Source organism: Mustela putorius, unplaced genomic scaffold (genome assembly GCF_011764305.1).
Source record: "Mustela putorius furo isolate JIRA1106 unplaced genomic scaffold, ASM1176430v1.1 tig00003859_pilon_pilon_pilon, whole genome shotgun sequence".
NCBI classification, from domain to species: Eukaryota; Metazoa; Chordata; class Mammalia; order Carnivora; family Mustelidae; genus Mustela; species Mustela putorius.
The window spans coordinates 34139315-34211403 of record NW_025422011.1 but is presented as its reverse complement, the minus strand read 5'-3'; the positions used below and the strand labels follow the sequence as shown (position 1 = coordinate 34211403).

At 40.1% G+C, this 72089-nt stretch overlaps 3 protein-coding genes and 1 pseudogene across 3 annotated transcripts; 3 read left to right on the top strand and 1 right to left on the bottom strand.

Annotated features, from left to right (window-relative positions):
* The first annotated feature begins 7291 nt into the window (after window positions 1–7291).
* Window positions 7292–8254, top strand: LOC101682394 (olfactory receptor 10T2-like). Its single transcript, XM_004780182.2, has one exon. It carries the CDS (start codon window positions 7292–7294, stop codon window positions 8252–8254), a length of 963 nt encoding a protein of 320 aa, XP_004780239.2.
* A 9632-nt stretch (window positions 8255–17886) lies between these two features.
* Window positions 17887–18831, bottom strand: LOC101676311 (olfactory receptor 502). The gene has a single exon (XM_004780160.1). It carries the CDS (start codon window positions 18829–18831, stop codon window positions 17887–17889), a length of 945 nt encoding a protein of 314 aa, XP_004780217.1.
* Window positions 18832–38728: 19897 nt separating this feature from the next.
* On the top strand, window positions 38729–38856 carry LOC123387785 (annotated as a pseudogene).
* Window positions 38857–39519: 663 nt separating this feature from the next.
* LOC101682120 (olfactory receptor 1030-like) lies at window positions 39520–40461 on the top strand. Its single transcript, XM_004780181.2, has one exon. The coding sequence runs from the start codon at window positions 39526–39528 to the stop codon at window positions 40459–40461; it is 936 nt and encodes a 311-aa protein (XP_004780238.1). The 5' UTR covers window positions 39520–39525.
* Window positions 40462–72089: the final 31628 nt, after the last annotated feature.

The following is a 72089-nucleotide window of genomic DNA, read 5'->3' as shown; positions in this document are numbered from 1 at the left end:
GACAGCAATTCTTCTGCAAGTGGTTTAGTGAGGCGTGATCTCCAGGGAAAACTTACAAGGATAAGAGAGAAGCAGGAGAAGCCAGCTAAAGCTGTAGGCTCTGCTGAAGGGTGGCTTCGTTCTGATCCCACAGGCTGCACTGGAGCCTGGAACGACATTTCGGAGGTGTCCTACCCTGCCCCAATAGTGTGTGTTTGTCGCTATTGTTCCTAAATCACTGTTTCCTTCCATTGTTGGCTACGGGTCACCCCAGGGAATAAGGACACACACTCCCTGACAATTCCAGTCGGTTATGTTCCCTCAGTGGAGAGCAGTTTTAAAGAGCATGGCTGGGAGCATCAGCAGTTAGTTCTCAGAGAAGCCGTTCACTGGCTTGGCAAGAGAGATCTAAGAAAGGCACAGAAGGGTCTGCACAGCTTTAAGGGTCCCATTTTACTGTTATCTACAGCTCGCTAGACTGTCAGGTCACATCTGTTAGCATTGAAGTTCTGGAACGCATTGGAGGATGTCCAAAGTAAGTGCCTCCCCTAATAGGATTCCTTTGTGAATGACCTTAATTTTCCTCTTGGGTTTTAACCTTAGACAAACAAAGGTCTTCTTGGTTAGGTGGCATTTGTTCCAAACCTTGAAGAATGGTGAGAGTTTGAACAGGTAAACTCAGGAAAAGAGATTTTCAGAAAGAATAGACTTCAGAATAAGGAAAGTGCAGCATTTAATTGGGAGACAGTGTACTGACTGGCTTGCCACAATTACTGAGGGTTACGACAGTAAACATTGGAGAGGACTTGACAGCACATTAGGTGGAAAATAGTACAGTTGGTGGAGGCCACACCAATGAGAGAGGCACGAGAAGCCCTTGTGAATCTCCTGGAATGTCAGTGCAGTGACTACAGATTTTCTTTCACAGCAAAGTCCTCCCCAGCTGAGTGGCCTTGGGGAAAGAAATCACAGTGTCAATGCTGCGTGTTCATTTTCTTCCTACTCACCTTCTTAACATTTCCCTGGGCAGTAGCTTCTCAAGACCTGCCATTCCCTTGCCCTGTGTTTGGAGCAGAGGAGATCTGAGGGACTTGGCGCATTTTCAGAATTATAAAATAATGATATTTTACTTCCTATAAAGTGACTTCCCCTGGGGGAGTATCTACATCCCAAGATATATTTTTTAACACGTTGAGTTTCTATCATTTTGATTGTCAAAGAAGAAGAAGTACAAACATCACTGGAAAGTCTGTACGGTAGGTCAAGATTTAAAAGCCTTTTTGAGAACATCATACTGGGTATTAGATCCACAGAGCACAAGACTTCTGGTGTCTAAAGCAGTGGTCTCCAGATAATGGTCTCCAGTGGTGCAAGAACTCTCATTAAAATCTTGGTGGTACTGAGTGCCATCCTTAAGGAATAGAGAAGACAGCGTTTTAAGTGATAGGAGACTCTAATGCCAAAGGGGACAATCACTTGAAAACTTATCCCTGAATTAGGGGATACATGAACACATAGGAAAAACTGCAGAAAACCATACTTGAATTGCAAGACTGTACATTCTTCCTCCAGCTTAATACCTTAACATTTTTAAGGACTAGGAGGTGATCTTCCTTCCATGGAAGGTAGGAATTTTAGAGTTGCTATACTCCTTACAATGAACATTTTTCTATATTTTCTAATAATTACATATCCACGTTGTTAATAGCCTGTTAGGTGGTATTAAACTGTAGCCTTGGAAAAGCTGGAAATTAAGAATGTTGTCAACTCCCTACTCCTGGTAGAGATGGATTCAAAAAACTCTGCAGGGGAAGATTCAAAGTACTAAAAAAAAGAATAGGATAGTAAACTCTGGGTAAAATCCAGGTTAATAAAGAGGGTAAGGCTTGGGAAAAACAAACAGAAGGACTGAAAAAAAATGGACAGGCATCTTGCTTTCCAGGGTCATTAGGAAGAATGGAAATAATGTCATGTTGCCATAACTGATCACTACTGTACTAGAATATAATGAAAAAAAAAACCCAGAATTTACCATCAACATACATGAAAAGAAAGTATCATGAAAGCCAAATGTTTTCAGCCCAAAATGATAAGAAGTGTTGTGCAGAGTACATACGCACTCACATCCTGGACTTTTCTCAGAGAGGCTTGCAAAAAACTTGGAGTGAGTATGAGCAGAAATGGGCTGTTTTCATAAGGCTTCTCTATTGATACTGGCATGCCCCTTAGCAGATGACTATGTATGTTGGTCAAATGTGATTCAATATTGCAGTAAATAGAGATCACGTCCAGAGTTCACAAATGGTAGTTTCTTTCTCCTAGACTTTTGGCAACTACTTGTTAGAGTATGGAGAAATTTTTTGTTTGTTCACCTCTTGTAAATTAAAATAAGCAAGAATGTAGAAAGCATCTATACATGTATTCACACTACTAGGTGACATTATTATTTGAAAAAAAATTATTAGAGAATGTGTGCATGCAAGCTGTGGGGGGTGGGGACAGAGGAATAGAAAGAGAGAATCTTCAGACTCCCCACTGAGCATGGGGCTCAACACAGGGCTCGATCTCAGGACCCTGAAATCATGACCTGAACTGAAATCAAAAATTAAATGCTTAACCAACTGAGCCACCCAGGTACCCCGCAACAGGTGACATTATTCTTAATATCTGTGTAGTGAGCAACAAACCCTCTTCAGTGCCTGTCCAAACAAAATAAATACTAAATCGATTGAGTAGTATATTGATGAACATAGTGAAAGTAATAATCATGGAAGCTTTCCAGAGAACATACTGTTCCATTTTTTCCTTCAGATTTTGAACTAATCTTAGTAAAAACTATGCATTCGTGAGGCTTATGCTACAGGTTGGGGGACATAAAATTTTAAAATAAATCTCTGCCCTAATTCAGGAGTCAAGCTAAAACACTTTTTAATTTAAAACTTAAAACAGACCTTCCTGTCATCACAATAAAATGGGATATAAATCTAAAAGAAGAAATGATCAATATAGGCAGGGAGGTCCGGGGAGGCTTCAGAGAGAAGAGACACTGAATCATTCGTTCATGAGACCTCCGTTTTCAGCAGGCATAGGAGGACAGGAAGAACCTTGTAAGTGATAGAAAACAACATGTGCAAAGTAGAAGAGCCTTGAAGGACATATTTTTTGGAAACCGTGGGATGTTCCCCATCTATTGACAGCAGGAAATGAGGCTGGACAGGTAAGACCTTGGATGCCATGCTAGGGCACTTTCAGTGAGAGAGGCTTGATCATCAACTAGCTTTTATTATCATCAAGTGGGTCTCCAGACTCCTCCTGCCTTGCTGTAAATATATTGTGTGTGCACACCAAGAGCTGTATCACCCTCAGCAAATCAAATAACTCCCTATAAACATGGTTATAATAATAGCACTTATTTCTTAGGATAGCTGTGGGATGTAGGAGGTTATATAACTGACTCAAGCAATAAAGAATAGAAGTTATTGGAATTATCTGGTGTGTAAGAAAAGGGTATCTAAAGGGTATCTAAAAGTCTACACTGAAGAGATGTAGCATGATTATAGATAGGACATAGAAAAGCTGGTGGTAGTGGGTGCCTGGCTTGCTCAGTCGGTTGAGTGTCTGACTCTTGGTTTTGGCTCAGGTCATGATCTCAGGGTCCTGAGATCAAGCCCCATATTGAGTTCCAAGCTCAATGGGAAATCTGCTTAAGATTCTCTCTCTTCTTCTTCCTCTACCCCTACCCCTGTGTGCACGCGCTCTCTCTCTCAAATAGAGGTACCTGGGTGGTTCAGTCGATTAAGCACCTGTCTTTGGCTCAGGTATCAAACTTGCAGTCCTGGGATGGAGCCCTGTATGGGGCTCCCTGCTCAGCTCCAAGCTCAGAGAGCTTGCTTCCTCCTCCCCCTCTGCCTACCCCCACTCATGCTCCCTCTCTTTCACAAATAAATAAAATCTTAAAAAAGGAATGAAATAAATCTTTAGAAAAGCCAAGCTGATGGCACTTGAAGGATAGAACTAGAAGAAGAAAAGGCAGGGCTTTTACAGAAATTCAAATGAGAGGTAGAAGAGAATGCAGGAAACTTTTTATAGTTAGGATCCTAGAATCTAGAAAATGCAGGCAACAAGAGAGAAGGAGGAAACCAATTAATCTAAGCAAGGGCCTGAAAAATGAGTAGAAGTCTGATAGGAAATAAACTGCTACAGGGGAAACAGAGGCAGGGGGAGCACCACGTGAAAAAGCACAGCAGCGTGTGGACCAGGATATGCATGGGAAAGGGAGGGTGCGGCTGCCTGGCTGGGTGTGTAGAATGAGATAACAGAACTGAACCGGGAGCAGTATTTAGGGACAAGTTGTGATGAGGACTCGGACATCATACTGGGGGATATTGGATTTCCTCCTATATGCAGTGTATAGCTCTTCATTATTTTTGACACTATCAGTGACTTAACATATCTTGTGTTTAGGCATCTATCATGTGATGACGGGCTGGTGAATGAAATGAAAATGCAACAGATCTGTGACTAATGCACAACTACACAGGTACCATATTCATCCTGTGGGAAAGGTCCAGGCCAATAGCAGGGGAAATAAAAGCAAAAACAAACAAAAAACCCAAAGATGAGGGCAAACAGACATCTGGAATTTGGGAAGTGATTTATTGGTAAAAAGATGAGGAAGGAGTCAAAATGGGTCTAATGGAGGCTCTCTGATGTGTAAAATGCAATCTGGAAATACAAGAGGAAACTCTGACATATGAAGGGAATATGGTCAGGTCTGTAACACATATCTTGCATTCAACACTTACCAGAGACTCTGGCCATGGAAATGTGCAAGAGGATATTGGAGATTCACTTTTGGTAGTAGCAGAAATTGGAGAGTCCTTCAAGGTGAGTGGTAGCTAAGAATGGAAAACATTTCCTTTAGAGGTGGATAGACAGGGAGACCTTCAGAGGAAAAGGAGCATGATACGGTCTCAAAGACAAGCCGTATGGATCTAGGTTGAAGATTGAGCAAGTGGATGAGTTTGCCAGGTAGGTCCTTCGTGTTGGCTGGGAGCTGTCCGCCATGCTGTCCTCTCCCCTGATCTTCCCCTACTGATGCTGTATTGGCATTCTAGTCTCCATGTAAGCACGTCACCTTCTCAGAGAGGGGCCTTCTCTGACTTCGCAGACACAAGCAGTCATTCACTCTCCCATTACAGATATCCTATGTGTCTGGTTCCACGTTTCCCATGTGTAAAAATGTCTGGCACATCATGTGCATTTAGTCCGTATGTACTGAATGAATTCATGGCTTGCATGGCCACTTACCCCTTCTGTACCTTGTCATCTTTTTAGAAATCAGAATGACATTTCCACATAGACTTGTGAGGATTACACAAAACAGCTCTATTGAACCCCAGCATATTATAGGTATTAAGGGGGTGCTGGTTATCTGGTCTGCCTCCTCTTGTATTCTTTGTCCAAACTACAATGCAAATAGAAAACAGTGACTCTTCAACCCTCAATGTATTTGTTTTCCTCTTGTCTTCTTTTATTTTTAATCTTTGTGATTCCTACAGAATAATTTCCAGTCAGGGTTTCTCTCTTTCTCTTGTACACTCTTTCGGTTTCCACTGCTGATTATTTACTATTTTTCTTTCCTTTCAGCTTTAACAGTGAAATTAAATTTCTGTTGAGTGTCTTCCTATCAATTTTCTGTCCTCACCTCTTTCAAGATCAGATGCTGAATGGACAATCTAAATAGAAATATGATTTGCGGGGCATCTGGGTGGCTCAGTGGTTTAAAGCCTCTGCCTTCGGCTCGGGTCGTGATCCCGGGGTCTTGGGATCGAGCCCCGCATCGGGCTCTCTGCTCAGCAGGGAGCCTGCTTCCTCCTCTCTCTGTCTGCCTCTCTGCCTCCTTGTGATCTCTGTCTCTCAAATAAATAAATAAAATATTAAAAAAAAAAAAAGAAATATGATTTGCCGGGGCACCTGGGTGGCTCAGTGGGTTAAAGCCTCTGCCTTAGGCTCAGGTCATGATCTCAGGGTCCTGGGATCGAGCCCCACATCGGGATCTCTGCTTGGCAGGGAGCCTGCTTCCTCCTCCTCTCTCTTTCTCTCTGCCTGCCTCTCTGCCTACTTGTGATCTCTGTCTGTCGAATAAATAAATAAAATCTTAAAAAAAAAAGAAATATAATTTGCCAAACTGACCTGAAGTATTTGAGTTGATTCTATTCAGATCCGCACTTCCAAGTAAACCATATAACGAGTATACCTGCTAGAAAATGTCCTGGATGTTTTGCTAAAAACTCGAAAGTTGTCTAGAGCGTTATGACCAGAATATGACATTCTAGAATGAGATGGTACCTTCAGAATCATTTTGACTTCAAACTAGATCATTATATTAGACATCTGGGAAAAATTCCAATGAGAAATTCTTAAGAACTTGAAAATTATTGATATGTATCAAGAACTAATGACATTATATATCTCGAGCTCCAAATACTGCCATGGATAGGAACCTAGCAGAAGTTATATGTCGCATTCATTTTTATGGTCTAGTCATTCCTACAGTTATCACTTTTGGAGTTGCTTTGTGCTGAATCACTAATGAAAAAGAATTGCATTGACTTCCCTAAATTTTTTTTTAAAGATTTTATTTATTTATTTGACAGACAGAGATCACAAGCAGGCAGAGAAGCAGGCAGAGAGAGAGGTGGAAGCAGGCTCCCTGCTGAACAGAGAGCCTGATGCGGGGCTCAATCCCAGGAGGGGATTGAGCAGAGGCTTTAACCCACTGAGCCACCCAGGTGCTCCAACTTCCCTAAATTTTTAAATGTCATGTTCATTTTAAATAATTTAAATGATTAGATTATATTGCTTATTTAATCTGTAATTTATTAAGCACTCCTAAGTACCAGGTTACCAGTAGATCTCAAAAAGCATTTGAAAATGTAGCACCACAAAATCCAGGGGCTGAAAACAAAACAATGTTATTTGTGTTTTTCTGCTTACATGTAGATCCTGACTGGAAGATAGATAAGAGTGCTTTTGTGAGTAGAATCCAAGAAGATATTTGGTCATTTATACATTCTCATACTAGCATCATTCTCATCATGCTGACTCTTCAACTTGACTTCAGTTAGGTGGATCCAAAACGCCCCTTTCTCAGGCTCTCCCATGAAAGGTTTGCCTGAAACTTGCCCCAGTTCCCTTAACTAAAGTCTAGGTGACATCTGCGCTGTGGCAGCTCTTTACAATCATCTCAGAGTTTTAGCCTCAAGAAGCTCTGCGAGTTTGGAAGACAGGTGCTGCCTGCATCCAGAAGATGGGCAATCACACCACAGTGAGCTCCTTCCTTCTGTGGGGCTTTTCCAGTTTCCCAGACTTGCAGGGTCCCCTCTTTGCGATGATCTTCTTCTCCCATATGACCATCCTAGCTGCAAATGTGTCCATAATGGTGGCCATCAAGCTCAGTCACAACCTTCACACCCCCATGTACTTTTTCCTCTGTGCCCTGTCCTTTTCAGAAACCTGTACCACCATGGCCGTCATCCCTCGCATGTTAGCGGACTTGCTGGCTGACAGCAAGACCATTTCTCTTCCTGAGTGTGCCACGCAGATGTTTTTCTTCTTTGGCTTAGCTGCGAATAACTGCTTCATCATGGCTGCCATGTCCTATGACCGCTATACTGCCATTCACAACCCACTGCACTACCCCATCTTGATGACCCATAAGATCTGCTTTCGGTTCATCATGGCCTCCTGGATGCTTGGGTTTCTGGTTTCTCTGTGCATCGTCATCATTGTATTCAACTTGTCTTTCTGTGACTCCATCATCGAGCACTTCTTCTGTGACATCTCACCTGTGGTGTGCCTTGCGTGTGACTACACCTTCCGTCAGGAAATGGCTATTTTTGTGCTCTCTGCCTTTGTGTTGGCGGGCAGCTTTGTCTTCATCATGATGTCCTATGTCTTCATTGTGTCCACAGTTGTGAAGATGCCGTCTGCCCAGGGGAGGTATAAGGCCTTCTCCACATGCTCCTCTCACCTCACCGTGGTATGCATACATTATGGGTTTGCTGGTTTTGTCTATCTGAGGCCTAAGGACAGGGACTCGTTCCGTGAGGACATGCTAATGGCTGTCACATACACAGTGCTGACACCTCTGCTTAACCCCATCGTGTACAGTCTCAGAAACAAAGAAATGCAGATGGCCCTAAGGAAGGTACTAGGCAAGACAGATAGGCTCATCCCTCAGATGGTGAATAAAAGAAAACTGGACACTTAAGAAGTACTGATAAATAAAAGTGGAAAGTGGAGTATTTCCAATGAAATCATCAGTTTGTATACAAAGCATTTATTTTTTTTTTAAGATTTTATTTTTTATTTGACAGAGAGAGAGATCACAAGTAGGCAAGGCAGCAGGCAGAGAGAGGGGGAAGCAGGCTCTCCGCTGAGCAGAGAGCCCAATGCAGGACCCAGTCCTAGGACCCTGAGATCATGGCCTGAGCCAAAGGCAGAGGCTTAACCCACTGAGCCACCCAGGTGTCCCTGTACAAAGCATTTAAAGTATTAACTAATTACCTGATATATTCTTATATATTCTGATATCACCATTTTTCCAGATCAAAGAGTGTATAGTTTTAAAATGTGTGTAAATATACGTGTGTGGGGTATATACATATATACATATGAGCATGCTTAAAGAATCCAAACGTGTTTTCTAACATAGTATTTTCATGATAGGTGTCTGGTGTTCTAAGAATTTTCTGGCTAGCCCTGTATCTTGAATATTTTCTCCTACTTTTTTCTAAAGGTTTATAGTTTATAATTGTACCCTTTATATCTAGGTCCATGTTTTATTTTGTGTTAATCCTACGGAAGGTGTGAGGTTTATGCCGAGTTGCTTCAGCCCTCCATGGGTGTCCCATTGCTCAGCGATGTTTGTTGAAGGGCCTTCCTTCTTTCACTGGATTGTCTTTGTACCTTTTTAAGAAAAATCAGTTGGGCACACTTGTGTAGATCTTTCTCTGGGTTCTCTAGGCAGCCTCTGTGATTTGTGTGTCTCATCTTCCACCAGTACCACCCTGTCCTGATACTACAGCAAGTAGTAAGCCTTACTGTCATGTGAAGTGATACTTTCCAACTTATTCTTGTCTCTCAAAATGATTTTTCATATTCTAGGACATCTCCTTTTTAGTAATATAAGCATTTAGTGCTATAAATTTCTCTCTCAGCACTGCATTATCTGAATCTCACATGTTTTGATATCTTGCTTCTTATTTTCATCTGTTGTATGTATAAATACTGAAGTCCCAGGTCTTTTTTTTTTTTAAATCATTTATTTTCTGTTTAGAGAACTTCCTTTAGCAATTAGTTAAGGTAGCTCTGTTAAGAGTAAATTCTCATTGATTTTTTTCATCTGAAATGTCTTCATTAGTCCATTTCTGAAGGCTACATTTTGCCAGTCGTAGATTTACATTTGACATGTCTTTGCTTTGGGTACAGACAGTCCCTCACTTGTGATTTTTTTTTAAGATTTTACTTATTTATTTGACAGAGACGATGAGAGAGGGAACACAAGCAGGGGGATTGGGAGAGGGAGAAGCAGGCTTCCCACTGAGCAAGAAGCCTGATGTGGGGCTCGATCCCAGGCCCCTGGGATCATGACCTGAGCCTAAGGCAGATGCTTAACGACGAAGGCACCCAGGTGCCCCCACTTATGATGGTTTTGACTTGTGATTTTTTGGCTTTACAATGGTGTGACAGCAATATGCATTTAGTAGAAACCATACTTCAGATTTTGAATTTTGATCTCTTCCCATCACTCATGATGCTGAGCAGCAGCGTGGAAACACAACTCCATGTCAGCCACACAACCAGGACAGCTAATAACTGATGCACACACAACTGTTCTGTATGTACACAACCATTCTTCTTTTCACTTTCAGTATAGTGTTCAGTAAGTTACCTGAGATAGTCAACCCTTTATTATAAGATGATTTTGCATCAGATGCTCTTGTCCAACTGTAGGCTCACGCTAGTATTCTGAACATGCTTAAGGAAGCTCTGTAGGTTGGGTGGATGAGCTGTTGAGCTGTAGCTGCAGGCTGCATGTCAGTGTGTGTGTTCAGCTTCCTGTTGAGCGCTATGGACACAACTCCAGTAAAATGCTCCCTGCAGATGGTTGAGATGGAAGTCCAGCTGCCCACTCTGCCCTGATGGCTCTTAGTGATAATGTCACCCTGGCTACATGCCTTCTTGCCCCCAAATAAGCTCAGCTCCTTGTTGGGCTCCACTGCCACTAGGGGAGGGGAAAGTAGAGAGCTGGTTCACCCTGCCCTGTCCTTGCAGGGTGTGGGTGAAAGCTCAGCTCGATGGGTACTTTCCCAAGTAGGGTTGGAGGCAGGGGCGGCTGAGTACCATTAGCCCCACCTCATACTCCCTCATTAAGTCTCATCCTGCCAGGTGACAGTGGAGGCTCATTTCCCTGCTGGATCCAACTGACATCACCCAGGCAAGAGAGTGGGTGGGGTGAACATAAGCAACATGCTTGGCCCCACTAAAACCTGGGGGTGGGTGGCAGGTATGATTTTCTGTAGGTATTTGTCTGGAGTAAGGTGGGTATGGCCAAAAGCATTTCTGTTCTGTTGAGGCCACTCTTTTCTAGTTCTTCAGCTAGGAGAAACTGGATTTTCTTAGAGTTTTTTTTTTTGTCTGTGTCCCTTGGTGATTCTTGATTGTCCCTGTCCAGGATATAGGGAAACCCAGGGACTCACTGCTGTGTTGTTACTCAGGTCCCAAAGTCCCTAGGAGGCTTCCTTCTTCTTTATACCTTTCGAATATTCCTATGTTTAATTTTTTTATCTATAATGGATTTTTTGTGTTTGGCGTGTGTTTGGCGTGTGTGTGTGTGTGTGTGTGTAAAACAAGAGGGGAGGACCTGAGAGGAATGGAGTTACTTCATTATCAGTGGGACCAGAAGTCTATGATTTCAAAAATTTAGAGATATTTTTCTACATTCTAATTTATTTTGTGCAAGAAATTTGGTCATTAGACCAAGCTAGCCTGATCGATCCAACAGAGAAATCTCTACCCTGAACTCTGAATAGTAAGGGTTGACTGGAAAGGAATGTGTCCAGGACAGATGAAATTCTCTAGTGGTTAAGCTGTCTCCCAAGAGCCCCTCAGTCCAGCCTATCAGAGAGTCTATGCCTTAAAAGAGGGCAAAATATTAAGAGGATATTTGGGACCTTGAGCTTTCACCTAACCCTTACATGCCTCAGTCACATCTTCTATAAAATATAGTTAAAGGGAAAAAAAGCCATCATAATATTATTCTGAGGATTAATTGGGTTAATATGTATAAATCCCTGAGAACAGCACCTGGAATGCAGTAAACACTGACATAGTATTAGCTCCTATCGCTTACACTGGTAGTACTGGTACTAGTCCTCTCACTAACATTTGATTTCTAGATCTTCTAACTCTCCAGCCAGGCAAATACATGAGGGAGACATTATTCAGCAGAAGGTGATTACAGTACTTTTACTAAATGAGGCTGGGATCCTAGTTGCCGATCTGTGAACCAGTGTGGAGGCAGTGACGGAGCTGTGCTGAGCATCAGTTTGTATAAAAGCCTGTCACAACTGGAGCAGGTTCTGACCCGAACACTCGGTCACTTGAGTCAGGCTGAAGCATTCAGCAGATCAGTGACCAGGATTCTATGGCAGCAGACAGTGATTCATACCATAGCAAAAACACATTCAGTCATCCATTCCCTTATTCATTTTTCATTCATTTATTTCAAATATGCATTTATGTTATTGTGCATCCATTAGATGCAAAGAACAAAGACAAAGTGGTAGCTATGGAAAGCTTTCAGCACTGTGAAGAAAACAAATATTAAGTCTATAAGTGCACTGAATGTTCTGAAGAAAACAGAGTTCTATAGGTGTACTTAATTGGTTCTGGAGCCTCAAGAAGTCTTCCCAGATAGAAAACAACACTTAGGTTGGTATCTATAACATAAGATATTAGCTTATGGTTAGCATAAGATATAACATAAGACGTTAGCAAGGTAAGGGGGTAATGAATTCAGAGAGAGGTACTCTCACTGCATGTGGGAAGGTCCTGAGGTAGCAAAGACTATGGACATGTTTAAGGATTTAAAAGAAGAAGTTATTTGGAGACCAAGGGAAGACTGGAAAAAGATAGAAATAGAGCAAGGGCTGTATTCAAGACTCTGAGTCATTTTAAGAATTTCTCTCATTTTGAATGATACCAAACATTTAAAGAAAAATTAATAACTATTCTACTCAAACTATTCAAAATATAGAAGAAGGAATGTTCCAAATTCATTCCATGAGGACAGTATCATCTTGATACCAAAACCAAAGGTATCACAAAAAGGGAGAACTACAGGCCAATATCTCTGTTGAAAATAATGCAAAAATCCTCAACAAAATACTAGCAAACAGAATCCAAAAATACATTAAAAAAGTCATTCACCTCTTCCTTATCCATTCGTCCGTTGAAGGGCATCTTGGTTCTTTCCACAGTTTGGTGACCATGGCCATTGCTGCTATAAATATTGGGTTACAGATGGCCCTTCTTTTCACTACATCTGTATCTTTGGGGTAAAAACCCAGTAGTGCAATTGCAGGGTCATAAGGAAGCTCTATTTTTAATTTCTTGAGGAATCTCCACACTGTTTTCCAAAGTGGCTACACCAACTTGCATTCCCACCAACAGTGTAAAAGGGTTCCCCTTTCTCTACATCCTCTCCGACACATGTTGTTTCCTGTCTTGCTAATTTTGGCCATTCTAACAACCAACTTTCCTTTTAACCAACCAAATAATGGAGAATTATTTTATCTCCAAATAATGGAGAATTCTTCAAACATGGAGAATTTGGTTCAGAGAAAGAGACACAGCAAAACTTGACCAAATCTCAGGGGCTTGGTGTTTTATTTTATTTTTTTTTAAATTATTTTTCTTATTTTATTTTAATATAATTTTTTATTTTTTATAAACATATATTTTTATCCTATGCCTCCATACCCAACTTTTGTAGCAACATGGACGGGACTGGAAGAGATTATGCTGAGTGAAATAAGTCAAGCAGAGAGAGTCAATTATCATATGGTTTCACTTATTTGTGGAGCATAACAAATAGCATGGAGGACAAGGGGAGATGGAGAGGAGAAGGGAGTTGAGAGAAATTGAAAGGGGAGGTGAACCATGAGAGACTATGGACTCTGAAAAACAATCTGAGGGTTTGAAGGGGCAGGAGGTGGGAGGTTGGGGGAAACCAGGTGGTGGGTATCAGAGAGGGCACGGATTGCATGGAGCACTGGGTGTGGTGCGAAAACAATGAATACCCTTACGCTGAAAAGAAATTTAAAAGAAAAAGAAAAAGGAAAGTTGGTTGAGTTAACTAACCTTTTAATTTCTCAAAAGACTTTGCCTGAGTATTGCCTTTTCCTAAGTTACTGCCTTGAACCCTAGCTTTGTTTTGGCATTAACTGTCTACAGTAGAAATTGCATAAATCAGGGGCGCCTGGGTGGCTCAGTGGGTTAAGGCCTCTGCCTTCGGCTCAGGTCATGATCCCAGAGTCCTGGGATCAAGCCCCACCTCGGGCTCTCTGCTTCCTCCTCTCTCTCTCTTTGCCTGCCTTTCTGCCTACTTGTGATCTCTGTCAAGTAAATAAATAAAATCTTAAAAAAAAAAAAGTCATTCACCACATTTAAGTGGGATTTATTCCCAGGATGCAAGGGCAGTTCAATATTTGATTATCAGTCCACATAATACATCACATCAGTAAGAGAAAGTATAAAAACCATATGATCATCTCAATAGATGCAGAAAAAGTATTTGACAAAGTACAACATCCATTCATGATAAAAGTAGGTTTAGAGGGAACATACCTCAATATAATAAATGCCATATATGAAAAAACCACAGCAAACATCATACTCAGTGGGGAAACAATGACAGCTTTTTCCTCCTAAGATCAGGAACAAGGTAAGGATGTCCACTCTCACCACTTTTATTCAACATAGTACTGGAAATCCTGGCCACATCAATTAGACAACAAAAAGAAATAAAAGGCATCCAAATTAGTAAGGAGGAAGTAAAACTTCCACTATTTGCATGCGACATGATATTACATATGAAAACTCTAAAGACTATACAAAAAAAAGAAAAAAGAAAAAAACCTACTAGAACTGATAAATGAATTCAGTGAAGTCACAGGATACAAAATAAATGTGCAGAAATCCATTGCATTTCTATACACTAATAATGAAGCAGCAGAAAGAGAAATGAAAACAATTCCATTTATAATTGCACCAAAAATAAGACACCCAGGAATAAACTTAACCAAACAGTTCAGAGATCCGTACTCTGAATACTATAAAAAACTGATGAAAGAAATTGAAGACAACACAAAGAAATGGGAAGACATTCCATGCTCATGGATTAGATGAACAAATGTTAAAATATCTATGCTTACACTACCAAAGCAATCTCTATGAAAATAACAACAGCATTTTTCACAGAACTAGAACAAAAAATTCCTAAAATTTATATGGAACCATGAAAGACTCCAAATAACAAAAGAAATCTTGAAAAAGAAAAGCAAAGCTGAAGCTATCACAATTCCAGACTTCAAGGTATATTACAAAAATTGTAGTAATCGAAACAGTATAGACACAGAGGTCAATTAAACAGAACAGAAAACACAGAAATAAACCCACAATTATAGTGTCAGTTAATCTTCAACACAGCAGGAAAGAAGATCCAGTGGAAAAAAGATAGTCTCTTCAACAATGGTGCTGGGAAAACAGGACAGCTACATGCAAAAGAATGAAACTAGACCACTCTCTTACAGCATACACAAAAATAAATTCAAAATGGATTAAAGACCTAAATATGAGACCTGAAACCATAAAAATCTTAGAGCATAGATAATAATTTCTCTGACCTCAGCCATAGCTATATTTTTCTGGATGTCTCTTCAGACAAGGTGAACAGAAGCAAAAATGAACCATTGGGACTACATCAAAAGAAAAAGCCTCTGCACAGCAAAGAAAAAATCAACAAAACTAAAAGACAACCTACTGAATGAGAGAAGATATTTGCAAATGACATACCTGATAAAGTGTTAGTTTCCAAAACATGTAAAGAACTTATAAAACAACACCCAGAAATTAAATAATCCAATTAAAAAGTGGGCAGAAGATATGAACAGACATTTCTCCAAAGAAGACATCCAGATGGCCGACAGTCATATGAAAAGATGCTCAATATCACTCATCATGAGGGAAATGCAAGTCAAAACTACAATGAGATATCACCTCACACCTGTCAGAATGACTAAAATAAAAAACACAAGAAACAACAAGCATTGATGAGGATGTGGAGAAAAAGGAACCCTTATGCACTGTTGACGGGCAGGCACACTGATGTGACCACTGTAGAAAACAGTACAGGCATTCCTCAATAGTTAAAAATAGAACTACCCTATGATCCAGTAATCACACTACTAAGTATTGACCCCCAAAATACAAATGCACTAATTCAAAAGGATGCATGCACCCCTATGTTTAAAGCAGTATTATTTATAATAGCCAAATTATGGAAGCAGCTGAAGTGTCCATCAATACATGAATGGGTAAACAAGAAATGCATGTATTCCAACATACATATATATGTTGGAATATTATTCAGCCATAAAAAGATTGAAATCTTGCCATTTGCAATAACATGAATGGAGCTAGAGAATATAATGCTAAGTGAAATAAATCAATGGAGAAAGATAACTATCATATGATCTCACTCATATGTGAAATTTAAGAAATAAAACAAAGGAGCAAAGGAAAAAAAAGAGACAAAGCAAGAAACAGACTTTTAGTTCTGGAGAATAACCTGATGGTTACCAGAAGGGAGGTGGTTGGAGGGCTGGGTGAAATAGGTGATGGGGAGTAAGGAGGGCACTTGTTGTGACAGGCACAGTGGGGTGCATGGAATTGTTGAGTCACTGTATTATACACTTGAAACTAATATAGCACTGTATGTTATCTATACTGGAGTTAAAATTAAGTAAATAAAATTTACCTTTTTTCTAAACTCTTTGGAATATATTAATGAAAGAAGAAATCTATTTAGATTTACCGTCATGGTGGTTGTATAGAGAATGAATTGGAAGAGTAAAAGAGGGTAGAGGAAAGCTGATTAGGGTTGTATTAGGATTCTCCAGAGCTGCAGAACCAATAAAGAAATGTATATATGAATATATAAATACATATACAGAGAGATTTTAAGGAAGTGGCTTACATAATTGTTGCAGTTGGCAATTTCAAAATCCACAGTACAGTCCAGCAGACTGAAAATTCCATAAGAGTTGATGTTGTAGTCTTGAGTTCAAAGGCATTATCCCTCTTTTTCAGAGGACCTCAGTTTTTTTCCCTTCAGGCTTTCAGCTGATTGAATAAGCATTCCACACATGATGGAGAGTAAGGTACTCTACTCAAAGCACAGCAATTAAATGTTAGTCACTTCTAAAAATACCTTCACAGCCAAGAATGTTGTTTGACCAAACAACTGATCACCATAGCCTAGTCAACATATAGAATGAGCTACCACAGGAGTTCTATTGCAAAATAAATGTATAAGGAGGTAGTTTGAAATACAAGTGTTGACAATGAAAATTAAAAGAAGTAGGAAGTAAATATTTAGACTCTGAATGTATGACATTTTGTGACTGGATGCAGGACTGTGAAGGGAGAAGAGAAATCAATTTCTCTCAGGGTTCAGAATCCATAAACTGACTGAGGGGCCTCTTGCTGGGATACAGAATATTGGAGGGAGGAATTTGGGGTAGGAAATGATACCTCTGTTTGAGATGATCTGTCCTTGAATTTCATTAGACAAAAGCACTTTAGTTTAAAACATTAAAGAGAGGACTGGGGAAGAGAAATAAGGTGGTAGTCAGTACATAAAGATAAGTTAAGCTTCATGGAGGAAACACAATCCAGTCCCCTCTAACTTCCTTCATAGGATGTGAGTCTGCCCATGAACAAGTCACTTCAAGAGTTGTTTGTTCCCTTAGGCCCTGAGGAGTTCAGGAGTCATGCTCACTCCCACAGAGAAAACACCTATTTTACCTGATGGAAACATGCACAGGTTAAGGACATCCTATCCTGTTCTTTTATGAGGTCCCCTTCAACGAGGCTGGAACCAGGGATGGGGAACAAATGCCAACATTTCTGGGTCAACAGTATCCATTCCCAGCAGATAACTTTACTGCAAAAAATGTTTCCAGTAGTTTTACTGTCTGGTTCCACTTGGTCATTTCCCTTCAAAATGTATTCAGTCATAATAATTATGCTCTGGAAGAGATCTGCTGAAATGGACTTAGTCTTAAAGGTATGGAGGTACAATAACCTTGACTAATGCAGAAAACTGCTTTTGAAAAAATAAGAAGAAAACTTATAAAGGATTTTTAGTTGATTAGGTATGTTTTCATGTGAACCAATTTGTGTTCGTAATTTAAATTAATTTTGTTGGTGGTAACTTACTATAAGCCTGATTTACAAATTGGTATCAGAAAATCCACCCCCCCGACTTTAAAACCTCCATGCTGGCTGACATATGGACCGACATATTTAGACCACATATATATAATTTTTAGACATACTTAGACCACATAAATATAATTTTTATTATTATATTTATGGTATTTTATCAAATACTATAAAATAAAATACATTTATTATATTTATATTATATTATTATATTTAATATAATATTTACAATATATTATTATATTATTATTTATATTTATAATATTTATAATAAAATATATTTTATTATTATATTTATGGTATTTTATCAAATACTATATAAAAGCTTCACTAAGAAAATATTTTTCTGGTGAGCTCCCTCTTCAGCGCCTCCTTCATCTCACTATTCCTGAGGCTGTAGATGAGGGGGTTCAACATGGGGACCACTATCAGGTAGAACACAGACACCACCTTGTTCTGGTCAGTTGAGTAGCAGGACTTGGGCATCACATAGATGAATGTGATGGTCCCATAGAACAGAGTAACTGCTGTGAGGTGGGACGTGCAAGTGGAGAAGGCCTTGCGGCATCCCTCAGTGGAGCGCATCTTCAGGATTGTGGCAAGAATACAGATGTAGGAGACCGCTATGACACACACAGTGACCACGATGATGGAGCCAGCAGTAAATGAGGGGACAACAGCAGGGATACTGCTATCAGAACAGGAGAGCTTAACTAAAGGAGCAAAATCACAGAAAAAATGGTTGACTTTATTTGGTCCACAGAAGAGGAAAAATGAGAAGCAAATAGTGAAAGAGGAAGCATTGAGAAAACTACCTATGTAAGTCACTGTGAGTAGGCGAACACAAACTTGTGTGCACATTTTGGCTGAATAAAGCAATGGGTTGCAGATTGCCATGAAGCGATCATATGCCATGGCAGCCAGCAGGAAGCACTCACTTGACCCAAAGAAAACAACTGAACCCAGTTGGATGGCACATCCAAGATATGAGATGGTATTTCTCTCCACCAAGAAGTTTACAAGCATGTTGGGTGTGACAGCAGATGAATAGCCTATGTCAGCCAAGGCCAAGTGGCTCAGAAAAAAATACATAGGGTGGTGAAGCTGCGAGGAGATTCTGATCAGAATGATTGTGCTAAGGTTACCAGATATGGTCACCAGGTAGATGCAGAGGATGGTCGGGAAGAGGATGACTTGAAGGACAGGGTCATCGGTTAGGCCCAGTAAAATGAACCTTGTCACTGCAGTGTGGTTCCCACCCCCCAAGGAATCCATGAGACAATGGAGCAGCTCCCCAAATGAACCTGTGGTGAAAACATTATGGGAGTTATAAATTTGATGGCTTCATTTTCGTTAATACACAAAGACGTTATTATAAACAAGCAAATATTTAAACTAAGTTTGAACTAATTTTTTTTACTTTAAAAAATTTATTTATCTTACATAAAATTTTAGAGTAAAAAATGTGTTTATATGAGTATTCTGTATTTTAAGAATTGTGTTCAGCAGAAACTAGGAAACCCTCGAATAATATACCCTTTTCTCTTTATGTTATTTATAAAATGTAGCTTTAAAGCTAAAGGTTAAAAACATAAGATTTACATAAAGAACAAAAGGAATGGTAAGCCTAACAGAAAGGATAAAAATGTGTATAGTAGCCTATATTTAAACATTTTAATGGAGTCTTGAGTAATAGCTAACGTTATTGAATGCTTACTAAGTGGTAGGCACAGGATTAAGAATTTTGTATATACAGTTCCTTAATTTCTATGAACTAATATTAAGCATTTTAATGTGATTTATAGATGAAGAAACTGACCTTAAAAATATTAAGTAATTTATCTAAGTTTACATAGCACGTGGTAGAATCAAGATATGAATCCCAGACAGTTTGAATCTAGTTCATTCCTTCGGTGACTATGCTATAAACAAAATTAAATAATACTTAAGATGAAGCAGTCTCTTGGAAATAGGTGAATAACGAATTAACCTTTCTACTTGAGGATAGCTAACATATAAAAAAAGGTACTAGTTAATCACAAAGTTCACAAAATCTGTAAAATAAGACCATTTCTTAAAAAGGAGAAATACAATTTTCTTGATAGGACAAGGGGGAAAAAAAGGAATTTCAAATTGAGGTTATAAATGAAAAGTCACCTATTGTGAATTTATTATGTACAGGTAATATTTACAATTAAAATATTGTCTTATCAAGGAGATTGATGTCAATCTACTAGGCAAAGCATTATTAATATCTAGGACATAATTAAACTACATTTATTCAAACAAAATCATTTTCTAATGTAGCAGTGCTTTCTCATTGGAGAATTCTAGAATAAAATAATTTTATTTTGTTATGGTGTACAGCTGAATAAACTTCCTGCCTGAGAAATTAAGAAGTTTCCCATGTCCAACCAGCGAGTGGCCAGATGGAATCTCATCTCCATGTTTTCTGGCTTTATATTCTAGACTTTGTCCATGGTATCTCCTTGTCTGTCAGCTAAAACGTTCAGAACCATAAGGAAGACTTTCCACAAGATATTTACTATCAGCAAGTCCCCAAAGCCTCTCAAGGCTAGTGAATTTATTAGCATTATTGCTGAGTTCCAGGTTTAGATGGTGTAAGATGACCACGTGCATTTCTGGTCCTAGGAGTGGATACATGATGAATCCTGGTACCTGGAAGTATGCCTGTTTATATGCACTAAATAGACCATAGGTTAATTCAGCTCAGGTCCCTTGTTAGCAGATGGGTTACATCTGCTCTGTTTCTTCACAACAACTTGAGAGTACAGATACAACTTTAGAGAATCATATGAAGTCACAGAAGCCAAAATCCTACCTTTTGAAATAAGAATTCATTCATCCTACAGCGAGAAATTCAGTCGTGGTTATTTGGCAGTTGTGCTATCTTATATTATTGTTTGTTTTTGGGAATAAATCTCTGAAGATTCTAGTGATTGAAATGTGAATTTAAAAGCACCAGGGATCATTATCACATTCTTCAGTAAATATCAAGCAGTTCCCTTCACACAGACACAACTAAACTTTAAGGGTTCTGTCAATTCTCAAGTGATCTCTTTATTTTTTCTTTTTGTTTAGGTATTGGTGCACTTTTGTTTGATAATTATTGGAAGTGTAATATAATAAATTATGGTTAAATATTGGCTCTAAGTGTACTTTGATATTTCAGGTTAAGGAATGCTAAAGATATATAACTTGAGTTCCATTCATTCAAAATGTATTCATTTTCTGAGTATTTTATAATGATATAGAAAAGGCACTCCATTAGATACCTGGGGTAATGGGGAAGGGGGGAATGTCATGTAAAGCTGAATTTTAAATAACATAATTTTTAAACAAGTGTACATTCTTTTCTAGCAAAAAGTTTTAAGTGAGTATCTTTAAAACTGTGTATACATAGGGAACTATGAAGTAAAAACATGTTTGGGATGACTTTCTAATCAGACTTAGCCTGCGTGCCTCAAAGGGATGACTGCTGACTGGCTAGGGGCTTATCCGACTAGAAGGATGATGGTAGAAACAGCTGTCTTCAACCTGAATACTCAATCAAATTCCCTTGCTAAACCAAATTGTAGAAAGTCATATCTTACTTTCCTGATGCACCCCTGATGGATTTTCCAGTAATAATACTAGCCAACCTTCATTCAGACTTGACTCCTTACTGAGCACTATGCTTGATTTTTTACTTACATTTTCTCTTTTAATCCTCATAATAATTTGGTAAACAAAGTATTTTTTTTTTAAAAGATTTTATTTATTTATTTGTCAGAGAGAAAGCGAGCAAGATCGAGCACAGGCAGACAGAGTGGAAGGCAGAGTCAGAGGGAGAAGCAGGCTCCCTGCGGAGCAAGGAGCCTGATGTGGGACTCGATCCCAGGATGCTGGGATCATGACCTGAGCCAAAGGCAGCTGCTTAACCAACTGAGCCACCCAGGCGTCCCTGGTAAACAAAGTATTTCTATTATTTTAACTTTACCAAGAGAGAACTATGGCTTAGATTAAGCCACTCGTCCAAATGTGCTCAAATGGTAAAACTAAATCCTGGTTCAAAATGCAGGTCAGACTATAAGCTAGAAGGTGTGCTCTTAACTGGAACTGCTGTCTAGTCAACTTCAAGACTTGAGTGACTCTGTGATGACCACTAGTTCCAGCCAGTCCTTGATTCAATTTTCTTTCTCCCCTTAACAATGCCTAATTCCCTAAAACTGGCCCACGGTCAGGTCCTGAGTGATGGAGTTTTTAGAATGTTGGTGAGGTTGGTGGGGTCTGAAGCCAAAAGCCAAGAAAGAGTTTTTGAGACATATTTAGTGCAAAATGATGGTTTTATTAAAGCTTGGGGACAGGACCTCTGGGCAGAAAACACTGCTGCCCTGGATTGTGAGGAGAGACTGATTATATACGTTGGGGTCCAGGGAAGTAAAGGTAAGGGAAGTTCCAAAAGGACTTTCATATGCTAAAGAAGACTCACAGGATACTGGAAGCCTTGCTATTGTCCAACTAAGATGGTTTTCCCTTCTAGCAAGGCATTAACATTAAGACAGTTGGGAATTTCCTGTTTGTCAATGGGCTGCAGGTAGTAAGGACATTTGTTTTATCAACATTTCCTCTTGCCTTTATTTCCCACACCACTGAGCACCAGGTAAGTACTTGGGATCCTAATTTCTGGTCCTGTTGATGTGGTTTAGGAATATAGGTGAGGTTCAATGGCGTGGGGTCCAGAACTTATGACCAAGAAAGTGTCCTTGAGATGTCTTTGGTGCAAAAAGGTGGGGTTTTTTGGTGTTTTGTTTTGTTTTGTTTTTAATGGTTTGTAACTTGTTTAATCTTTTTATAATTTTTTTTAAATTGTGTTATGTTAGTCACCATAAAATACATCATTAGTTTTTGATGTAGTGTTCTGTGATTCATTTTTTTGCATATAACAATCAGTGTTCCATGCAATAAGTGCCCTCCTTAATACCCACCACCAGGCTCACCCATCTCCCTACTCTCTTCCCTCTAAAACCCTCAGTTTGTTTCTCAGAGTCCACAGTCTCACATGGTTCGTCTCTGATTTCCTCCAATTTCCCCCAATTCAATTTTCCTTTCCTTCTCCTAATGTCCTCCATGTTATTCCTTATGCTCTACAAATGAAACAATATGATAATTGACTCTCGCTGCTTGACTTAATTCACTCAGCATAATCTCCTCCAGTTCTATCCATGTTGATACAAAAGTTGGGTTTTCATCCTTTCTGTTGGGCTGAGTAATATTCCCTTGTATATGTGGACTGCAACTTTATTCATTCATCTGTTGAAGGGCCTCTTGGTTCTTTCCACAGTTTGGTGACTATGGCCATTGCTGCTATGAACACTGGGGTACAGATGGCCCTTCTTTATCTTTAGGGTAAATACCCAGTAGTGCAATTGCAGGGTCACAGGGTAGCTCTATTTTTAACTTTTTGAGGAATTTCCACACTGTTTTCCATAGTGGCTGCACCAACTTGCATTCCCATCCACAGTGTAAGAGGGTTCCTCTTTCTACACGGTCTCTCCAACATTTGTGGTTTCCTGCCTTGTTAATCTTTGCCATTCTAACTGGATTAAGGTGGTATCTCAATGTGGGTTTGATTTTAATTTCTCTGATAGCTAATGATGATGAAGGTGGTTCTAGTGAAGCACGGGGATGGGACCCATGGGCAGAAAGAGCTGCTGCCCCAGGGTTGTGATGGATGGCTGATTATATACTTGGGAGTTGGGGGAGGTAAAGAAAAGGGAGGTCTCAAAAGGATTTTCATTTGTTAAAGACTCGCAGGATACTGGAGGTTTTGTCATTGTCCAGTTAAGGTTGCTTTTCTCTCTAGCAAGACATTAACATGAGGACAGTTGGGAGCTTCCTGGAGGAATATCACATTTGTCCCACCTAGGAGGTGGGGGTGGGAGGATTTGCAGGGTGACAGCTTGTGCTTTGTCCTTAGCTAAACCTTCTGCTGCCTCATCACTGTGTTCATCAATAACCAGCTCTTGTTGATTTTACCTCCTAAGTTCCTATCAAATGTATCCACTTCTTTGCATTTCAATGATGTGGAAAACAAGGCAGGAGAAAAAACTTTAAATTTCCTTCCTACCTACAGCTCCCTGACAAGTCCTTGAAATAGGCAGAGTAGACATTCCTCCAGGAACTCAGCCGCCTCTGTGTTAATACTTTGCTAAGGGCAAAAGGCAATCTTCGCCCAACCCCCAAGATCTATAAGTCTAATTTAACATATAAAAATTCCTGTAGAAATTTCCTTTATCTCTAAGCACCCCAAGATATGTGTTGGCAATCATCTCCCCAGCCTGTGGCCCACCGATATACATCTGAAGGGTTTCACTGATGGGGTTTGGGAATATAGGTGAGGTTGGGTGGGGTGAGATCCAGAGCCAAAGACCAAGAAAGAATTCTTGGGACATCTTTGGTGCAAAATGGTGGTCTTATTAAAGCACAGAGATAGTGGGCAGAAAGAGCTGCTGCACTGTGGTCTGGAGGAGGGGCTGATTATTACTCAGGAGTTGGGGAGATGAGAACAAAGGAGGTGTCCAGAAGGACTGTCATCTGTTAAAGAAGACTCAGGATACTGGAGGCGTGAATATTGTCAAGCCAAGGCTGCTTTTCCCTCTAGTGATGCGCTAATGTGAAGACAGTTGGGAGCTTCTTGGAGTAATGTTACATTCCTCCTATCACAGTCCTTGTCAGTGGGCTACAGGTTCAAAAGAAATTCAGTTTTATTTACATTTTCTTCTGCCTCAGCCTCCCTCAATTTCATGGAGGGGAAGGTGATTTTAGGGCTCCAGAAAACTGAGTTATGGATCTTTCAAAGTTAGGCTATTAGTAAGAAAGCTTTTTCCTTGTAAATCCCTGAGACATTTGCAAACTGGGGGAGACTCCTGGCCTGCAGGACTGGGATCTCTGTCAGTGAACCATTTGTTCTTCCTTTAGAACAGCCAGGAGTGCTTGAGGAATGTCCCACATATCACATGGGGGGTGGGGAGATGGAGTGTAGGGCGCCAGCTTCTGCTTTGTCTTCAGCTATCTTTTGCTCCCTCATCATCATGACTAAGATTTCATTAGACGTTAATAAATGACTTTTACCAACAACAGCTAGCCCCCTCAGAGTCCTGGAAACCTTGCTTCCAAAATTCTTCAGAGACTTACGCTCTCCCTGACTCCCTCCCAACTTGAAAGTATATAATGGGCTATCCCTCATGACCCTACTGCAGCTCTTACCACCCACAGGTCTGTCCCCATGCTTTAATAAAACCATCTTTTTGCACCAAAGACATCTCAAGAATTCTTTCTTGGCTGTCAACTTCAAACCCTAAGGTCTTTCCTACATCATCAACACTGCAGTAGTTGTGCTTATTGCTTTTCCTTTTTTTTTTTTTTTAATTTATTTATTTGACAGATCACAAGCAGGGAGAGAGGCAGGCAGAGAGAGAGAAGGGGGAAGCAGGCTCCCTGCTGAGTGGAGAGCCTGTTGAGGGGCTCCATCTCAGGAGCCTGAGATCATGACCCAAGCCGAAGGCAGAAGCTTAACCCACTGAGCCACCCAGGTGTCCCTTTATTGCTTTTCCTATAAGCACATTTGCCTTTCTGCACAACAACCAGAGGGAATTATTTATTAAAAGGATTTACTATTATTCATTTTTTGAACTATCAAATAATTGAGCCCTTAGTTAAAGTGGCTCATAAAGAAAACAATGGCCCACTGACCAGGTCTTCACAAATCCAAATTCCAATTTCTAACAGGGAAACATTTTTGACTCTTTAAACTAGTTCATGTTTAAGATACCCCAGTGTCTGTAAATAAAATGCTTTCCTAAAGAAAAATTAGGATTTCTTTCTGTGTTTTGCTTGTGATATTGTGATGAATAATAAGAAATATATGTTTGGTCTTGGTCTTGGTTTCTAGCACAGAGTTCTTAAAACCTTCAGAATTTCCTAAGTGGTGAAAGCAACCAAGAAGCCTTTTGTTGTGTTAATGAGGTGACTCTGGGATTGCACGTTGGGATGGGTTCTGTGTTGGGAGTGGGGGTTGGGGAACAACCATGCAATAAGAGGAGTGAAACTTCCAAGTCCATCCCCTGATTTCTGGGGAAGAGAGAGAGGCTGGGTATTGAATTAGCCACTGTAAACAATCAGGCCCAGGTAATGAAGCATCCATAAAACCCCAAAGGGAGGGGCTGGAGAGCTTCCAGATTGGTGAACTCATAGAGATTTGGGGAAAGTGGTGTGCTCAGAGAGCATGTAAGCTCCACACCCTTTCCCATGCCCTGTGCATCTCTTCCATCTGGCAGTTCCTGAGTTATATCCTTACATAATAAATCAGTAATGTAATATATAAAATGTTTCTCTGAGTTGTGGGAGCTGCTGTAGCAAATTAATCAAACTTGAGGTAGGGGTAGTAGAAACCTATAACTTAGAATCAGTCAGCCAGAAGTACAGGTAACCACCTGAATTTGTGACTATTGTCTGAAGTACAAGCAAGGGTTGTAGGAACCTCTACCCCATAGCTGGAGGGTCAGACACACAGGTGATATCTGGGTTTGGGACTGACAGTGGAAGTTAGGTCATGGGGAGGAAGGGGAGGGAGTTTTGTGGGACTGTGCCCTTAACGTGTAGGATCTAATGTTATCTGCAGGTAGATAGCGTCAGAACTGAGTTGAATTGTATGACACTCAGTCAATGTCCAGAGAATTACTTAGTGGTTCTGGGGAGGATACTACCCACCCCCATTGGAATTAATGACTAGAACCTTTACTGCTATTTTCCCTATTTATTTAATTTGAACATAATTGTTATAAGGAGAAAAACAGTGGTTTTTTCCAAGTCTGAGAATTACCTCAGATATTACTGATTGAGTTCATTATAACAAGGTCAGAACAGAATAATCAAGGGTGATCTTTAAAAAGGGGGCGGGCACCTGGGTGGCTCCATGGATTAAGCCTCTGCCTTCGGCTCAGGTCATGATTTCAGGGTCCTGGAATGGAGACCCGTATCAGGCTCTCTGCTTAGCAGGGAGCCTGCTTCCCCCCTCCCCCCACCTGCTTCTCTGGCTACTTGTGATCTCTCTGTCAACTAAATAAATAAAATCTTAAAAAAAAAAAAATCAAGGGTGAGATACCAAAACAGAATAAATTTAGTTCAATATTCTGCAAAGTTAAAACAAAAATTAATAATATCTCACAACCGACAAGCAAGTATCAAGTTTGAAAGATATATAGCAATAAACAGGTAGAGCTAAAACAGAATCTCACCAGCAAGTTTATTAAAAGTAAGCATCTCAACTTTATTCTAGTTAAGTAAGGAATATAAATCTTGGGGTGCCTGGGTGGCTCAGTCATTACGCATCTGCCTTTGGCTCAGGTTATGATCCCAGTGTCCTGGGATCAAGCCCCACATCAGGCTCCCCACTTGGTGGGAAGCCTGCTTCTCCTTCTCGCACTCCCCCGCTTGTGTTCCCTCTCTCACTGTCTCTTTCTCTGTCAATTAAATAAATAAGATCTTTAAATAAATATATATATATAAATAAAATCTTTAAATATATATATATTTATATATATGTAAATACGCCCTCAAAATAGGTCCTTAGTTCACATATATGTGAAAAATATTTTTCCAATATTTTACTTGTATCTATACAAAGTTATAATAGAAAATTCAGTGGATTTTCATCTCAAAGTCTATTGTTACTTAAAAATGCAGTTTCTTAATCTTTCAAATTTGCAGCTATTGATACAAGCCCTGTGGTTATAACTCTAATCAAGGTTGAATTAAATAGCTTAATGGTTAAAATTTTTATTTCTACAGCTTGTACCATTTTTCTCATTGGCCCTAAGTTCTTATGTAGTCCTCAACTGACACTCTGTATACCTCCACCATTCATTTTAATATACACATTCATATATGTTCCACTCCTTCCATTTTTCATGATGTTGGACTTAGTAATGGATACTTAGGTATATCAAAAACATGAGCAACAAAAGAAAATATAGGCTAATTTGCTATATTAAAGTTACAACTTTTGTACTTCAAAGGCAACTATCCATCAGTGGAAAAATAACACAAAGAATAGGAGAAAATATTTGCATGTCATATCTGATTAGGCCTTGTAGCAAATTATAAAGAAATAGCACTTACAATTCAATAACAAACAACTCAATTCTTAAAATGATTTTATTTTTAAGTAATATTGCACCCAGTGTGGGGCTCAAACTCACAACCCTGAGATCAGGAGTTGCGAGCTCTATTGACTGAGCAAGCCAGGCACCCCACCAGTAACCCAATTTAAAATGGGCACTGTGGGCCACCTGGGTGGCTCAGGTGGTTGAGTGTCAGACTCTTTATTGCAGCTCAGGTCATGATCTCAGGGTCATGAGATGGAGACCTGTGTGGTGGGATTCTCTTTCTCCCTGTGTCCCTCCTTCTCACTCTCTCTCTAAAAAAAATCAAATAGGCATTGTTCTGCTTCTGGAACCCTGGCCCCCTCACTGCTCCAGCCATAACAGAAGCTTCTGTGACTCACTGTTTTCCACTAGGACAGGAAGAAAGAATGTTTGCACTAAAATTAATATACTGCTACTACTACTATGATGTTACTCTTAGTTCTTATTATCATTATTATTCAGTCCTACTAGTATGGTGGCTCTGAAGCCAAGGCTTTCTTACCTTATTGCAATTATAAGCAAAGACATTTGTGAGCTCATTAGAACAATTACTTGCCTCTGATGTGGAAGTTGTTTTCCTGAAACTAGACTTTGGGTTTGGATTAGTTGGCGCAGAGTAGATGGTTTTAATGACTCCTCGGGGAACCGGGCACACATTGCTCATAGTCAATTTCAGAGACCACACTGAGGCTGAGGATTCGTTCAGGGATTCACATCTCCTATATTTGGAACTGAAGCTGAGGTGCAGAACTGAAGACTAGCCCCAGAGACCTAGTTGGTGAGACTCTGTCTCTGCCTATCTCTGTCTCCCCAACAGCTCAAGGTAATACATCTGCAAGGCACAGCACTTCTCCCTGATAATGGGGACATTAGAGCAGCAGGGCATGTCATTAATTCTTAACTCTCTTTCTCTCTCTATTATATATACATTCTTAACTATATATATGTATTCAATCAGAAATTATGAATACTAGAGAAATTCATCTTCTCCCACTTAGAGTCCTGAAACTCCCTGGCTCTTTGAAATGAAACAAATCTGGCATTTTTAATAAAAATTCTAAAATCTCTCTTAATGGCTTTAGGGATGACTGGTAAGTACTGTCTGAACCTGAAGCTTGCCCCACCACTGAAAGGGGCCATCTGGGCAGGTTTCATTCAGGAATCAACACACGCTTGGAAACAATCTCCCATGTCTGCTGTTTTCTGGCAAATGTACACGTACTGACTAAGTGAAGGATGAGAGATATTCTAGGAAGGGTAGGATCTAGGTTTCAAGCAAATAGAATCTGACTTATAGTGAAGCTAGCTAGAAGAACAAAAATGAGGCTAAAGAAGACATTTTTAAACTCATATAAAAAGATTACTTTTGTGGAAATAGCCCATGGCCAAAAAGATACTGACTCTCTTACTAGGTTGTTGGACAGTAAAACAATTATCAATATCTTCACATTCGGTCGTCACAGATGTCTTACTCTGTCCTGTTTTAGCGGATTGCTTTTCTCAGCTGAATTCTAATAATTAAGGAGATGAGTGTTTCAATTTTTGTTTTTCTTGTCAAATTACACACAAAGTATATTTTAAGCTTGTGCATTTACTGATTAAGTGCTTGGGAGAGAAGTATCCAAACACATAATAGTACAAACACAAATGCAAAAGCAATATGCAATGTGCAAAAACGGGACTGAAGCGAAAAGGTTTTCTTATTTAACTCCATGTGTCTGTGAATAAGCTAAAGTGATTCTGAAAATAGAATGGAGACAGTTATAGAGCTGAGTATGTAACAGCAGCTTGGAAGCATGAATTAGCTACTTACTGCTCTATCGTAGATATTCAGTTGATCAATAAAGGACGTTTCCCACATAAATTGGTGTTGAAAGGAGTAAGAAAGAAAAGGATGTGAGGGTTCAGTCTAGCAATGAATATGCTTTGTGTCTATCCGTGGGGGAGGAGGATACACCTGGAGTACCAAATGCCAACGTTCTATTGGATTCATTTGGTCTCTATTCATCTCACATTATGCTTTAAGTCATATGAAGATGTCAACAGTGCCCATGCCAGTTGTGCCTTAACGTCTTTTTTTCAAGTTTGAAAATATATTTCTTCTATCTTTCACAACCACGTAATGATTTGGCTAGTTATAGAATTCTTGGCTGGAAAGAAATACTTTTACTTGAGTATTTTGAGCCAACGTATTGTCTTCCAGTTTTGAGCAGAGATGTTGTGAGGTATGTTGGTGCTTTCTAATACCGTTTTTAAAATCTCTCTCTCTCTCTCTCTCTTTCTAGAAAGTTTTTAGGATTTGAAATTTTATGATGGTATAACTTGGTGTGTGACTGCTTTCACTTACTCAGCTGGGTAACTGATTTTTTTTAAAGATTTTTACTTATTTATTTGATAGAGATCACAAGTAGGTGGAGAGGCTGACAGAGAGAGAAGGAGGGGAAGCATGCTCCCCACTGAGCAGAGAGCCCCAGGCGGGGCTCCATCCCAGGACCCTGAGATCATGACCTGAACCAAAGGCAGAGGCTTTAGCCCACTGAGCCACTCAGGCGCCCGGGGTAACTGATATTTTAATATCTTCTTGGATTATAAAAAATCATGATATAGCATCAGAATTCCTTCCATTGAACATTTTAGACCATCCTTTTACCCAGATGTTTTTCTTCTTCAGAAATCAATTGCTACAGTTGGACTCAGTCCCTCTGTTTATTCATTGTTTTCCTCAATGTCTGATGTTTTCTCATTCCCCACCTTTCTCCAGAAGAAAAAAATTCAAGGACAAACAAAATGACTGAAGAAATTCAGTGCACCAGACCCAAACACCTCCTTCATGAGTTCCCAGAAGATCAAGAACATCAGAGTTCCCTTTTTGTGTTTTTCTTAGCTTTGAATGTCATCGTCCTGGCATGGAAACAGGAGACAATTCTGATACCCCAATTTGGTTGGAATTTCCTTCATCTCATGCACATTTTAGGCTGCAGGGGGCGCTGTCTTCCCCTCTGCATTCTACACAGTCTCCTGTTACAGAAAACAACCATTATCACCATGGGCGGGCACATTTACACAGATTAATTTCTTACATGCTCTGCTCACCAGGGATGATTGTCTCTTGGCCAGAGTATCCTATGGCGAATCCATATCCACTGGCCACCTTATGAACTGTGCAATCATGGTGTCTAAAGAAATCCAAAATAAGTTGCTGTCCAGGACTCCCTTGAGTTCAAGGGCCCATTTAATGGTAGCCTCTCTACTGCTGCATACTGACTGGCCCATCATCCATCTCTTGTCTTACATAGCTACACGGACTCTAGCTCTTGGATGTTAGGGATTTGGCACAACAGAGAACCAGCTTTTTTGTTGTTATGTCTCTATAAAGACCCCCAGGGCTACTAAGAGTGTTTTCATCTCCCTCAACCTGGATTTAGTCCCAATGATTCTCCCCACTGAAACCTTTTTTAAGCTACATTTTCGATTTCTCATTTCTGGGTCCATCCAGCTTCCTTGTTTGAAATTCCAAAACAAACTGGCGCAAGCCCTGTCCTGACTTGGACCAGGTGACCAAGGGCAGGAGCATGTTTGAATCAGTTGTCACATGCCCCAAGGCATTGTTAGGGAAGGAATTTCCCACAGACAGTACCAAAGAAAAAGACTGTTGAATGGACTTCAAAGGAAAGCAGTTCTTGCTGTTAAGAATTAAGTTGAACTGGTGCCACATGCCTTAGAAACTGGGATAATAATGAGTTACAAAAATAATTATTTATCAAATGCAGGATATCAAAATGTTTCATGTAAAACAAGAGTAACCGCCCATCTTAGAAATTTTGCTTAGTGGTTCTTTATTGTTTTCTCAAATAAAAATTTTCTTTATACTGCTCCTTTTTTCTCTGTTGCCTTCTGTGGGGATCTCTGGAGGGTAAATACAGAAGGCATTCATTTCTCAGGTTGTGTAACATACCTTGTTTATTTGGAGCTTATGTAAGTGTAAACAGCAAAAATCCAAATTACTCTCATCTGCAGGCTTTGCTGTCTGAAGGAAAATACATATCAGATTAATTTTACTTTCCAAGAACTCGGTGTATCATTTTGCTGCAAAATAATTTTCTCTCATAGCACATTACTGAACAAATCCTACAGGTCAGTATGTTGATGTCACTCAGATCAGTCACGGACAGATGCCCTCCCTCAGGCATCCAAAACGCAATACCCCTAGTATAACTGCTGCCCAAATTACCTCTTTTCTCAGATCATAAAGAGGCCTTCCTTAAGCCAGACAGCAAAACTGTTTCATGGGAACTCACAGCATGATCATATGACTCACAAATACAAACACAGTAAATACAAGAGTGAAGAAGCCTTTCTTTACTCTGCAGGTTGAGCTTTTCCACTCAGACAATAACACCCACCTTTCTTCCAGGCCTATTTAAATTTTGGTAACATTTGGACAGAATTATAAATAAACATTCCCAGTTGCTGAACTTACTCTGCACTATTCAGATGGGGACTTTCCACCAAGGAAAATCTAAATGTGTAATTAAGCCTCAAACCAAAAGCAACGGCGACTCCAAGGCAAACATGGTAATTCAGAGCACCCACCAACTCACCGTTCTTCACAGCTGACTGAGTTCTTGGTTGTGGGAGAACAAAGTACTAGAGGTTTTGAGCTACGCCTCCAGTTACCGCCCCAGAGAATGTTCGCTTTTAAAGTTTGTCCCCAGCTGAATGAATGAATTGTGTACCTTCCTTCAACTCAAGTCCTTCCTAAAAATTGCAATTAAATCTCATGACCCAGGGATTCTTCAAAATACCTTCCCCTTCAGAATCTCACTCCTAGATCTAGAACTTCTTTCCCGGTTGTGCTGAGGAATGGAGCACATTGTAAGTTCTGGCCCCAAAGTGCCATGGCTAGTTTCCCTCAGTTTTGTTGGTATCAGTTTCTCTCCTAACCTCCCTCCTGCTGGGCACTTGCTCAGACAAGATGTGTCATCTGCTTTCTGCAAGAACAGACTTTAGGAGGCCAAGCCGTCCCCCCCACCTCTCCCTCAGATATTTAATTCCTATAACTAGCTCATTTGAGAATGAGAATTTCCATAGAAAAACCAATTCTCAATAAAAGGCACATTGCTTATCATTTGACCGTGGACTAGATGGGAGTTATGACAGGAAGGGCAGTGGTTTAGCTGACTCTCTGCCTCTGTCCCTTACTCCAGCCCTCACCACAGGCCTTCAGTCCCAGGGACTCTCAAAATAGAAGTCCTATTGCCTAATGTCAGGATAATCTGCTTGTAATCAGATACAGCGTTTGCAAAACGATGGACTTCTTCAGCTCAGGAAATCAAACCTGCATTTTACTCTATACCATCCATGGCCTAGAAAAGTCATATATCTACCTGCTACAAGTTACTAAAAATGCAAAGCTGACTGGGAAAGGCCACTGGAATCATGTCTCTGCATCTGACACAAGCACATATCTCTTCTAGCTTCCTCCTCTTTGGTGTGAAGGAATGAACTTGGGAAATGCTGAGAGACAGCAAATGCACTTTCCAGTTGGAGACCATTCTCACCTGAGCTCCCTCTCTTTGAAGGCCGGTGTTGAGGGCAGTGTTCTTTGCAGCCATGTTTTACGGGATGGGTCACATTTCTTCAACTAATGGTCTAGAGGTCTAGGTTCCAGAAACTGGAGAACTTCCCTGGACACATCGGGTGTACTGATTGCCCCAATTTCAGTCTGGTGGGGAATCGGGAAGGGAGAGAGAAAGGGAAGGAAGCCTATGGAACCATTAGAATATTTAGTTGCTGACCTGGCTTTGAATATGACTTTATTCCTTAATTTGGTTCAACAGGAAATATATAGCCAGAGGGTAAATGAAGATGTTTTTCTCTTTCGTTGTCTGTTGTTATAAATATGCTAGCCAAGGCCACCTTTTCTCTGCAAACGAAAATGTCCCATATGTGCATCCTAGGCACATAATCTTCGCATAACCTTACCCTGTCTTCTATAAAGCATTTGCTGGGCACCTGCCCCAGCCACAACTTCAAGGCCACCCACTGCATACACCCTGCTAAGGGCAAGAAGACAGTTCCAAGTATCACACCAAAGGTTCTGGACTTCAGAGTCATCCTGAGTGCACACACTAAAGCATCAGAATGCAAGCCATCATTAGTCACCAGGATGATGCAGGGATTTTACTCCCAAGGGTGGCTTAAATCAAATGTAAAATATCTCCTAGAAACTCTGTATATACTGTTCCCTTGGTACCCAGGAAGCTCTGAAATAACAAGAGATAACAGACTCATTACGTTTTATAAATACTCGCAGGTTTGTTGGTATGGAACACAGAAGCCAAGTCTCCCAGTCAGATATGAAGAAATCTGTTTGTCTCACTGGAAATACTCGAAGTGGACGCTTCCAGAACGTTGGAAATCCTGACTGACTGCCAATAGGTGCTTGGTAAGTTTTATTCATTTCCAAGGCTGCTAAGGGGAAAAGTACAAGGCAGGCAAGAGAAGGGTTTCAGGTCTGGGACTGTGAAGAGGACAGGGCGTTAGGACAGCCATGCGTTGCTTCCACCTGAGAAGCAAATGAGGAAGGGTTGATTGACTTTTACTTGGAAAAGCTGGGATTTTTTGTCAGCGTGTTATTCTCTTAGGAAAGTTTATCAGAACAGGCCTGAAAAACTCACAAAATCTCTGAGATCACAAGCAGATTGTTGAATGAGTAAAACTTTCTCAGAAACAGATACTTAGTTTTTAACCAGATTCTCAAAGTAGTTCATGCGCCCCTCCCTTCCCAGAGGTTAAGAAGATTTCTTAGGTTATTCAACAAAGTTGTTTGAATTGTTCAAACACAAACCAATACTCTTGAATATATTGGTTAAACATAATAAGTTTTAATGTACCCAAACAGACTAAGAAGAAAAATTACTGAACCCATTTTAAATTTTCTCATAGGAATCTAAGTTTGCAAGTATATATATATATCTATCTATATATATATATATGTATTTATGATATGATTTTTATACATATAAAAATCATATCATAAAGGAATCATAATGTGGAAGCAGTGTAGTTTAGCCTGAGGACTCCAAAATCATCCCACCTGGTTTCAAATCCTGGCTCATCTACTTTCTCTACTTTGTAAATTTGGCAAAAATTACTGAATATTTCTGTGTCTCAGTTTCCTCATGAGAAAATGAGGGAAATGATAATTATGTATTAAATAAAATAATGTATAAAGTAGAATGAATGAATCTGGGCACATTAGAAGTATTTAAATAATCACTGGTTATTATCACTAAGTTTGAGAGTCATCAATCAGAATGCTCAGTAGTTTATTTTTTAAAGGGACCATAAGTCTTTTCTTAGGTAGAAAATTACAAGTCAAATACTTATTATGAGAAATTCGTTATTTTGTTTTTCCTGGAATTTATCATCAGGCCTAGTTATATTCTAAGAACTGACAGACTAAGCACTCATCCGTAAGCCTTAAACTTAATTGCCCTTGAAGACAATCAGAGTCTATAATGGGTTGAAAACTGTTAAGAAAGACCATTCAATTAGAAGATTTTTGAATGCAAAAAAAAAAAAAAAGCATTTCCATAGGATAAATGATGAATAAATATTTTGCTACTCCAAAAGAAACTTTTTTAAAAATCTAGAAATTAGGATGCATTAACCATGTCTTAGAACCTGACCAGGTAAATGTGCAATTATGTCAATGATCACTAACATAGGAAAAATATTCTGTCATGCAAGAGCTGATAAATACAGCTAGTGTTGGTCCACTGGCTTTTTGGGTCTTTCTAGAGTTACCAACTTGTTCTGCATCATCGTTAAGTAAGAACGATTATACTTTGAAGGGAGGCAGGGAGTCTTGACCCATTCTAGAAATAAGTATAAAAACATGTCCTCTTGCCTTTAGAGGGCACAGAATCCAGAACAACAAAATTTTACTGAGTAAGATTGCTTATGTGCCACTCCTAAAGATCTCAGTGTTTGATTTTGCTGGAAATCATTACTGAGACAAGTAAGACCACAGCAAAATAGGCTACGTTTATCATTAGTAACCCAGGAGTATTAGAAAGGTCCATATTTTAAAAGCTCCTTACCATTTCCTGATATGAGCTAGCCTGGACATCTTCTAGCACCTCAGACAACCACTCCTTTCCCCAGACCTTAAAGATATAATTTTCCCAAAGATCTGTCCTTCAACCCCTACTGTTACCTATTTCTCTGTCCCTGATTGGTCTCATGGATTCCCACAACTTTTACCATCTTCTGTCCATTAATGGTTCCCAAATTGATATTGCTAGCTGTGCCTGTGTGGTAGCCATCCACCACTCCCTCAGACTGAATTCAACACCCTTCCCTCTTACTCCACTCCTAGCCCAGAATTTCTGTTTCTACTAAAAGCATTACCTCACAGTGACTTGTATAAATACAGCGGTAAATCTGCTTCTTTTTCTTCTCCTCAGTATGTCCTCAACTTTATTGGTGCTTGTGTGTGTGTGTGTGTGTGTGTGTGTGTGTATTTAAATTGTGTCAGATTCTTAGGAAAGAGAAAGAGACAAGGTAAAATTTAATTGAACTATCAATTCTCAGGTTATCATTATCCTGGTCTCTCAGACTTAAAACTTGAATCTCAGTCAATTGCCAAGCGACACAGACTCAGCCTTTGGGGTATCTATTTGCCCTAACATCCTAGCGGGTGTCCCTACTGATGGCGCCCTCCCTCCCTTCTATCCACCTTGTCCGTGCTCCCAGAGTAACTCCCTGAAAGCTTAACTCTGGTCAAGTCATTCTACTGCTCTGATGTTTAATGGGTCCACATTCACTACTGATCTAGTTATTAAAATCTCCCTGACGTGGGAAGTTCTACCCAATATGGCAGCCCCACCCCCATCAGTTTGTTTCTCACTCATCTCTTTCAGATGTACTTGCTCTTAACAGAAAGGATGCTCACAGTCTCCTCAACATGCTCTGAGCTGCTCTGAATCAACTCTTTGCTCAACCATCCCTTACTAAAATGTTCTCCTTGAATCCATCTTTCACTAATTGAGGTTCTTTCCATCTTCCATGACCATCCCAGTTCATTCCAAAGGCTGCCTACTCCGTCTAGGGTACAGACCAAACTCCTCAGAATGGATGAGGCCCTCAGTTATCTAGCCCAGAGGTGCATTTACTTACGGGCAACACTACCCTTAGAGCCAAACAAAAGGGACCCTGCCTTGGCCACATTCTTTAGGGCAATCCTGAGCCTCTTCCTACTGTACCATACTCCATGGGACAAGGCCAAAGAGGTGTGCCCCCCCCCAAACCCCCATTCATCCTATCCTTCCCTTCTAGACCATCTTTCAGGTACCAAGACCCTTGCCCAGATGGCCCTCAGAGTTTACAAGAGTCTCTTTCCCAGATCACCTTTATAAGAGTAAACCATAATGCTAATGTTTACATACTCCAGGCTTAAGAAAAGCCAAGGGATGGCTCTTTGCAGGGGTGTGAACAGGTACATCATGTGAGCTGGCAGGTTTGCACCCTCGAGCCACACCGTGGGCCAGAAGCAGGTTCTCTCACCACCTCATCCCGGCATGAACTCCAAGGATTCTGCCTTCCAGGTCATTATAAAGGTATATTTGTTGAGGAGGAGAGCTGGAACATACCAATTTGTTATCTTTACATTTAACTTTTACTTACTACGGTGTAGATACGTAGGGCCCCATTTGTTATTCTTGCCCTGGGCCCTGCCAGTGTCAACGGCAGGCTTGCTTCTAGGGAGTCTGTATTTTACCCACACCAAATACAGGCAGTTATTTAAAGCCTTGTCTTTCTCAAGCACCAGTTGTGTTGTACAGGCTACCCGGTAGGTCTATGTGCCTGAGAGCCCCCTTGTGCTTTTGAAGCACTCTTTACAATGTTGGGAGGTAAAAATTTGATCCCAGGGTTCTGGGATTGAGCCCTGCATTGGACTCTGCTCAGCGGGGAGCCTGCTTCTCCCTCTCCCTCTGTTGTTTCCCCTGTTGTGCTCTCCTGCTCTCTCTGTCAAGCAAATACGTAAAATCTTAAAAAAAAAAAAAAAGGTAAGAAATGCTACCTTTGTCACTATTTTTAATATTAATCAGGAAGGACTAGCCAATACATGTTGAAATGAGAAAGGAATGAGAGATGCTATACAGAAATGAGGGAAGAAGTTTGTATCCTTTTCATATATATGAATCTGTATTTGAAAAACCCAAAAGAATCAACTATGAACTATTTTTAAATGATAGGAAACTGTAGTAGAGAAGATAGTTATAAAATTTATTTATAAAAATTGGTAGCTTTTCTAGATATAAAAAGTCCCAAAAAACCCACAAAATGAAAAAAAAGCTTCCTTTACAAAAAGATACATTTGTAAATAGACTTCAAAGAAATATATAGAATGTTTATCTGTAAAGTTTAAAGAAAACTTTAAAACTCTATTTAGGAAAGTCATTGATAAATGGCATACATACCTTACTCAATGAAATTTTGAATGCAAAGCTGTCAATTCTCAGCAAATTAACATACCAATTCAATGCAATCACATTCTAAGTGAAAACAGGATTATTAGTTTTTTTTTGAACTTGATAAAATAATGCCAAAGTTCATCTGGAAAATATATATGTGAAAATAGCCAGAAATTTTGTTATCAGTTACTAAAATCAATACTACAGTATTACATTTAAATGTTTGGTCCTTGTTCTAGAAGAGACTACAAAGAAAATGAATCAGAAATCAAACCCATTACTTATGAATGTTTTGCTCTATGATAAGGCTGGAGTTTTAAATCAACAAAATCAACTGGAAAATTGTTACAGTAACAAATGGCATTAGAACACCTGGTTAGCTATTTGGGTAAATAAGTGAAAAGAGTTGATTACCTCATTCTTTATGTCAACATTAAACTCCAGATAGAACAAGGGTTGTAACAAAAAATTAAATCCGATAGCTTTGCGCAGTGGCAGTATCATAGCCAATGAGGTTTATCTCAGGCGCGATTATTGCTAATTGAAAAAATTAAATCTGATAAAGCTCAGAATAGAGCAAGAGATAATTTTTAAAATAATTTTTAATCAAAGAAAGCTTATTTAACTATGTCAGAATTCAAAACAAGATTGATAAAGTTGACACCAAACTCTTTAAAATTTACCATGTAGCACAAAGAAAAAAAATAACACACCAATGTCGAGTGACAAACTAAGAAATAATTTGCAATACACGTATCAAACAAATGACTGCTTTCCTTAATAAACAAAGAGTCCATGTAAATAAAATGCTTAGAAGACCCACAACCTAATGGGAAAATTATCAAAGGGACCGAACTGAGCAGTCATGAAAAAGAAATACACATGCAAATAATTGTTTGAAAAATGTTATTAACTCCTACTCATCATTTTAAAAAATCAAGATGACACGAGTTACCCAGAATTCACCATGATGGTGGCAAAGGTTTGAAATTTGATAAGATCTGGGTTTTGTGGGAAAACCAGCATTCTCATACAATGTTGTTGGGCATGTAACTTGGTGCATCTTACCTGGAGGTCAGTCAGATGGTTGGCCTCTGACTCCTCTGAGTCTCTTTTAGCAGAATAAAGCCCTATCGCTAATGACAGTCTGTAATGCTAGGATTGTGAAGGCACATTTCTGTCATCTGCTACTGGAACAAGGAGGTAAGAAGCTTTTATTTTCAGTCTAATCATTTTGAAGCCATATTTCTTCTTTTTCCAACAAGAGAGAGAACAAAATGGCAAGAGGCAATCAGACCACAGTGACAGAATTTGTCCTTATGGGATTCACTGACCGTCCAGAGCTCCAGCTTCCCCTCTTTGTGGTGTTCTTGGTAATTTATCTCATCACCTTGGTAGGAAACCTTGGCATGATCCTGCTCATCAAGGTGGACTTGAAGCTCCACACTCCCATGTACTATTTCCTCAGCCACCTGGCATTCATCGATGTTTGTTACTCATCTTCCATTGGGCCCAAGATGCTGCAGAATTTATTGGTGAAGAAAAAAACCATCTCCTTTTCAGGCTGCTTTGCCCAGCTGTACTTCTCCAGTGCTTTTGCCACCACTGAATGCTTCCTCTTGGCCACAATGGCCTATGACCGCTACATGGCTATCTGCAACCCCCTGATCTACACAGCCATTATGACTCAGCGGGTCTGCAAGGAGTTGGTGATAGGGGTCTACACCTATGGCTTCCTGAACTCTGTAATACAAACAGTTCTGACTTTCCAGTTGTCCTTCTGCGACTCCAACATCATCCACCACTTCTACTGTGCTGACCCCCCTCTCCTGGCCCTCTCCTGTTCAGACACCGGCAACAAAGAAAAGCAGCTCTTGATCTTCTCAGCAGTGAACCTCACTGGATCCCTCCTGACGGTCCTTATCTCCTACTTTTGCATCCTCTTTTCCATTATAAAAATCCAGTCTTCCGAAGGCAAGTGCAAAGCCTTTTCTACCTGCGCCTCCCACCTCACTGTGGTCATCATCTTCTACGGGACCCTGTTCTTCATGTACCTGCAGCACCCCAAGGCAGGGGATTCATGGAAGTCCAACAAAGTGGTCTCTGTGTTTTATAGTCTCGTAATTCCCCTGCTCAACCCCCTGATCTATACCCTGAGGAACACAGAAGTAAAGGACACCCTGAAAAAGATGCTTGAGGGCAAATCGCCATAGCGAGTGAGTTGGCAGGACGTAGCTTTGGGGAGGTAGGATATGCTGACACAGTATAACCAACATGACTGAAATTTAGCAGGTCCGCTGCCATGCAGTCCACCCAGTTGGGAATTTTCTGTAAAGACCAGAAGTACTAGGCCACTTGCTTGACATGGTAATATTGAATCCAACCAGTTATCGTGGACTAATCAGAATCTATTTACAAGCTACAGAGTTAACAGCTACATCCTTCATATGTTGAAAAAGAAGTGGCTGACTACCAATTAGGTAATAATATGAGTTCTAAATTTTAAAAAGATCCCCAAAAGCAACATTCTGGGTGCAACTATAAATTACCGAACCTGAGTACAAAACCCCACACATGAATGTCTGTGTTATTAGAAACATTTTCCTATATAAACAGTTTCCTGCATAAAATGGCCTATATTATAGCAAATCATTGTTCGTCTTGAAACGTATTTCTTCATAATATACTACGATAGGTGATAGTTCAGTTTCAAGACCAGATCGTGAGAAGCTTAGTTAATCTAAATGTAGTTGAAATACTGCATGTTTGAAATGAACAGTAGATATAATGGTATTATAGCAAAAATGAGGGGAGGAAAAAATAGAAAAACTATTAATCAGTAAAATGTGGGGGATTTTGTTTGTTTAATTAGAAGTGAGAAGGTTCAGGCTACTTTCAGAGACAAAGTGGTCATTTAGTCAACCGCCAGAGTTTAATTTTTCTCTAGGCTCTGGGAAGCCCACCACAGTGCAGCATAGTGGGGAGGGGGCAGGGGGGAGTCCGACCTGATCTCAAGAAAGGGAAACAGGGAGAGTCTCCGAAGAGAACGAGGCCAGAGCATGCGTGTTTCTGAGAAATGAAATTATTGTCTTAAATAATCTGAATGATCTAGAGAAATACTTTCGTTTTGCAACAGTTTTCATGTTCTTTATTTCTATTTTCACAGATCTGACTGTCCCACTTTCTTAGAAATCTATATAAATCTATAAATTCTTGCTGTTGTTGAGGAGAGGAGCAAGAAAAATCTCCTTTAATTTTGTATTTAGGCAAGAATAGGAGCATTCTATGATCTTTCCAAGACTCCGTTTTAATATTTCATCCAAAATCCTTCTTAAGATGTACAAATCTGCCATAAACCATTAGATTTTCTCCCTACGTTGTTTTCAAATGTCATTATTGTTTTAAATTTTTTTAAATAGCTAAGAACATATATCACCAATCAATTACATAGAAATTTAAAATTACTCAAGAAACAGAGATTCCTGTTGCTCCCAGATGACCACTTCAGATACGATGGTGCCATCTTTTATTTTATGGCTGCTTATGATCTAGTAATTTAGAAAAATAAAAAGAGTTAAATGTTTAGAATGTCTTTTACTTAGCTCAGAAAGCTTTCTGGAGACTTAAATTGGAGGCTCCCTGAAACACTTGGGGATGGGGTGTTGGCCGTGATTAAAAAGAAATCTAGTACCAGGGTTAAAGAACAAAGTGAGGAAAGGTGTGAAGCAATGCCAGGATGTTGAGAGCTCACACAACAGCGAACAAAAGAGGAGCAGCCAAGTGGGCAGGATGATGCTGAAGGATAATATGAGACAGATTATTGAAGCACGAGCTCCTGGAGACTAAAAAGATCTGTTCACTTTGTACCCCAACACCTACCATAGCTCTGTCTGCTGAACCAAACCAAACTCTTCTGCATTTATTCCTGATTCCAGTGGGTGGGTGGACATGCTGCCCAGCAATGGTCCTGTGGCTGGAAAGTAACAGAGGGAAGGGAGTTAATGCAGTCATGGCAGGAACAACATTCTTCAATATCCGCACCCGCTCCCCCAAGAGGCTAACATCTTTAAAAAAAAAAAAAAAGATTTATTTATTTATTTGAGAGAGAGCAGGAGGGAGGAGGGGCAGAGAATCAGAGGGGGAGAGAGAGTCCCAAGCAGACTCGGCACTGAGCCGAGGACTCAGCCCAACTCGGGACTCCATCTCCTTACCCAGAGATCACAACCTGAGCCAAAACCAGGGGTTTTGACTGCACCACCCAAGCACCACAAGGGAGGCTAACGTCTTTGAGGCAGGAACACATACAAATGTAACACAACCTGGCTGGTACAGGGGATGCATTGGGGAAGTTGGTCTTTTGGGAAGATGGTAATAGCTAGAGTTGACAACCGACTGTGACAGGCAAGGAGCGGTTACCATAGGAAGAGGTTGCCATTAATTGAAATAAAGAAAATGAGCAAGTACCAACACTCAGATGAGAAATTTATGTTTCCAATAAAAAGCCATACCCATTTCTTTCTTTCTTTTTCCCTCTCTCTCTCTCTCTTTCTCTGGCACACTTTTTTTTTGAAAGAGAGCACCTGAAGGGTCAGAGCGGGGGTGGGGTGGGTAGGGGGTAAGATTGGAGGGAGGAGCAGAGGAAGAAGGAGAGAGAGAGTCCTAAGCAGGCTCCACACTCAGCACAGAGCCTGACACAGGGCTCCATCCCACCACCCTGAGATCATGACCTGAGCCAAAATCAAGAGTTCACTTTACCAAATGAGCCACCCAGGTGCCCCATGCTGTATCCCATTTCTTGAATATTTTTGGAACTACTTCCATGTCAGTTTGGTTTAGAAAGAGAAAAAAATAGTAAGTAGATATATGTTTTAATACATGCCTCTTGGCAAATGAATCATACTCATGTCGTCAAAGGACTGCTTGGTCTAAGGGTGAATGTCATCAGCTCTTCAGTTCTTTTTAGAGAGAACTCAAGACAATATGTCAAAATGCTTTCTCCATTATGCCTTCCCAAATGTTGAAAAGAAAAGTCTCAGGTACAGAATCCAATCAATTACTGACATTAAAAATATATATATAGCATGCTATACATGTCTGTAGTATTAAAATGACAATATTTAAACCATATGAGAAACCAACATGAATATGCATCTTTGTTCACTTATATAGTGAGGCTCTTTTAATCAGTACTCATCTTAATTATACTAATTTTTCAGCCCCAAATAAAAAAATATCTTAATATGTAATGTTACCAAAATAAAAATGTTTTACTTTTATTGGATTTTCAGAGTCTAACATTTCATTGAAAATGAAAATAATAAAACTGTTCTCACATATAAATAAAATGTAAATCCATTTTCCTCATGGTAATCCTAAAAATGAATGTTATTTGGCAACATTCACCAAATAGGCAGTTGGCATTAACAAATGTAATATGTAACTAAACCATAAATAAAATGCATAAATATAAATTTATACTCATTTGCATATAAATTCTGAATTTTTAATCAGCTTAAATTTAAATGCTTTATTTCTCCTCATTTGGTACGCTACTGATTTGTCATGCTTAGAAATAGGCCAAAGGAATTTTTAGATGTTGATCATGAAAAGGGAAACATGAGAAGGCAAATACTGTTCATTTTCTTTTGTATTATTTGATATATAGTATTTCAAAAACTGAAGAATTTAAAAATCTCATATTTGTGTCCCCAAATACTCAACTCTGTCTGGATGTACAATCCTAGCATTCTTTGGAGAGTAAGGTAGAGTAGGAAGATGTTAATTCAGAGCTCAAGAGTGGTTCCTGCCTGCCTACAATTAAGGGGCCCATCCACCAGAGAGACAGGGAGCCAACTTGGGGAGTTGAGGCTCCTGGGAAGGTGACAGATGAAGCCCTATTCTTTCAAGCTCTTCTTCCCCCCCCCCCACAAAAATACAAACATTTTAAAAAGAACTTTCATCTCTGATAAGAGCATGCAAATTGCAGCAAGGAAAAGGTAATCTTTATTTTTAAAAAACAAATAATTCTGACACCTTTACAATAGCTGACCTGTCCTAATAGTTCCCAGAAAATGAGAGTCTGTGTCCTGAAAGAAAATGTTTTACTCCTACGAGCTCCCTTGCTTTGCTTGGCTGCGTGGACCACTCTGGCACCTGGACGCTTGCCCCCTGAGTCTTCTGCCCCTCCTTTCAGTCAGTCCTGTTTGCCCTTCTCAGGGAGGATGGCACAAGGAGAAGGACTAAAACAAGGAACCGGCCAGGCTTGCACTCTCCAACCCTGCTCTGCGTCTCTTTTGCTCGGTGCGCCACACCCCTGTAGGTTTTTCATACGGACAAGAGTAGGTTTTTCATACGGTAAGAGTACAGAGAGCTCCTAGTTTCATCTCTGGATTAGGTTTTCATTCCGTCTTCAGTGTTTTTCCTCTTAAACCCGTTTTTACCTCTCCTAGTTGCTGTCATCTCCTATTTCATCTGAAAGCTGGTATCTTAAATATTATCTTTCCTTATCATCTGCCTTACCAAAAGTAGAGAAGAACTTTCCTTACAAATCTTTCAGAGGCAGAGTTTAAATGAATGGTAAAAGTAATACAGCAATGGTAAAATTACAAATGCCATAATGTAAAATTAATGGTAAAATTAATGTTGTCATAATGTAGCAACTTGGAAAGAAATTCTAATTAATGCTATTTATATTGAGGGGAGTCATTTTTATAAAAAATGTTAAAATATCTTCCACAAATGTTGTACTATATTTCCTTCTTATATTTACCACACACCACAAATAGTTCCTAAGGTGTCCATAGGCACAAAATAACACTGTGGCCTTTAATCTAAGAGAATAGTATTCTGTTCTGCTTTAACTGATTAGGTGTTAAAGGGCTGTCTGCTAAGCTTTGCCATCCTGGCCTATTCATGTTCCCAGGACATTAAATTATTAAGTTTATCAAAAGGAGGCCATGTCTATGTGATCACTTCACTAAACCCGTAACAGACTTCTGATCACACAGTGTAAATTCACATTTGGGGATAGGTGACACCTGTCAGCATGCCAAACTAAATAAATCATGCTGAGGCCTGAAACAAATGTATGCTTATCAAAAAACAAACAAACAAACCAAAAATGTGGTCTTGGGGTGCCTGGGTGGCTCAGTTGCTTATCACCTGCCTTTGACTCAGGTCATGATCTCAGGGTCCTGGGGTCTAGCCCCGTATTGGGCTCCCTGCCCAGCAGGGGAGCTTGCTTCTCCCTCTTTCTTTGCCCATGCTAGTGTGCTCTAATGTGTTCTCTCTCTCTCACTTAATAAGTAAGTAAAATCTTAAAAAAGAAATGTGATCTCAAAAAAGCAGAGCTTCAAAGACTGTAGCATTGCTGGTGAGGTAGGAAGGAGGAGGATGGAGATGGAATGCAGGGTCCTCACTTGAGCCCCAGGTCTGCTCTGAACCACAGTATCAGTCAAGTGGTTGGTCCATCCCAGTCTTGGCTTTCATCTAGAAAATGGGGAAAATCATCTCTTGCAGGGTTACTCTGGAACCAAATAGTACAGGATATTCTAAGGTATATTTTAAACATTTAAAAGTATAAAGCTTTTATCTTTAATAACCAGACTCCCACTTCTGATAGTATTCAACTTAAAGAATCTTTGATTTGAAACAAGTATTTGGAAAATTCTTACCTGAACAAAATGTCTCTACAAAGCATGGAAGTTTGCAATGCATCCAATAATGGATTTTTTTTTTTATTTCATTAACTTGATTGGAAAACTTAGTACAGCCCATTTCCAATTTCCAGGAGCCTCAGCCCTAATGTCTATTCTCAAGTCAGTGACTTGGAACATGGACACCCTGTCCATGGAAACACAGTTGCATGTGGCAACAGACCATGAAAGTCTTCTTGATTCATCATGAATCTCCACTGACATTTCATTGACCCTGAACCACTCCAGGTCACGTGTTCTCATAGAACAGAGGTCTGACGTTCCAAATTGAGCCAGTAGGAACTGCTCTACTACCCATGACAGCTAGCTCTGTGGAAGGCAACATTCTCATGCCCAAGACGGTGACTGCCCTGGGCTGCTCTGGCTGCACCCCAGCCTCTGAAAGAACAGCTAGAGGTGAGCTGCGGGATGGAGGCCAGGCTGGTGGTGGGCAGTGTTGGGGCTCTCACTCACTTTCTCCTGCTCCTTTCCCTCATCCCCTGCTTGGACTAGCAGTAGGCCTGGAAGAAGTTTCGAGGAAACAGCCCCACAGTTCCCATCCCACTGAAGCCTCTTCCCCTACAGGTTTCCCTCCCAAGCTCCCTACCTTCCCTGCAGGCTGCCGGGCTGGGGATTCCATCTCTTCTCCAGGTGGAGGGTGATCAGGGACCTGGGACAGGGAGGCTCTAAGGCTGAGCAGGAGGGGAGTGCTAGGGAGCAACTGATGTGCCATTTCTCAGACTCCGTGGTGGTGCCGGCTGTTGCCTTACTTCTCTGAGGAAGAGAGCAAAATCTTTCAAGGACTGACGAACCATCCAGGAAACAGCCTTTTGCCTATGAAATATAGTAGATGCTCAATAAAAGTTAGCTGAATTTTGGTTTAATCTACTCTCTCTCCCTTGCCCTCTTCGTCCCCTTCTCACTCTCTCTCACATGCACACACACACACACCCACGCACACACACACCCACCACCATCACCACCATCATCATGTCACATAGAGGCTCTGTGGGGACCATAAGCTCAAAATCTTCATGATCAAATCATCATCATCTTCTACTTCACAGCCAACTTCAGCTTTTCATAGTTTTGGCACTTTCCCCCAGTTACCTGGCTCAGAAAAATTATTGTTACTCTTGACCTCTCCTTTTTCACATTTCAAAGAAGAAGCAAGATTCAATCTCTATCTATGCATCAATACAAGATTTCTTGCATTAATCCTCTTCCTTTCATTCTTATTACTGCCCTTATCATTATTTTATACCTGGACCTCCCTATGGCTTTGCTTCTAACAGCCCACCTCAAAGATCCCTGTAGATTGCATATGTGTGAGTTTAGATAGTGATATTATCAGCACTTCAGACCAGTGGGGAAATGATGCATTTATTAACCAATGAGAGCAAATTAAGCCATACACATACTTTTTTGTCTTGCCTTATACTAACATAAATTTAGTATCAAGCTGATTTTAATATAATAAATGAAACTTTAAAAATACTTGAATAGGGGCACGTGGGTGGCTCAGTAGATTAAGCCTCTGCTTTAAGCTCAGGTCATGATCTCAAGGTTCTGGGATGGAGCCCCACATTGGGCTCTCTGCTCAACAGGGAGCTGCTTCTCCCTGCCTTTCTGTCTACTTGTGATCTCTCTCTCTGTCAAATAAATAAATAAAATTTAAAAAAAAAGAAAGAAAAACTCAAATAAAGTATAGATGAATATTTGTTAGTCTAGAAATAGGAAAAGTCTTTCTAAGAAAAGAACTAAGGGCAGAAATTATAAATATAGGTGTGACAGTTTTGGTGAAAACAAAATTTTAAGTTTCTGCTGCACTAATCAGTAAACACAAACAAACATCAAGTAGGAAAATATTTATAATGTATATATGACAGAATTAATACAGGTAAATAAGATAAATCAATAAATAGTTAGAGGATATGAATAGAAAACAAAAAATAAAAAACATAAATAACCTAAAATATGCAAAAGATGTTTAGTTTCCTTAGTAGTCAAGGAAATACAAATTAATACAATAATGAGACCATTTGTCACCTAGCAGATTGGCAAAGATATTAAAGAATATCAATAAGCAGATGATAGTGTAGGAAAAAAGCCATGCTTGTAGGCTACTTTGGGGAGTGTAAATTGGTATAAAACTTCCTGAGGGCAGTCTGACAATATTCACCAAAAGACTTAAACACCTTTTTGATTTAGCAACTTCTTATATGAGACTTTATTTGATAAAAACACTCCAAGACTGAAAGAGATTATGCTGAGTGAAATAAGTCAAGCAGAGAGAGTCAATTATCATATAGGTTCACTTATTTGTGGAGCATAACAAATAACATGGAGGACATGGGGAGTTAGAGAGGAGGAGAAAGTTGGGGGAAATTGGAAGGGGAGGTGAACCATGAGAGACTATGGACTCTGAAAAACAATCTGAGGGTTTTGAAGGGGCGGGGTGGGGGGGAGGTTGGGGGAACCAGGTGATGGGTATTAGAGAGGGCACGGATTGCATGGAGCGCTGGGTGTGGTGCAAAAACAATGAATACTGTTACGCTGAAAAGAAATAAAAAATTTAAAAAAACACTCCAAGAAACAGACAAAATCTGTGTATTTTATAATTTACAATAATAATGTTTATAACAGTAAAATATTAGTAGCAATACAAAGGTAAATCAATGAAAGGTTAAATAAAGCAATAGTGATATAATAACATATAATAATGCATCCATTAAAATAATGTGAATATATTTTCTTTTTTTTTTAAGATTTTTATTTATTTATTTGACAGACAGAGATCACAAGTAGGCAGAGAGGCAGGCAGAAGGAGAGGAAGGGAAGCAGGCTTCTCACTCAGCAGAGAGCCTGATGTGGGGCTTGATCCCAGGACCCTGAGATCATGACCTGAGGGGAAGGCAGAGGCTTAACCCACTGAGCCACCCAGGCGCCCCGTGAATATATTTTCATTAAAATACTCATGGTATATGTATGAAGGATTTTAAATTTTGCATATGACATCATTTCATTTTTTAAAAATTATGTGAAGTGGGGCGCCTCCGTGACTTGGTTGGTTAAGCATCTGCTTTCAGCTCAGGTCTTGATCCCAGGGTCCTGAGATCAAACCCTGCATCAGGCTTCTGGCTCAGTGGGGAGCCTGTTTCTTCCTCTCTCCCTGCTTGTGTTCCCTCTCTCCCTGTCTCTCTCTGTCAAATAAGTAAAATCTTTAAAAAAATAAAAAATTAAATTAAAAATTTTGTAAAGTATGTAGAGATTGCTACATATTGCTAGTAGTGGTTGGTATTGGTTATTTCAAGGTGACAGAATCCCAGGTGCTTTTTGCTGATTATTTAGAAATTAACAAGGCACCTGAGTGGCTCAGTCAGCTAAGTGTCTGCTTTCGGCTTAGGTCATGATCCCAGGGTCCTGGGGTCAATCCCTGCACCAGGCTCCCAACTCAGCAGGGAATCTATTTCTCCCTCTCCCCTCCAGCTCATGCCCTCTCTTGCTTTCTCTCAAATAACTTTTTAAATCTAAAATAAATAAATAAACAAACAAAAAATAAGAATTCAAGATAGAGTCTTAAACATTTAGCCAAGATTCTATCCTACATATTTAACTCCAATTACTTTCCTAGTGCCCAGTATGAAGCCCAGAGCAGGGAGCCAAGTTAAAGGCTGCTGCCACATTCTAGATGTCCAGTGAGAAGGAGAGCAGAAAGGAGGAAAAAAGAAGATGGTGAGCTTTCCCATAGGTCTGAGAGGGAGGCCCTTGGCCCAAAAGGGACATGGTTTAGCAGGAAGATGCTGGGTACTTAGACATGCCACACAGAGCCTTGCTCATAGCAGTAATCAACTTTTCTTTAATGAATGACTATGGTTCCCTGTGACCCTTATTATAGTTTCATGTGTCAGTACTCTATCAGCAATATTTTCCGGAGATTCCAAGAAGAGACTGAGAGAGGCAGTGTGAGGCAGTAAAGAAAACACTGAAATGGGAATCGAGAGATCTGTTTTACCCACCAGCTAGCTATCTGTCACCTCACCCTTTCCTCTACCTAGGGATCCTCTTGTTCCACACTGGCACTTCAATGCCACTTTTTCAGAGAGGTCTTCCGTGACTTCCAGATCTCAAGAAAAAGAAAGAAGTCCCTTCCTCCTGTTCTCACTTGTCTAGTTTTCAGGGTTCTGCTGATACCTAGGAAATCACAAGTCTCTGCCCTTCTTGTCTGGACTTGCCACTGATGTATTTAGTTTCGTTATTGTGAAGAGGGCACAGAGGAGCCTACTCAGGATAGCAGTTATACTGGCGCCAAAGAGGTAGCCCGTTCTCAAGGGTCTTAATCCCAGCACTTACCCGTCCTTGGGCTCTCCATACTCTGCTGGCAGCGCTGAGCACACTGCCTACCGGGGTTTATACCTGCCGGCATCTTCATGCCAGCAGGTGTAACTAAAGCAGAACCCAGAGAAGCGAAGGGACATATCCTGGGTCACATAGTGTGCTGATGATGGCGGTCAGATTCTACTGTGGGGGAGGACTAGTCACCTGCTCTTACTTACAGAGGCTCCAGGTCTGAGGCCCTCCTGAAAGGTTTTACAACTTTATTCGTTAATTTTTTTCACTTTCCTTTTAAGAAAAACAAAATAAGAAACCTAGTGATGTGGCAGGCATGTTATGGAAGTGGCGGCTGAATATAGCACAAAAACTGAAAGATGGGGCTGGGTTTGGGCCCCAGACTGCTTCTGGGGAGTGCAGAAGTGGGCTGTGACCTATTGTTTCTCATACGTGGACTGACCTGTTCCCCTCACTGCTCTCAGGCGGGAAGACCAGCGCTGGGAACACAGGAGAGGCGAGGCCCTACCGGCCTGGCTAGAGGCGCTTCTCAGCCACTACCCTCGCAAAGCACAGCTTTCCCTCTGTAGCTTGTTTTTGTCCAGACTGTTCTTGGAGACAAAAATAAACACATCTGAGCCTGGTGGTGGTTATTATGGAGGGCCATATTGCATGGAGCACTGGGTGTGGTACATAAACAATGAATTTTAGAACACTGAAAAAATTTAAATTTAATTAAAAAAAAAACACATCTGTAGGCTTTTTTGAAGGCTTTACATATTCTCTTCCAAGGAATATTCACTTCAGGCTCTTTATGGCAAGAGGTGGGTCTCCTCTCGTGGGCCGTTCTGGTAAATCACTGCCTCAGAGTAGGCGTCCGAGCCCTATTTTTCTTTACATTTCCAGATCCTCTATCTTCTTAAGCTACAGGATCAAATTACTGGCATGATTCAAAAAGCATTAGAGTGGACCCAATTTTTTTGACAATTTAAATCCCATTTAAACCTCTGGGTTTTGTAGTGAAAACCAAATTTCGAGGCATGATATATGAGTCCTGAACAATTGCTAAAATTCTGTAATAAAAAGAAAAGAAAAGAAAGGAACAGCCTCTAAGACCTTACAAATCTTTACTTGTTTAGTAAAGCGGCAACAAGTAATTTGTAAACCACCGCAGAAAGAATAACTAGGAATGAAAAAGAAACATTTTAATTAAGAGCCTTTTTTTAATTTTTTTTAATTAAAAGCCTTTAAAACATTTAAAAAAAAATAATGTCCCCAGTTACCGTACCTTAAAAACTTTGCAGAATTCAAGTATAGTATGATAAAAATATTTTAAAATATTGATTTAAAATTTGAGTTGAACTGAACTGTCAGATATATGTAGCCTTCTAATGCATTCAAGTCTAACTTTCTAAACCTCTTGAAGCTTTTTGAAAAACATCTGAGGCACTGTCACCGGCAGCCCCGTACACGCATGCCCTCACTATACCTTGAAGGTCTGGTCCCCAGATTCGTACTGTGGTATAAATGGGGGGAGTCTGTCAAGTCTGACTTTTAAATAAGTTGAGAAAATGGGCTCTTGCAACTTTCCCCTGGGATTTGGTACTAATCCTGCTATTGAGAAAATTATGAGGACATTATTAGGAAAGTCACAGCACTTGCACCCTCTTTTTTTTTTTTTTAAGATTTTATTTATTTATTTGACAGAGATCCCAAGCAGGCAGAGAGAGAGAGGAGGAAGCAGACACCCTGCTGAGCCGAGAGCCCAATGTGGGGCTCAATCCTAGGGTCCTGGGATCATGACCTGAGCGGAAGGCCAAGGCTCTAACCCACTGAGCCTCCCAGGCTCCCCATACTTGCACCCTCTTGAAAAATAGGAGTGTCGTGGTCACCCATGCTGCCCTGTCTTTATCGCCTTTGTAATCTCGACATCAAGTCGAAAGTTATTTCTGCTTTTGCTAAATGGTTTTATTTGTGTGCCTTTTTCTTCCTTATAAAGGCAATGACAGCCTAAACCAGCCCTGCAGAAATAATGCAACAATGAAAAGTTAGGCCAGGCCAAAAGAAAAAGACCCAGTCCCTCCCGCCCAGGCCTTCTCCACTGCACCCACCACCTAGGATGAAATGGATGTTGACACGTCTGTTGCTCCCACTGGACCGTAAGCTCCTTGAGGACAGGAAATGATTCATAATCTCATCTGGATGCTCAACTTCTCTCATTTGTGTTGCTGTTCACTTCACCCTCCACTCATGTACGGTGGCCCCAGTGCTTACTGAATACTGCAGAGGATTCTTTGTGCTACAGAATCATGTGCCATTTAACAGGAGACTGTGTCAGCAGTGGAAGCAAGAAAGTTGTCAGTGCAACCAAGAACAGTACCATCTAAAAACCATCCATGGGAGAGGGGCCCTGTAGATCCAACCCAAATACCGGGTCCTCCTGATTAGACAAAGGATGCTTCAAGATACCAGGACCTCCTGACATTTGATGCTACATCACTAGCAGAACTCCCCCATCCTGATTCCAGGCTTAGGGGAGGGGACGCTTTCCAGACCACTTGAACTCTGGTGTCTTATTTCTCTTATTGTAATTGAGTAAGGTGGCACTTGACCATACCCATAAGTCTTTTGTGAGCTTTGTAAGGACAATTTGGGATCCCTGAAGCCAATCAAATTTGGGACAAAGAGAGAGTTTCCGTGCAGGGGTGATAGTGAATTTGCAAGTTGGCTCCTTCTGGATAACACACCTACCTCCAAAAGTATTCTATTTTGCATGTCCTCAGTCATGTCCTCGAGCCTGAGTGGATAGGCTGAATTGGACAGGATCCCAGACTGCGAGAGTTTCTTGAACGAAAAATGGAGGAAATACACCCTGTGTGCTATAGTGGAAGATTGCACGGGCACAGTGGGAGTCAAAGAAGGGAACCATCTCTTCTACCTCGGTGTGGGAGAGGAGCCGTCTGCACTTGGGGAGAAAGGTGTATTTCCCATACACATCCTTCAGGATTAGGACAGCATTCATTAGGAGACAACAGGGACGAGACACTAAAGAAAACATAGGGAACCACTAAAATTATCAGGGAACCTTGAGGTTGACTGGTTTTATTGACTAAATGATGTTTTTACAAAGCTGACTGAGTGTAAAGGCTAAGTAAACTCAGGAAGCATTTAGAGTTTTTTATGTATAATAAATACATTTTTAGAGTCTCCAAATGCCTTTATATTTTGAAGTGTCTCCTTTATTAAGTGAATGGGGGACCCAGCAAAATAAGAACGTAGAATTCTTTCCCCTAATGCAGAAGAAGGCCACAGCACCCAGGCAGGCTTGGGGTCAGGAGTCAGCAGCTCCCTGGCTGGAATAAGGGACGGGGCTACACTGTGGATAAAGGCCCTAGAGTCAGGTGGCCTGAATTTAAATCTTGGGGCCACCACTCACATAATCTCTCTGTTCCAACTTCATAACATGGGGCCAACTATAGTACCAGCTGCATAGGTGTCCTGGGGATTCTGTAAGAGAATATGGGTAAAGTACTTGGGACAGAGCCTGGCACGTGGAAGGCATCCAGTCAGTGCCCACTGTACACAGAAGGGGGACCACTGGCCTGGCGACCCTGCAGATTACAGAACACAAGGTCAAACAGTTTAATGCAGGAGCTTCTTGCCATGTCACTGCCTGGGGTTCTTTACAGTCAGAAAATGGAGTGAAGGCGGATAATGACAGGTAACGAAAAGACCAGGGTGAAAGTGGAAAAATAAGAGAAAAGAATCAAAGAAAAAGGAAATTGAAGTGACGGTGAGAAACATCTAGACAGAGAGGAAAGGTGCAAAGGAACCCACACTTACTCTGAGAGGGGCTAAAGGTGACAGGGAAGGAGCTGCATGGTGAGCTGGGCTCTAGAGAAGCCTGTGTCTTCAACCACACCCATGGGCCTCAGTTACGCCGTGCTCCTTTGTCTGTACTTCTCAGAGTTCTGCTTCATATTGGAACAGTTACCCGTGCCCATTAGAAAATACTTGGAAATACCAGGAAATATTTTAAATGATATAAATGACCTCTAATCTCATCAGCCCAGAAGCATGCACTGTAAATAATATTGGGTAATTCCTTCCACTTCTTTTTCCCCTAAAGTGTGTAAATGACAGAAAACTAAATAGCTGTCTCTACGTGCAGCTTTAGATACAATGAGCTGAAAGGATTCTCCGCAGATGAGCAGGGCATGTTTGGAAGGTGACAGGAAGCCCCTGTCTCCAACAGGGTGATTGTTTAGGGAAGCTGTCCCTGAAGAGGTGGCCTCTGAAGAGAACTCTTCACAAAGTGAGTCACGGGGGTAGCCAGAAAAAGAGTGTTCCAAGCAGCAGGGGGAACAGAATGTGCGCAGGCCCAGAAGCAGGAGTGTGCTGACATGCTGGAGGAGCTGCAAGATGGGCAGATGGGGGTCAGTGGAGTTAGCAAGAAAGAGCGTCACAGGAAACGAGATGGAGGCCCAGCAGGAGGGCAGGGCATGGAGGGCCTTGTACGCTTGGGAATGATTCTCAGTGAGCTGGGAAACCACTGAGAAGTTCTGAGCAAAGCGGTGTCCAGTATGTGGGCATGTGGGTGCCACTGGCATGACTCAGCTACCTGGTACAATTCATCCCACCCCCTTCCACTACCGACCCTCTTCTTTCTCCACCTGCTTTACATGTCTGTCCCATATTCCATGATTTCTACTTTTTGACCTTCTTTGGATGAATAATTTCTACATCTTCATAATGACTGGTGGCTACAAAGCTCCATGACTCCTTCTCCATCTCACTGGTTTAACTTCGTTGCCAGCCTCTCTACCCCTGATGATGTGCTCACGAGGGTAGCTGCCATCTGTCCCGGTATGATGCTGTTTGATGTCACTGACTATTTTCCTTACGCTGTGCCTTTTATTCCTGTGACTTATTCATCCCATAACTGGAAGCCCGTATCTCCCCCTTCCCTTCACCTGTTTTGCCCATCCCCCACACTCCTCCCCTCTGCAAACTATCAGCTTGTTCTCTGGATTTATAGGTCCGATCCTCCTTTTTGCTTATTCATGTTATTTTTTAGATTCCACATATGAATGAAAGCATATGATATTTGTCTTCCTCAGTCTGACTTATTTCACTCAGCGTAATACCCTCTAGGTCCTTCCATGTTGTCTCAAATGACACAGTCTCAGCCTTTTATGGCACGGCAATCTACTCTGTGTGTGCGTGCGTGCGTGTGTGTGTGTGTACACTACATCTTCCTTATCCATTCATCTGTGGATGGATACAGGTTGCTTCCATTCCTTGGCTATTGTAAATAAGGCTGCAATATACATAAGAGTGCATTTATCTTTTGAATTAGTGTTTTTGTTTTCTTTGGGTAAATATCTAGTAGTGGAATTACTGGATCATATGGTATTTCTATTTTTAATATTTTGAGGAAACTCCATACTGTTTTCTACAATGGCTGTACCAGTTTGCATTCCCACCAACAGTGCACAAGGGTTCCTTTTTCTCCACATCTTCTCCAATGCATGGTTTCTTGTGTTTTTGATTTTAGCCATTCTGACAGGTATGAGGTGATATCTCATTATGGTTTTGTTTGCATTTCCCTGATGCCGAGTGATGTTGTGTATCTTTTCATGTGTCTGTTAGCCATCTGTACATCTTCTTTGGGGAAAAGTCTGTTCAGATCCTTTGTCCATTTTTTAACTGGATTGTTTGATTTTTTGATGTTGAGTCATATAAATTCTTTATATATTTTAGATATTAACTCTTTATCAGATACATCATTTGCAAATATCCCCCATTCACTAGGTTGCCTTTTTGTTTGTTAATGGTTTCCTTCAATAAACAGAAGTTTTTTTATTTTAATATAGTTAGTCCAAATAGGTTATTTTTGCTTTTGTTTCCCTTGCCTTAGGAAACATAGCTATAAAAATGTTTCTATAGCCAATGTCAAAGAAGTTACTGCCTGTGTGATCTTTTAGGATGTGTTTATGGTTTCAGGTCTCACATTTAGGTCTCTAATCCATTTTGATTTATTTTTGTGTATGATGTTGGAAAGTGGTCCAGTTTTGTTCTTCTGTGTGTAGCCGTCCAGTTTTCCCAGCAGCATTTATTGAAGAGACTGTCTTTTCCTCAGTGTATATTCTTACCCCTTTCATCACAGATTAATTGATCATATAATCATGGGTTTATCTCTGGACTCTCTATTCTGTTCCATTGATCTGTGTCTGTCGTTACGCTAGTACCATACTGTTTTGATTACTACAGCTTTGTAGTTTATCTTGAAATCTGGGATTGTGAAACCTCCATCTTTTTCTTTTTCAAGATTGCTTTAGCTACTTCGGGTCTTTTGTGACTCTACACGAATTTCATATTACTTGTATTATTTGTTCTAGTTTTGTGAGAAATGCAGTTGGTATTTTGGTAGAGATTGCATTGAATACGTAGATTGCCTTAGTAATATGGACATTTTAGCAACATTTTTTTAAAAGATTTTATTTTTATTTTCATTTTCATTTTTATTGTTTTTAATTTTTTATTTTTTATAAACATATATTTTTAACCCCCGGAGTACAGGTATGTGAATCGCCAGGTTTACACACTTCACAGCACTCACCCAATGTCCATAACCCCACCTCCCTTGTCCCAACCCCCCTCCCCCAGCAACCCTCAGTTAGTTTTGTGAGATTAAGAGTCACTTATGGTTTGTCTCCCTCCCAATCCCATCTTGTTTCATTTATTCTTCTCCTACCCCCTTAACCCCCCATGTTGTATCTCCACTTCCTCATATCAGGGAGATCATATGATATTGACTTATTTCGCTAAGCATAATACCCTCTAGTTCCATCCACATTGTCGCAAATGGCAAGATTTCATTTCTTTTGATGGCTGCATAGTATTCCATTGTGTATATACACCACCTCTTCTTTATCCATTCATCTGTTGATGGACATCTAGGTTCTTTCCATAGTTTGGCTATTGTGGACATTGTTGCTATAAACATTCGGGTGCACGTGCCCCTTCGGATCACTACGTTTGTATCTTTAGAGTAAATACCCAGTAGTGCAATTGCTGGGTCATAGGGTAGTTCTATTTTCAACATTTTGAGGAACCTCCATGATGTTTTCCAGAGTTAAAGATTTTTTTATTTATTATTTTGACAGACAGATCAGAAGCAGGCAGAGAGAGAGGGGGAAAACAGGCTCCCTGCTGAGCAGAGAGCCCGATGTGGGGCTTAATCCCAGGACCCTGAAATCATGACTCAGGTCCAAGAATTAGCAACATTAATTCTTCCAAACCATGAGCATGGAATGTCTTTCCATTTCTTTGTGTTCTTTTCAGTTTCTTTCATCTGCGTTTTATAGTTTTCAAAGTACAGGTCTTTCACCTCTTTGGTTAGATTTATTCCTAGGTACCTTCTTATTGTGGGTGCAATTGTAAATGGTATTGTTTCCTTAATTTCTTTCTATTACTTTGCTATTAGTGTATAGAAACACTACCAATTTCTGGCTATTAACTTTGCATCCTGCAACTTTAGTGAATTCATTTATTACTTCTAATAATTTTTGGTGGAGTCTTTAGGATTTCTATGTATAATATCATGTCAGAGAATGATAGGATTTTTTAATGTATCTCATCTCAGAGATTCAGTACAGTATGAAAAAAATAAAATAGAATCGAAAATAAGCAAAATAGAAAAATAGAATCTCAATATGGAGAACAGAGAAAAAGCAGTATTTAAATAAATAATTCAGCCATAGGGGTGCCTAAGTGGCTTAGTTGTTAAGTATCTGCCTTCCACTCAGGTCATGATCCCAGTGTCATGGGTTCGAGCCCTGGATCGGGCTCCTGCTTAGCAGGAAGCCTGCTTGAACCTTTCCCGCTCCCCCTGCTTGTGTTCCTTCTCTCACTGTCTCTCTCAGTCAAATAAATAAATTAAATTAGTAAATAAATAAATCTATCATAAACCTAAAAGTCAAACAAGTTGTATCTCAAACTTACATTCTAGTCCTGCCCCCTGTACCAAGACAAAGTGAAGGTTGAATCACAGAGACAAGTAAGGAAATAAGGGCTCCCTCAGATCAGAGTCGTACTTAAAAAATCTGCATGAGGGCGCCTGGGTGGCTCAGTGGGTTAAGCCGCTGCCTTCAGCTCAGGTCATGATCTCAGGGTCCTGGGATCGAGTCCCGCATCGGGCTCTCTGCTCAGCAGGGAGCCTGCTTCCTCCTCTCTCTCTCTGCCTGCCTCTCTGCCCACTTGTGATCTCTCTCTGTCAAGTAAATAAATAAAATCTTTAAAAAAAAATCTGCATGATTATTAAAGCTATTATTATTACAACTATTATTATACTATTATTATAAAACCTAGAAAATAAAAAAATTAACTGCACATTCAACTCAAAACAGTATAAAGGAATAAAATATATAAAAAGTAAGGGGTTATGCTCAAAGAAGAAAACAACTACAGTATTGTATCATAATGTATTGTATCATAATGTATTTTCTCTCTCTCTCTCTCTTTTTTTTTTTTTTTTTGAGAGGGGAGAGAGAAAGAGAGCATGAGGAGGGACGAGTAGAGGGAGGGGAAGAAAAAGAATCTTAAGCAGGCTCCACACCCAACACACAGTCCGACTTGAGGCTTTATCTCAGGACCCTGAGATCATGACCTGAGCTGAGCTGAGATCAAGAGTCAGATACTTAATCACCTGAGCCACCCAAGTGTCCCTATTTTATCTTCTTTATGATTTTCTTAACATTCTCTTTTCTTTAGACTACTTTATTGTAAGAATACCATGTATAATATATGCAGCACACAAAATACATATTAGTTGGCCATGTTATCAGTAAGGCTTCTGGGTAACAGTAGGCTATCTGTAGTTCAGTTTTGGGTGAGTCTAAGTTACATGGAGATTTTCAGCAGTGTGAAGTGTTGGTAATCCTAACCTCTGTATTGTTCAAGGGTCAACTATGGTTTGCAAAGAGGAAAACAATATACAAAAAAGTTTTTTTAAAGATTTTATTTTTTACTTATTTATTTGACAGACAGAAATCACAAGTACGCAGAGAGGCAGGCATAAAGAGAGAGGCAGAAGCAGGCTCTCTGCTGAGCTGAGAGCCCAATGTGGGGCTCGATCCCAGGACCCCAAGATCAGGACATGAGCTGAAGTGGACATAATCCACTGAGCCACCCAGGTGCCCCATAACGTTGGTTCTTTTATTTAAAAATGCAGTAAATAGGAATGCCTCTAGAAAAATCTAATCAAGGAAAGAGTTAAAATTGAAAAACAATATTACATAAAAGAGACTGTTCAATAGGTACCAAGAGTCTAACAAGAATATGAGAACATAGAACTTGACCTTTGACCTGTGCATAAACCTATCCCACTATTAAAAATAACAAGTGTGGGAGGTGTGCAAGTTTTATTTACATAATTTCCAAATTTATTCTTTGAAGATAACATAACCTTGATGACTTTACCAAACAGACACAAAAAATGAAACTTTATGTAAATCTCTTATGAATATAGAGCCAAAGTTCTAAATCCAATACGAGACATTTTAATTCAACAATGTGTTAAACAATCAACTCCATGATCAGGAAAGGTTTATTTTAAGAAGTCAAATGTAAATAAAAACTGCTAATATAATTAACTATGCTAAGGGAGACAAAACAGTAGCAACATGTTAATTATCATTAAGACAAAAAAAAAATTATCATTAAGACACTGAAAGTGTTCCCAAAATGTAAGAAATAATACAATTCAGGAGAGGCTACCTATTGCCTAAGATGAGGAAAAAAAAACTTACTAATACATTTTTGTTATAGTTTATGAATCATAACAAATGTAACACAGGGTTATTGCTTTAAAATATTAAAATTAAATAAATACTGTAGCCTCCCACAATCTCATTTCTTAGAAATTAACCACTACCAAACTGTCATGTGCTTTCCTCGAAGGCTTTTTTCTTCTTCAATTTCTTTTAATTATGTTAACAAATACATTGTTTTAAAAATTAAAATATTCCAACAATATATTGAGAATAAAAGTGGGAGTCCTTGGGGGTGCCTCGGTGGCTCAGTTGGTTGAGCATCTGACTCTTGATTTTGGCTCAGATCATGATATCAGATCATGATATCAGGGTTCTTGGATCAGGCCCCACATCGGGTTCCATGCAGAGCACGGAGCTTGTTTGGGATTCTCTCTTTCTGCCTCTCCTCCCACTCTCTAAATAAATAATAACTTTTTTTTAGAAGTCCTTCTTCTGTATATAAATGTATGTATCTACACACAGAGATATGGCTTAAAGAAACAAAATACATGTAAAATAAGAAGCTCAACATTATTTGAGACCAGAACAATGCCAACAAAACAGTGAGATACTAATTCTCACCCACCAGGTTGACCAAGACTTAAAAATTGTAAATAGGAGTGACTGGGTGGCTCAGCCAGTTAAGTGCCTGCCTTTGGCTCAGGTCATGATCCTGGAGCTCTGGGTTCCAGCTATGCATTGGGCTCCCTGCTCAGTGGGGATCCTGATTCTCCCTCTTCACCTCCCCCTCCTTGTGCTCTCTCTCTCACACACAAAAATAAATACAAAAAAACCTCTAAAAAGGTAAAAAAATAAATAAAAAATTTAAGAATTTTTGCTGGTGAGACCATGGAGGAAAAGGCATTTTTATTTTCTGGCCAGTCATCTCACACTATTTATCAAAGTTAAAAATTCAGTTTTCTTGCACATAAAAATTGTACTGTGAAAAATTTATTCTAAGGAATAAAGCCCTAGAAGTGTGTGATGGTTAATTTTATGTGGCAGCATGACTGGATGACATGCCCACATACGCACACACGTGCCTCACTCAGGCACCTACGCCTCTGCTTTCCCATTGGATCCAGCCCATGTCAGGCACCAGCAGAAGATTAGAGGATGGGAGAGAAGGAGGCCAGGATATGTGTTCTCAGACTCTGTCTCTGCCCCGCACCATGGATCTGGTTGTGTCTATTCCCATTACAACTAGCTCTTCTGTTAGGCAACCCTCTGGTCAGCCTTTAGCTCCAGCCTTCACTCATCTCTGGTAGCTCTCATTCCTTTTTTCCATTTCCTGCCTAGAGGTATAATGCTTTTACTAGTTTCAGGGTGTTTCACCATCCCTCATGGGTCCCCTTAAGCCTGCCTATACCTTGGTAAATACTACCTTCATTAAATTCACTTCCAAATCCCCATGAATGTGTCTTCTCTTTGTGCAATCCCTTAGAGAGTGGGTGGGCCAGGGGTATTCAAAATAGACAAGATACAGTCTTGGTTAGCAAATTGGCTCCTGTACATGTAGAAAGACCTAAAAAGAGAAGCAAACCACTCTACGTTGGTAGGTGGCAGGTTTAGTAAGCATGGGGACTTACATTCAAGGCTTCTTTTCAGCAGCTGCACAATGAATAGATGTCTGCACCCACCCACCAGAATCTTAAAGTTTTCATGGGGCCTTAACTGGGTTTTGTTACATATGACACCCCAGATGGTCTCAACAACACCTTACTCTTTCAAGGCCGTGTCCTTGAAACTGGTTGTTATTGTGGGAACTGTGGGCAGAAGGCACATTGTAAGGACAAGGAAGGGAGCGAGGAGCCTCTGATTGCCTGGGATCCTACTCTTAGGTCAACTGGTGGTTATGTCCTCTCCATGACCCCCTCCAATATAGGAACTGCAATATCCTTGGAGTTGGTTTGATGAGTTATTCTTCCTAATCAGAACAATCCTTGCTGGAAGCGATCTATCTCCCTAATTCTATCATCTTCAAGTGACCTCAAAGGAAGTGAATCATTGGGCTCTGGCTCTATCTGGATAGCACTCAACTATTGTTCTAATTCTTACTAATGCCCACTTACTGGAAGCACTGGGAGTCAGAGGGGCTCACCATTACAACCCAGATCTCAGCTGGGTTCTTCTTATTCTTCAGGACCAAGAAAAGTCTCTGATGATTCAGTCACCATCAGACTTGTAAGTCTCTCAATACTGAAGAGAAGCACACCCAATTATCATTGTTTTCCTGTGAAGTCCAAGATAATCAACTAAAACAAGAACTATGTAAGCTTCCTGGTTCCCTAATAGCCATAAATCACTTATCATTATTGATTCTTTCTTCTTCCTAATGCCCCATTACCTATAAAATACTAGTATTAGCAAATTTAGTGAACATTACTTGAATCTCTCCACCAGACTCTATTTTTGTCTTGAATTGCCCAAACTATCCAGGTTCTAGCAGCAATCAAGGTCTCTCTACAATAATGGTGCCCTGTGGGCAGCTAGGACAGTGAGGTGGTCGACATCCACACCAAGTCTCACAAAGGCAGCTGAGCTCCTGCCCGGCCAGCAGGGGGCAGCAGGCAAAAGATCAAGTGAACTCATAGGTGGAAAATGAGATGTACATACGAGCACATGTGTATGAATGTGTGTGTTTAACATGAGATTCCAACAGGAATACATATGCTTTTCAAATGCCAATGACACGCTTACATAAATTGAACACATATGAGACTACAAACAAGATCTCAATAAATTTCAAAAGATAGAAATCGTATAGGGTGCTGTGTTTCACCAAAACAAATTAAGGCTGAAAATTGGTAATAGAAAACTGGGAAAAAAAAAAAGGGTTTCTAAGCCCTTAGAAATAAATACCCCTGTTATAAATGACTTGAATTTTTAAAAATATTTTCCATTTTATGGCATAACTACAAATGAGTCATTATCCTCTGAAGAAAGCAATGTGCATCACTATTTGTCCAAAGTGGTAAACTGCGTTGGTGGTATAGTGGTGAGCATAGCTGCCTTCCAAAGTGGTAAACTGAAGATAATTTTTAGCCTTAACACTATTTAAAAATGAGTGTGATTTATAAAATGAGTTTGATTTATAAAATGAGTGTGATTTATAAAATGAAACATTTACTCAAAGTGCTAGAAAAATATAAAAATATTATTGCTAATGTAAAAAAAACTGATATATATATAAAGGTACAAATTAGATAAACTACAGAAAATCAGTATACTTGATTTAAAGGGGGAAAAAATACTTCTATGAAATGGCCAATAATTGGCACCTCCTGGGCGAGTCTGTCTAAAGAAGTTAAAAAAAAAAAAGAAGAAGAAGAAGAAGAAAAGAAGGAGATGTAGGAAAAGAGAGAAGAAAATGCAAAATATGAATGAGGAAAAATATATCACCACAGGGGTAAAAATACTTTGCTAGATTCAATATGATGCTATGTACCATTTTGTAACATATAATTTAAGAAATATAAATGAAGGGGGTTATTGTCCATACTGTGTTAGAGCAGTAGTTTCCAATCTTTCTCACATCATAGAATATTTGGAAATGATAATATTAAGGTTATAACGCTGTTTTTTTTTTTAAGGATTTTATTTGTTCCTGGACACAATAGGCATTACGACTCTGGCCATCCCAGCACCTCTATATTTATGGTCAGCTAGTTGGAAGCTCTCTTCTAGAAGTCCTGGACCATGCAACGTACCAAGGTGAGGGTAAGGGGAGATAATAAGGAAGAAAATGCTGAAAGAAAGAAACAAAATGACCAAAATTATCATGTTTTTCAGATATTATTATCTAAATTGGCAGAGAAAAGTATAGGAAGCACCCCAAGAAAGAACCAGAAGCAGAAACATTGGGGGTTATTCAAGGGAACTCTAAACTCAGAATCAATACATACAAGCATGAGGAGGAAACATTAGAGCTAATTACCAGAATGGTTAGTGAGGAATTACCAGTGGTTGGTCAATGCCTTTTCCTTTGCTTCCGCTGAACAGTAGGCCAAAATCTCGTTTTCTGTGAAACAAAAGCAGTTATGTGGGTAAGGGGAAAAGAGACTCAGGATAGTTTTCCAGGTGGGGTGAGAAAACCATGATGGATGGATGTACTAACAATCAAAACAAATTTTAAAACCACTGGCCCAACTCCACGCAGTAGCATCTTCTGTTCCTCCAAACAGATGAAGGGAAGTTCATCAGAAACCATATCCCTAGATAAATAAATTGGAATTTTCAGTCCCAAGGTGAGATGAAAATCAAGAAACATGAAGCACTGGAGGAGAGCTTTTGCTTTGAAAAAGAGGAACCTAATTTTATAAACAGAAGAGATAATACCTAACAACATCACAAAAAAAAAGATGGTAAAAATTATTTCAATTAATATAATCATATATGTTTTACAAAATCATGCTTCCACTAAATGAGAAATACTTTAAATTATAAGCATTGAAAAAAATATTAGAAAACTTATTAGATAAGAAAGAGAATGGGCTGGCTATAGAAGTGAGTGATGTCAAGGAAGGGATGGGTGGGCTAGAAAAGTAAGTCAAGTTATTTGCTCCCAAAAGCAACACAGGGAGACAAAATTTGGGGGAGTGCCTGCCTGGCTCTGTCAGCAGAGTGTGCAGCTCTTGATCCTGGGGTTGTGAATTCGAGCCCCACTTTGGTGCAGAGGTTACTAAAATAAACATTTTTTTTTAAAAAGGAAAAGATTTGGAAAACATATGAGAAAAGTTGATATATGAAAGATATATCCAGAAACCCAAGGCTTTATTGAGAGGAGTTCCAAGGAAAAGCAAATGAAGACAATGGAGGAGGTGAAACAGTCAAACTTTAAGAAAACCCCATACAGCTGAAGAAACACAGAGTCTTTAGGTCACAAAGTCTCCCTGAATAGTAAGCGTGATGGATGGAGGTTCAAATGCAGATCTCATGATAAAGTCCAGAGTAGCAAGAATAAAGGGGAATGCTACAAATTTTTCTTGAGAGAAAATATAATTTCACTCTGAAGAACTAAAAGGAAAAAAAAATCCACATTGCTCTTCAGCAACACATTTGTTTCAAGAACACAGCAGAGTAGCATGTTCAAAAAAAAATCTGAGGAAAGCTGCTTTTGTACCTAAAGCTCTGCATCCAAATAGCACATAGTAGAGATAAAGAATAGAGCATTTTCAAACATAAAAGAACTCAGAAAGTTTATTGTTCTCAGAATCTTCCTGAAAGGACTACTCAAAGATATACTCCAGGTATACCTGACTAAAGGAAGGTCTCTCTCTCCTTCCCTCTCTCCCCCCGCCTCTCTCTCTCACACACACACCAAAATGCTAAGTAAGAAACAAGTAAACCATAGAACTCAACCCAAGTAACCAGTGCTGCAAGCAATCTCAACATGGCAGATAATAATTCAGGGTGAGGGAGGGGCTTTGGGGAGGAAGGAGATAAGAGCGTGCTAAGGTTTTAATCTTACTGAAGGAGAAGGATATGGTAGATAGAGATGTTGGTGAATGATGGATCAATCTAAAACCCAAGTTGAAAGTTTTAAGAATTTAACTCATTCAAAAACGTAACTCACCAGTTTACACTGGGATGCAAATTAGTACAACCACTTTGGAATACAGTTAACTATTATCTAGAAAAGTTGAAAATATGCATAATCTAACTGTATGCTTTCAACAATCACCTTATTTGTTCTGTGTCTATTTTAATTCGGTTGTGGTTTTTTTTTTTTCCTTAATTCTGGAGATCATCATTAAGAACCGATACCTCTCCTCCTAGAAATATCACTTTATTTCATGAGAGAGCATTTCAGGAGCTCTCTTCAGCTCCATCCCAGTGCCTTATTCCTCTTCACAAATCCCTCAGTCTCAGTTGTGCCAGTATTATCCTACTCCCTCCCCATTCTGTCATCCCTGTCCCTTCTGCCAGCACCCCACTCACTGGGACAGTCTCATCCGTCAGCTGATGGGAATGTCTGCATCCACGCTGATTCCCTCTTAATTCATTCTCTACTCCACAACTTCCCAAAGACATTTTCAAAACGCAGTCTGTTCATGCCTGCCCTTAGCTTAAAATTTTTCAGTGTCATTGGGGTATACAAGAGACTTCAATTAGAGCTGAGGTCATATTAGCCAAAGCATCCTCTAATGATAATGCTTCACTTAATTTGGTCGTGGTTCCACGAACAGCTTTTACAGTCTTCTCGGTACTCCATACATGAACTATTTCTCACAGGAGAAAAACAGCCCAAAAAATCTCAAACCAAACCAAACTCAAAATCAAAGCAAAGCAACAGAACTTTTTCAGTATCTTCTTTAACACACCAGTAGGGTCCTACATGCCTGGCTCCCGCTACCTCTCCAGTCATGAATCCCACACTCGACTTCCGTGGGTTCTTTTCCTGGGATGGGCGGCCTGCTCCGCAGAGCCTTTGATGTTTCTGCTCACAACACTCTTCCTACCTCCTGCCCTCCACAGATTTTCTTGCGATTTCCTATTTAAACTTCAGATATTAATGCAAATATCACTTTAATAGATGTCTTTCTTGACCTCTTCAGCAAGGAGAAGTGTGTGTGTGTGTGTGTGTGTGTGTGTGTGTGCGCGTGTGCACATGTGCATGAGTGTGCATGAGTGTGTGTGTGCATGTGCATACGCGTGTCTGTGTGTGGTCATTGGTTTGCATTATATATTCCTTCATTCACATCTTGACTTAGAACGATATGCACATTTGTGTGATTATTTGATTTGCGTCTTTTGTGATTTACCATGGGCAGGAACACAGTATCTTGGTTCCATATTTGAGAGTCTGACACAGAGGAACGCCTGAGTACATAGTAGTTGAATAAAGAAGTCAGTGGGACCTGATGAGCATAGGCGATGGTCAAAAACTCAGAACTTGGGATTAGAGGAAAAGACCCTCTATTTCCACTTTTGCTGCTTATCCTTGGACAGCGTCTGTAAGCTATCCACAGCTAGATGTCCTCCTGTGTAAAAGGAGGGTCACAAGCCACAGGATCGTTAAGAGCATTAACAGAGGGCTCAAGAGCACTCCCGCAGGCCCAGCTCCTAGCAGGCACTCCAAAGTGTGACTTACTTTATTTTCATCCTTCTTTATTTTTCTTCTTCTATTGCAAAATCTTCACATTGAGATGTTCTCCCTGTTTGCTCACATGCTTTTCAATGTGATTTGCTGACCTTTCAAGGGCTCCTGAAACTTTCATTTCGGGCCCATCTATAAAGCATTTGAATGACACCCAGACAGGAGATGACAGCACTACCATGGCTGGGGTGCAGAGCGGGGGCGCACAGGCTGCAGCCCCAGAACAGACTCCTTCTGGGGCTCATAGAATGTGTCCTGAGGTGGGTGTCTCTACGCTCTGCTCTTTGTCTTTTTTTTTTTTTCACCTGTATTGTATTCTCAGGGGTTGTTTTTTTGTTTTTGTTTTTGTTTTAGGGAATACAGAGCTGTGTTTTGCTTGTAGATTTGTTTTGTTTTTACCTTAGATTCATGTGCTTGTGTTAGACAAGTCTGAAAGCCTAGAAGAGTTAGCTAGGGAAAACTGTTGCTCTCTCCTCGGAGTTGAGATTGGCCAAGGTGTCGGAAATTCATGATTGACTAAGGCTTGGTGAAATTTGGCCAACTTCTCCAGGATCAAGCGTTTGTGAGTCTGACTTGTCAGCGGTGACAGAAGGGGCTCAGTGAATGGGAACATCTGGATTTAAGTAGACTTTAATTACATCACACACCACTACTCTAGACCAGGGTTTTAACTCTGGGAAGAGGCTTCAAAGTGTGGCTTCATTAGAAACGCAGGAATCATTTTAACCTAATTGCTCCCTCATCACAGCTTAAAACGGACACCTAAACCTTTAAGAATAAACTCATATCCCTGGTTCCTGACACTGTTCGCCCTTGGTAAACGTTCCCAGAGGTCCTGAACACTATTACTGATTTCAGTAAATGTTTTCATGATTTCACTGTAGAGTTAATGTTTAACAAGTTCCACAGGAACCAATTTCCTGCTTGAGGAAACTTCCTTACCAAGTTCCCTAATTATTCCCAGACAGCCATCACCCTGTGGAATCCAGCTAGCCAAGGGAGGTTGTTAGTAGACCGCACATGGCAGGTACAGTTTAGTTACCAAGGAAACAGATCAGCTGTACAGGGAGCCATATTTGACCAGGAAGTTGTAAGCATGTGTATTTCTGCTGCCTTTTGTTTTCCTTTAGCATAAGGGGGATGCCAAGTAAATCAAGGGATATAGCCTTCTCCAAAATCATTGAGAAATTGTCTACAGTGAATTCTTAGGACTACCATTCTCAAACTTTGTAGTCTCAGGACTTTTTTATCCTCTGACAATTTATAGAGAACCTCAAAGAGCTTTTATTCATACAGATTATAGTAACTGATGTTTACTATATTAGAAATGAAAACAAAGACATTTTTAAAATATTTACTTAACTCCTTTAAAAATAACAATAGTGATCCATTCCACATGAACAGAAATGACATATTTTTAAGTGATTAAATTTTTTTATTTATTTTCAGCATAACAGTATTCATTATTTTTGCACCACACCCAGTGCTCCATGCAATCCGTGCCCTCTCTAATACCCACCACCTGGTTCCCCCAACCTCCCACCCCCCGCCACTTCAAACCAAAAAAAAAAAAAAAAAAAGACATATTTTGATGGAAAATAATTATATTTTCAAAAAGCATTTAGAAGAGGGGCATTGTTTTTGCAATTTTGCAAATCTCTTTGATGTCTGGCTTAATAGGACATAGCTGAATTCTCAGTCTGTTGTGATATGATGTATCATGTAGTTTCTGGCAAACTCTACTGTACATTTCTGAGAGAATGAGAGATAAAAGGCAAATAATATCTTTAAAGTAATTTTTATCTCACAGGACTCCTAAAAGGGTTTCAGCATCTGTCAGGAGTCCCCAAACTAAGTTTGAGAACCACTGTTCTAAACAAAACTGCAATAAAATATAGTCCCTGAAGAGTTTATTTCTAAATGAAACAAAGAAATGGAGCAAGAAAAAAAAGGTTGCAGGTACTAAGATGGAAGTATCTGTGCCCTACTCTTGATATTTCCACTGTTTTTTGACCATCACGACCTAGAAGGAGTTCTGGCCTACTGCTGGGATGTTGCCATAACAGCACCAGGGATGGTCAGCTCCTGTTTGTGGGTGATAATCAGAAAATCAGAGAAATAGCCCATCTAGAAGCCCTAATACGTAAACCAAGTTTGGCATATTTTTATTTTGAAACATTGACTTGATAGTCTATAAATTGCTGAATATCACAAGTCTACGAAGTTTAGTCGCAAAGGCTAAAATGTTGGCAAAAGAAGAAGGTCATACTGGGGAACAGTAACAACAGAGATTGAAAGAATTTTTGTGTGCAACGAATGCCTGCTGTCCCCTCATAAGGCCTGGTGGAAAAGTCAAAAATTAGGGGAGATGTGAGGTTTCTGAAAAGAATTACCTTTGTCTAGAACCACAAAGCAACTATTTCTTGTGCCCATATTGTTCACATGGAGTGTCAGGAGAGTTGCACGAGGACCACGTGATGATCCTAGGTCTTGTCTCTCCTGCAAGAACAGTATTTGAGGGCGCCTGTGTGGCTCAGTCATTAAGTGTCTGCCTTCAGCTCAGGTCATGATCTCTGGGTCCTGGGATTGAGCCCCGCTTCGGACTCCCTGCTTAGCTGGAAGCCTGCTTCTTCCCCTCCCACTCCCCGTGCTTGTGTTCCCTCTCTCACTGTGTCTCTCTCTGTCAAATAAATGAAGCCTCAAAAACAATTTTTTTTTTAAGCTGCATTTGATCTTAACCGTTCTGCCCACAATCTCTGCTAATGACCTGCTCTGGCACTACAGCGCTAGGCACTGTGGCCCCCTCCAGGAGGGTGCTCCAGCCTGGGATGTACCCTGGGATAACAGCTCAGGGTGTGGCCATAGGAGAAATGCCTGGGACACATAAGCCCAACTTGAGAGTGTTTTCACTTCCCTTGGTTCCATTATGGAAGATACAATAAAGCAGCGGATGGTCCAAAAGCACGAAAGCAGACATCCAAGAAACATGTGTTCTCATCCTATACAGCCGCAAAATAATCTTGAATCCTTGGACAAATTATTTAATATTCTCACCTCCTCTGTTAAATGGTATTGTTGTGAAGAATAAAATGAGCTCAACCACATAAGGGGCTTAGCCAGATATGTAGTAAATATCCTATAAATACTAGCTACTTTTAAAATGCAAGTTTGATTTTTGTCTTTCCCCTATGGAACATCCTTCAGTGACTCTCCCATACCTTTCAACACTGAGTTCAAATGCCTTTGTTTAGCTCATAAAGTCATTCACAGTCTGAATTTATTTTCTGTCATTCTTCAAGTCTTCTATGCAACTGTTATACAATTCCGCTCAAGATCTTAAAATCCACCATGTTACATGGGGAGTTAGAGAGGAGAAGGGAGTTGGGGGAAATTAGAAGGGGAGGTGAACCATGAGAAACTATGGACTCTGAAAAACAATCTGAGGGGTTTGAAGTAGCAGGGGGTGGGAGGTTGGGGTGGGGTACCAGGTGGTGGGCATTATAGAGGGCACGGATTGCATGGAGCACTGGGTGTGGTGAAAAAATAATGAATACTATTATGCTGAAAATAAATTTTAAAAAATAGTGTTTACTTAAAAAAAAATCCACCATGCTTTTCAGACCAGCTTTTCTCTAGGTGTAGAGTTTTCTTTCTTGTTTTTGCCAAATAACTAACTCTTGTCAGTCTTTACAAACTATAACCACAATCATCTCCTCCAGGAAGTCTTCCTGGATTCCTAGTCCTAAGAGTCTTATCCAGTGAAGTCTCACAGCACAAGTGCTAACCACAGTTCTAACATTCACCACACAATATTGTTAAGGGTTTGTTTATTTGCTTCATCACTCAAGTAATCTCCTAGAAGTTTTGCCTAACATCCCACACAGCAACGGACACATGTTAGGTACCCAACAAATGGTTTTGATTTTATGAATGGATAGTCAAGTGAGATTGCAGACATAACCCACTATTGTGAATGTGTAATGTGTGGGACATGAGATAATGCTTATGGTGATGGTGATGGTGGTGGTGAAGGGGGTGGTGATAGAGGTGAGGATGGAGGTGGTCATGGTGGGGGAGGGCAAAAGAAAGGAGGTGGTAAAAGGGGAAGAATGAATATGACCCTCAGCCTTTCTGCTCCTAAGCCTGACAAAAAAGGTACATCTACACCTATTAAGGACATGAAACTTGCCACTGCATTTGTCGTTTGCCCACATTCTTTGACCCCAGGACTGATGTGATAGCTTCTATTACTTTCTCTGAGTTCACCAGAGATGATACTGGTGAACCACGAACAGGTTTAGCTCCCTGAGCTTTCAGCCCTGAGATTAAAGCAATTATATGCTTGAGCCACTAGACAGCAGTAAGAATTTAGTCCATCCTTTGGCAAGGTACATAAATCCCTCCTGGAGCTTTCATTCCTTTAAGGCTTAGAGGTACCATCCTGACCCTTCTTTCCAGATCCACTTCCTTTATTCCTGATACTCTTCCCCCAGCCTCCTCCTATTAGCTCTTTTGTCCCTGGAATCCCTACGACTTCACAGCTGTCTTTCTCCCTCTGGGATCTATGTAACATTTTGTCCATTTGTATCTTTCTCTTCCTCAGGTAGGATCATCTCAGCACCAGGTCCGAGACACACCGATTCAGCACATCTCCTGCTTTTTTGGATTATTTCCATGTAACTTCAGACATTCTAGAGTCTCTTCATCTTAAGAAGACCTTCCCTGAATCATGCATCCCTCTCTAGGTGTTACCCTGTAGCTCTGTTCCCCTAATTCAGAACCTCCATTCTGAGCCTGACCTGTATATCCCAGCAATCAACTTAACTTTGATTTCACACAGACATCCCAAAATTTACTCATCCAAAATTGGATTTCTCTTCCCAAATTCTTAGTTTCCAGTGTTC

What these genes read in the sequence shown, in the direction of transcription:
- LOC101682394 (XM_004780182.2), top strand. Translation starts at nt 7,292, where the DNA reads ATGGGCAATCACACCACAGTGAGCTCCTTCCTTCTGTGGGGCTTTTCC.
- LOC101676311 (XM_004780160.1), bottom strand. Translation starts at nt 18,831, where the DNA reads ATGGATTCCTTGGGGGGTGGGAACCACACTGCAGTGACAAGGTTCATT.
- LOC101682120 (XM_004780181.2), top strand. Translation starts at nt 39,526, where the DNA reads ATGGCAAGAGGCAATCAGACCACAGTGACAGAATTTGTCCTTATGGGA.